The sequence below is a fragment of the Nilaparvata lugens genome, chromosome 5, assembly GCF_014356525.2.
Source record: "Nilaparvata lugens isolate BPH chromosome 5, ASM1435652v1, whole genome shotgun sequence".
Lineage (NCBI taxonomy): Eukaryota > Metazoa > Arthropoda > Insecta > Hemiptera > Delphacidae > Nilaparvata > Nilaparvata lugens.
The window spans coordinates 71698454-71770542 of NC_052508.1; the positions used below are offsets into that span (position 1 = coordinate 71698454).

Consider the following 72089-nt stretch of genomic DNA (forward strand, 5'->3'; position numbering starts at 1 on the left):
TACACTATTTTCTCTTTATTTTATTTTGTGTTCAATTTTATAGTTTTTCGAAATTTAATTTAAACGTGGACTGCGCGACTACGCCCCGTTTTGGAAAGCTAATTCTCTGACTCCAGCTTTTTAAAGTCTAGCTAAATCCCGAGCTCGGAAACCGGCCCTAAGAGAGTAACAACTATCATAAGGATCTTAAATTGTCAACTACTTTATTGGCTAATATCTTTGCACCGTTTATCGACTACGCCCCGTTTTGGAAAGCCAATTTTCTGATTCCAGCTGTTTAAAGTCTAGCTAAATCCCGAGCTCGGAAACCGGCCCTAAGTGTTTATGGTCAAAGTAAATAAAATGTAATGATGAATCGAAATCAATGTACGCACTTTTTGAATCACCTATACCATTACTTAAACTACTAGTGTAACAACTACTATCATAAGTATCTTAAAGAGAGGATCTAAGAGAGTAAAAACTATCATAATTATCTTGAAGAGAGGATCTGAGGATCTTAGAGAGTAACATGAGGATCTTAAAGAGAGGATCTAAGAGAGTAACAACTATCATAATGATCTTAAAGAGAGGATCTAAGGGTCTAAGGGCCGGTTTCCGAGCCCGGAATTTAGCTAAGTTCTAAACTTTAAACAGCTGTAGTCAGGAGATTGAATTTCCAAAACGGGACTTATTATTGTTTATTGTTTTGAAGGATCGGATTCAAGGATCCAAAAATTCAAAGAATTCCACACCGAAGCTTATTGTGTTCCCAAGTAGTATGTTAGTTAGTAGATATGCTTGGCATGGCAGTCTCTTCAGACTGATTAGTCCTCGTGACCTACGTGAGTTCCACTTCTGGCCCCCCTTGAAGGTCCTTACGCTGAGGAAGGGGTGGCCAAGTTGCCTCTAGGGCACCCGGCCATCCTTGACTCAGCCTCTTGACCCAAATTTTTGCCTGGAGTTAAACCCATCATGATCTCTTGGGTTTTTTCTTTTTGCCCCTCCGAAACTTCGCAGGGTCAGAAGCCTCACCACTCCAAAGACGTTTTGCCTAAATGGCAGTCCTTCTTTGAGCAGTGGTGAGGATTAGTCACTCCACCCAAAACTCGTGACCTACTTGAGTTCCACTCCTGGCTTCTTTGTAGGTCCTTCCGCTGAGAGAGGGGTCGCCAAATGGCCTCTAGGGCACCTGGCCACCCTCGATTCAGCCTCTTGACCTACATTTTTTGTGCCTGGAGTTTTACCCATCTCTGGTCTCTTGGGTTTCTATTTTTGCCCCTCCGAAACTGCCCTGATGGGGCAGATCCCGTGGGTTTGAAGGCAATACAACTTCTGGAGTTGCCTTGAGGTCCATTTTAGTCGCCTCCTACGACAAGCATGGATACTGTGGGTGAATTCTGGTTTTCAACACATTCTTGAGTACGATGATTGACTCAAAGCTCCCCCAACCCACAGGGGGCAAAACGGGACTTAGTCGCAGTAACTAGTCGAAACAAAATAATATTTATTTTCTCATTTCTATAATTGGAAACATTTTTCGTTAACGGAATGAAACACTCCTAAATCATTCAAAATAGCTGCAACTTTACACAATTTTCTCTTTATTTTATTCTGTGATAATTATAGTTTCAGTTCTAATTTTATAGTTTTTCGAAATTTAATTTAAACGTGGACTGTGACTACGTCCCGTTTCGGAAGCTAATTCTCTGACTTCAGCTGTTTAAAGTCTAGCTAATTTCCGAGCTCGGAAACCGGCCCTAAGAGAGTAACAACTATCATAAGGATCTTAAATTGTGAACTACTTTATCGGCCAATATCTTTGCGATTGCTAATGAGGAGGTGGCTCCAGGCGAGGGGGCATTGCGACAATGGAGAATGCGGCCTCTCCCACTGAACACAAAGTCCTCTATTAGATTGCCATCAACATCCATGGCTTGAGCACGAATTCCAGATGGACCACTGTTGAAAAACAACGAGAAAAGATTCATATTTTAATTCAAATTGGGCTGGAAAAGTGTTTGGGTTTTGTGATTATATTTGTCTTCTTCTAAAATTTGTTTCAGGTTCAATATCACTATTAAATTAAGCGATAAATTTCTGTGTATGGTTATCTGGTAATGTATGTCCAACGGATCTCGAAGACGGCTCTAACGATTTTTACGAAATTTGGAACATAGTAGGTTTATGATATAAAAATTCAATTGCACTAGGTCTCATCCCTGGGAAAACTCGCTGAAGGACATGAAAAGGATAATAATATTATTCATCCTTGGGAAAACAGATGATAATTTCGTCGTCTGTTGATGATTGAAGTGGATGAGCGAGTGCATGTGTGTGGGACTGAGATAAAATTATGAGTCAACTGTTGAACTTTTGTAATAATTCAATCAGGTACTTGGTGCCGGTTGCACAAAAGCCGGTTAAATTTTACTCCTGATTAATTCCAGCAGAACCAACCAGAGAAGCGATCTTTTTGAAATGGTCTTCTCTGATTTGGTTCACGTGAAATTAATCAGGATTAAAATTTTACCCGCTTTTGTGCAACCAGGTCTTTGTGAGAGAAATTTTTGCATTCCTCTGGTAATTGATCTCAATTCACTGTGGTTAGATGGAACATTTCTGTATGAACTATGAATTATATATTATAACTTCTTCTTTCGTAATAATTTTTCATGCTTTTTTACTCCGAGCGAAGCTCGGTCCCCCGATATTTATTATCAAAACGAAAACCCAAATTAAATTCTGTAAATCACTTTGAAGACTTCTGCTACTGCAAATATTGACAACAGGTAAGCAGCTATATGAAAATTCGATGAAAAAAATTATTTGTCAGCCCGGGAATCAATATTACTATATAAAATTATCAATATTACTCACCTTATCACATCGTTTGCTTTGATATCTGGTACAAATTTTTGCAAATCTTTTATCTGACCACTTGTTACTACAGACTTCCACAGCTCGTTGAGACTCAGGGAGAAATATTTGTAGAAAAATTTCTGAAGCCCTTTGTGTGATAAACTTTCATACAATTCTTTCAAATTTATATCCAGTTTTCTGAAACAAAGAGTAAACGATCCAAAAATAATTCCTTGATTTATAGATAATTTGAGGTGGAACAAGTAACTTATGAGAAATATTAGCTACATTTTTACTTTCCTTGCCCTACAACCATAGGTAAGGTATTGCTTTCCAAAAAAAATTAAGGTACCTTAATTTCAAGTTTTCTATACGTTTCAAGGTCCCCTGAGTCCAAAAACATGATTTTTGGGTGGTCTGTGTGTGTGTATATGTGTGTATGTCTGTGAACACGAAATTTTAAACTTAAGGTCCTTATACAATGAGGATCCGACAATAAGAAATTTAATAAAATTCAATTCAAAATGGCGGATAATTACTAAAAAACCATGTTTTTCACAGTTTTCTCGAAAACGGCTCTAACGATTTTCTTCAAATTCATACCATGGATAGCTATTTATAAGCCCTATAAACTGACATGAGACTCATTTCTGGGAAAATTCGAGGAGCTCCGTAATATTCTTGAAAAAAAAATGACGGATAATCACTAAAAAACCATGTTTTTCACGGTTTTCTCGAAAACGGCTCTAATGATTTTCTTCAAATTCATACCATGGATAGCTATTTATAAGCCCTATCAACTAACATGAGTCTTAATTCTAGGAAAATTGCAGGAGCTCCGTAACATTCTTGAGAAAAATGGTGGATAATTACTAAAAAACCATGTTTTTCACGATTTTCTTAAAAATGACGACCGATTTTTTTCAAATTCATACCCTGTATAGTTATTTATCAGCTCTATCAACTGGCATGAGTCTCCTTTCTGGGAAACTAATGGGGGGTCCACCCCATCCTTGAGAAATAGTCTTTGTAACCTCCTAATCGTGCATGAGGTAGGTAGGTAGAGCAGTTCATAAAAAGAACACATAGTCGAGATATTTCATCTGTAGAACAGCTTTTTTGACGACTTTTGAAAAAATCATCGAATTTCACAATTTACACAAAGGTAAAAGTACTCTGAAAACAATTATATATACAAATATACAGAAGTCTGATCGTAGTTTCAAATATTTTGCCGCCAATCGTCATTATGTTATTCCCCTAAATTATTCTCGTTTAAGAATGAGGCTTACAGTTCAATGAGCAAGGAAAGTTGTGTGAGTGTACCACACCAGATTTTTTATACTTATTTTATAATAGGATGAGCCTCGTGAATAGACAAAGCAGATAGCCTTTTGTAGCTTTGCACTATTGCCAATCGATTTTATTCGATTTCAGCAATAACACTTTTAGGCATAGTAACTCACTACGAAGAGATACCAAGATACTTTATCCCTATCATGAAAATTTATTATTAATCACGAGAGAACATATTTTCTTCACGAATATAATATATTATTTTTGATGATCATCAACAATTAATATTACATCAGATAACTTTAATCACAGCTTTCTAATATAGAAGGCGTTGTAAAAAGAGAATCGACAACCCTATAGTACTATCATTTCCACTGAAATGACGTGAATATCAGGTAATATTGCTGATTAAATTTGAGTCTAGTTATCCAATAAATAAATGTTTATTTCCCAGAAAAACTAAAACTACTACATCAATTACAGAAAATATCAGATATTTTACAATTACATAGAATAGATAGTTTCAGAATTTTCTTATAATGTGCCTTCTACTCTGGTCATCTCAAAAGTAAGTTGCACTATTTTTTTATAGGAATTAATGAGGGAAAAGCCTGTGCTGGAATATTTGTAGATGTCATGAAAGCCTTCGATACCGTAGACCATAATATACTATTGCATAGAATGGAACTAGCAGGTATAAGAGGTGTTGCTCAGGTTTGGTTCCGATCGTATTTAACTGGAAGAACTCAAGTAACAAGAGTAAATGATGTGTGCAGTTGTATCGGTGAACAGAAGTTGGAATTCCCCAAGGTTCTGTTCTATCTGGTATATTGTTTTTAATTTATATTAATAGTCTATGTAATGGTGTGCTAAAGGGTTGCCTTTGCTGACGATACAGCTCTTTTCTATAAGGTCGATTCCTTGATCGAACTACACAATAACATGCAAAATGATATAAACGCACTTAGGTGGTGGTTCATAACCAATTTGATGGTAATGAGTCCAAAGAAATGGTAATGACGTCTGGCATTCGCAGTGAACTTTTGTCTGGGTGTTGTGATAGCACTGTAAAATTCCTAAGAGGCCGCCATGACTTATTTGTCAGTTGCGATCAAACCACTATGGAGCTACCACTTACTCCTACCGCCGATTGCCAAGTACGCAGTGTTATTCGTTTTTTAACGAGAAACAATAAAAATGCAACTGAATTCATAGTGAGTTGTGCAGTATGTACGGTGAAAACGGTATGTTGAGACCAATGGTTTCTCGTTGGCGCCAATCATTTATTGAAGACAGAACAACACACGACGAACAACGAAGCGGCCGCCCATCCACTTCACGCACCCCGAACTTTGTCGAAGACAATGCTTGAAGGGTTTGGACCCACCATCCTCCCCTGATCTCGCTCCAAGCGACTTTCATCTCATTCCACCGAAACAACAGCATGGGGAAGACGCTTTGCAAACGAAGGAAATCTCATACAAGAAGTTCCGACATGGCTAACCAGTTTGGCGGCAGAATGATATGACACTGGATTAAAAAAACTTATACCACGATACCAAAAATGTATTGAAATTGAAGGAGATTATGCTGAAAAATAACTGATACATGTAGTTTCTCAAATATAACCTCTTGAGCAAACTATGTGCGTTATTATATTTTTTCCTCCACCTACTGTCAAAAGTACTAAAGTGTCACTAGATACTAAAGTGTCACTTTTTCGCTCTTGGTACTAAAAAACAGAAAAACTCCCTAGGGAGTAAAAGTGACTCCATTTAAATAACATGGGAAGCATCTCTATTTTAAAAACGTACATTTGGAATAGGTCAGAAGGTCTAAGCTCAGATGAGGAAGCATATAGAGTAGTCATTAAACCAACTAAATTCAATAACTCAACCAGGCATTTGATCGATATATAAAATTTATGTTTGTATGCTGAAATTATTATTACAAACTTCATATCACTATTCTAGAAAAAAATTATATTTTTTTTCTTTTAATCCATGTTATTCAAAATACCAGCCAACGAATATACTTATTAACTAATCAAATTTGAAACGGGAACTTCATCATAGCTGTAGTTGTGGCTGTCATTGTTGTTACAACTTTAGTCGACAGATAGTGCTGTCGGAGGAGAACTGTGATTACAAGCCAGCTGTTTCTGTTTACTTTTTAGATTATGTTGTAACACATTGTTTGGTCACATACGTTTTTAAAAATTATTTTATTAGCAGTTTTTATAAAAATGTAGGTGGAGGAAAAATGTTGTGTATATCACGAGTGAAAGATGTTTTTTCTCCCTCAGGAAAATTGTTGCCCTCGGCTTCGCCTCGGGCTTCAAACTTTTCCTCAGGGAGAAAAAACAGCACTTTCACTCTAGATATACAAATAACTATTATTTAATAGTGCAACTTACTTTTGAGATGACCCACGTATATGTTTAGTGTTTCCTGTGTGGAAATTGACCTACTCCACTATGGCGTGCCATGTTCTAGAGTAGGTTTTGTTTGTTTGTTTTTTTTTTGTGTACGGATGGAACAGATATAAAAACGCTTGAGATGAATAATTTGATAATCTATATGAGGGCAGATAAAGAGAAACTCACCTATAGCCTTCTCTTTTGAAAGCTAATAATGCGTTAGGACCCAGCCAAATTTCTCCATTCATCCTAGGTGTAAAATGCACTCCAAGAAATGGAAAACGTGGATCAGGAACCTAAAAATCAAAACGAAAAAGTAAACATTTTTAAAACAGTAAGGACCAATCCACACGAGGTGTTTTCAGACGAGTAGGCAGGGCAGGAAACTCTTCTTTTGGCTGATTATCAGCTGATTCCCGAACGCCAACCCAATCAGCCAATCGGAGAGCTTTCTGCCTGCCGACTCGTCTGAAAACGCCTGAAAAATACCCCATGTGGCTTGGTCCCAAGTGTGTAAACTCGGACACGATAGTAAAAAGGATTATAAAAAGAATTAGGCTAGGCGCACACCAGTTAGTCAAAACAAGACAAGACATGATCAGACACGTTTAGTCACAATATTTCACATAGTTGCTTATGACGCAACTCACACTGATTGGTCATTGCAATTGGACATGTCTTCATAAGCAACTGTGTGAAGTATTGTGGCTAAAGAACGTGTCTGATCATGTCTTGTCTTGTCTTGACTAACTGGTGTGCGCCCAGCCAAGTCAAGACAAGACTAGTCACGATTAGTCACAATACTTCACATAGTTTGTTATGAAGCAGCACACACCGATTACTCATTGCAATTAGACATGTCTTCATAAGCAACTATGTGAAGTATTGTGAATAAACGTGTCTGATCATGTCTTGCCTTGACTAACTGGTGAATGCCCAGCCAAGTCAAGACAAGACTAGTCACGATTAGTCACAACACTTCACATAGTTTTCTTATGGAGCAACACACACCGATTAGTCATTGCAATTAGACATGTCTTCATAAGCAACTATGTGAAGTATTGTGACTAAACGTGTCTTGTCTTTTCTTGACTAACTGGTGTGTGCCTAGCCTAGGAAACATGAATGGGAAAGGATTGAATGAAAATTGAACTTACTGAATCCTATTATATTAAGCGAACAATTTCTGTATTATATATCTGGTTTTTTTTATATCTAATTAATTTTTATCTGGCTATTTTTATATCTTTATATCTGATTATTTATGTTTAACGGATCTCGAAAACGGCTCTAACGATTTTCACAAAATAGTAGGTTTATGATATAAAGATTCGATTGCACTAGGTCTCATCCTTGAGAAAACTCGCTGAACGACATTAAAAGGATAATTAATCCTTGGCTGAAACAGCTGTGGATAGTAAAAAGTGAGTATGTGAAAAATCAAAATATCGCATCCCCGAAATTCATAAGATGACGTATAGCCAGCTGTGAAATATAAACACGATCATTTTAGAGATATTGTGTTCTGTTTATCTATCTATATATATAAAAGCGAAATGGCACTCACTCACTGACTGACTGACTGACTCACTCCCTCACTCACTCACTCGCAGTACCAAAAATCTACCGGACCAAAAACGTTCAAATTTGGTAGGTATGTTCAGTTGGCCCTTTAGAGGCGCACTAAGAAATCTTTTGGCAATATTTTAACTCTAAGGGTTGTTTTTAAGGGTTTAAAGTTCGTCTTTTAGCATGTATATTCTTCTTCTCCCAATCTCTTAATTATAATTGAACTTGTTGAATGGGAATTGAATTTACTGCATGAAGGTTGAATGAGAATTGAACTTGTTGAATGGGAATTAAATTTACTGAATGAAGGTTGAATGAGAATTGAACTTGTTGAATGGGAATTGAATTTACTGAATGAAGGTTAATGCAAATGTCTGAATCAGAATTGAACTAGTTGAATGAGAATTGAACTTGTTGAATCAGAATTGAACTTGTTGAATCAGAATTGAACTAGTTGAATGAGAATTGAACTTGTTGAATCAGAATTGAACTTGTTGAATTGGAATTGAATTTACTGATGAAGGTTGAATGCAAATGTCTGAATGAGAATTGAATTCACTGAATGAGGTTGAATGAGAATTGAATTCACTGAATGAAGGTGAATGAGAATTGAATTACTGAATGAAGGTTAATGCAAATGTCTGAATGAGAATTGAATTCACTGAATGAAGGTGAATGAGAATTGAATTCACTGAATGAAGGTTGAATCAGAATTGAACTTGTTGAATCAGAATTGAACTAGTTGAATGAGAATTGAATTCACTGAATGAAGGTTGAATCAGAATTGAACTTGTTGAATCAGAATTGAACTAGTTGAATGAGAATTGAATTTACTGCATGGAGGTTGAATGAGAATTGAATTCACTGAATGAAGGTTGAATCAGAATTGAATTTACTGAATGAAGGTTAATGCAAATGTCTGAATGAGAATTGAATTTACTGATGAAGGTTGAATGCAAATGTCTGAATCAGAATTGAACTTGTTGAATCAGAATTGAACTTGTTGAATAGGAATTGAATTCACTGAATGAAGGTGAATGAAAATTGAACTAGTTGAATGAGAATTGAACTTGTTGAATCAGAATTGAACTTGTTGAATCAGAATTGAACTAGTTGAATGAGAATTGAACTTGTTGATTGAGAATTGAATTTACTGCATGAAGGTTGAATGAGAATTGAATTACTGAATGAAGGTTAATGCAAATGTCTGAATGAGAATTGAATTCACTGAATGAAGGTGAATGAAAATTGAACTAGTTGAATGAGAATTGAACTTGTTGATTGAGAATTGAATTTACCGAATGAAGGTTGAATCAGAATTGAACTAGTTGAATGAGAATTGAACTTGTTAAATGGGAATTGAATTTACTGAATGAAGGTTGAATCAGAATTGAACTAGTTGAATGAGAATTGAATTCAACCGAATGAAGGTTGAATCAGAATTGAACTTGTTGAATCAGAATTGAACTAGTTGAATGAGAATTGAACTTGTTGAATCAGAATTGAACTAGTTGAATGAGAATTGAATTCACTGAATGAAGGTTGAATGCAAATGTCTGAATGAGAATTGAATTCACTGAATGAAGGTTGAATCAGAATTGAACTTGTTGAATGTGAATTGAATTTACTGAATGAAGTTGAATGAGAATTGGATTTACTGATTGAAGGTGGAATGCAGATGTCTGAATGAAAATTGAACTTGTTGAATCAGAATTGAACTTGTTGAATCAGAATTGAACTTGTTGAATCAGAATTGAACTAGTTGAATGAGAATTGAACTTGTTGAATCAGAATTGAACTTGTTGAATGGGAATCGAATTTACTGAATGAAGTTGAATGAAAATTGAACTTGTTGAATCAGAATTGAACTTGTTGAATCAGAATTGAACTAGTTGAATGAGAATTGAATTTACCGAATGAAGGTTGAATGCAAATGTCTGAATCAGAATTGAACTAGTTGAATGAGAATTGAACTTGTTGAATCAGAATTGAACTAGTTGAATGAGAATTGAATTCACTGAATGAAGTTGAATGAAAATTGAACTCTTTGAATGAGAATTGAATTTACTGAATGAAGGTTGAATCAGAATTGAACTAGTTGAATGAGAATTGAATTCAACCGATAAAGGTTGAATGAGAATTGAACTTGTTGAATGGGAATCGAATTTACTGCATGAATGTTGAATGAGAATTGAACTTGTTGAATGGGAATTGAATTTACTGAATGAAGGTTAATGCAAATGTCTGAATGAGAATTGAATTGACTGAATGAAGGTGAATGAAAATTGAACTAGTTGAATGAGAATTGAATTGACTGAATGAAGGTTGAATGAAAATTGAACTTGTTGAATGGGAATTGAATTTACTGAATGAAGGTTGAATGAAAATTGAACTTGTTGAATGGGAATTGGATTCACTGATTGAAGGTGGAATGCAGATGTCTGAATGAAAATTGAACTTGTTGAATGAGAATTGAATTTACTGAATGAAGGTTGAATGAGAATTGAACTTGTTGAATGGGAATTGAATTTACTGCATGGAGGTTGAATGAGAATTGAACTTGTTGGATGGGAATTGAATTTACTGAATGAAGGTTAATGCAAATGTCTGAATGAGGATTGAACTTGTTGAATGAGAATTGAATTCACTGAATGAAGGTTGAATTGAAATTGATCTTGTTGAATGGGAATTGAATCTACTGAATGAAGGTTGAATGAGAATTGAACTTGTTGAATGGGAATTGAATTTACTGAATGAAGGTTGAATGAGAATTGAACTTGTTGAATGGGAATTGAATTTACTGGATGAAGGTTGAATGAGAATTGAACTTGTTGAATGAGAATTGAATATACTGAATGAAGGTTGAATGAGAATTGAACTGTTGAATGGGAATTGAATTTACTGAATAAAGGTTGAATGAAAATTGAACTTGTTGAATGGGAATTGAATTCACTGAATGAAGGTTGAATGCAAATGTCTGAATGAAAATTGAACTTGTTGAATGAGAATTGAATATACTGAATGAAGGTTGAATGAAAATAGAACTTGTTGAATGGGAATTGAATTCACTGAATGAAGGTTGAATGAGAATTGAACTTGTTGAATGGGAATTGAATTTACTGAATGAAGGTTGAATGAGAATTGAACTTGTTGAATGAGAATTGAATTTACTGGATGAAGGTTGAATGAGAATTGAATTTACTGAATGAAGGTTGAATGAAAATTGAACTTGTTGAATGAGAATTGAATTCACTGAATGAAGGTTGAATGAAAATTGAACTTGTAGAATGAGAATTGAATATACTGAATGAAGGTTGAATCAGAATTGAACTTGTTGAATGAGAATGAACTTGTTGAATGAGAATTGAATTTACCGAATGAAGGTTGAATGAAAATTGAACTTGTTGAATGGAATTGAATTTACTGCATGAAGGTTGAATGAGAATTGAACTTGTTGAATGAGAATTGAATATACTGAATGAAGGTTAATGCAAATGTCTGAATGAAAATTGAACTAGTTGAATGAGAATTGAATTCACTGAATGAAGGTTGAATTGAAATTGATCTTGTTGAATGGGAATTGAATCTACTGAATGAAGGTTGAATGAGAATTGAACTTGTTGAATGGGAATTGAATTTACTGAATGAAGGTTGAATGAGAATTGAACTTGTTGAATGGGAATTGAATTTACTGGATGGAGGTTGAATGAGAATTGAACTTGTTGAATGGGAATTGAATTTACTGAATAGAGGTTGAATGAGAATTGAACTTGTGGAATGGGAATTGAATTGACTGAATGGAGGTTGAATGAAAATTGAACTCTTTGAATGAGAATTGGATTTACTGAATGAAGGTTGAATGAAAATTGAACTAGTTGAATGAGAATTGAATTTACTGGATGAAGGTTGAATGAAAATTGAACTTGTTGAATGGGAATTGAATTTACTGAATAAAGGTTAAATGAGAATTGAACTTGTTGAATGGGAATTGAATATACTGAATGAAGGTTGAATGAGAATTGAACTTGTTGAATGGGATTGAATTTACTGAATGGAGGTTGAATGAAAATTGAACTTGTTGAATGGGAATTGAATTTACTGAATGAAGGTTGAATGAAAATTGAACTTGTTGAATGGGAATTGAATTTACTGAATGAAGGTTGAATGAAAATTGAACTTGTTGAATGAGAATTGAATTCACTGAATGAAGGTTGAATGCAAATGTCTGAATGAAAATTGAACTTGTTGAATGAGAATTGAATTGACTGAATGAAGGTGAATGAGAATTGAATTTACTGAATGGAGGTTGAATGAGAATTGAACTTGTTGAATGGGAATGAATTTACTGAATGAAGGTTGAATTGAAATTGATCTTGTTGAATGGGAATTGAATTTACTGAATGAAGGTTGAATGAAAATTGAACTTTTTGAATGAGAATTGGATTTACTGAATGAAGGTTGAATGAGAATGAACTTGTTGAATGGAATTGAATTCACTGAATGGAGGTTGAATGAGAATTGAACTTGTTGAATGAGAATTGAACTTGTTGAATGGGAATTGAATTTACTGAATGAAGGTTGAATGCAAATGTCAGAATGAAGATTGAACTTGTTGAATGGGAATTGAATTTACTGAATGAAGTTGAATGAGAATTGAATTTACTGAATGAAGGTTGAATGAGAATTGAACTTGTTGAATGGAATTGAATTTACTGAATGAAGGTTGAATGAAAATTGAACTTGTTGAATGAGAATTGAACTTGTTGAATGGGAATTGAATTTACTGAATGAAGGTTGAATGAGAATTGAACTTGTTGAATGAGAATTGAATTTACTGAATGAAGGTTGAATGAGAATTGAACTTGTTGAATGGGAATTGAATTTACTGCATGGAGGTTGAATGAGAATTGAACTTGTTGAATGGGAATTGAATTCACTGAATGAAGGTTGAATGAAAATTGAACTTGTTGAATGATAATTGAATTTGCTGAATGAAGTTTAATATAGTAAAAGTAAATTGGTATGGCTTTTGTTGGTGGGGAGTCCCTTGCGGGAAGGTCCCACCGCCTGAATATATAATTTAATACGTCATTGGGCCTTACAGCTATCATACTTCAGCTGGGACCGTCAGTTTAACGTACCCATCCGATAACACGGGAGTGATCTGGTTAAAAATCTTTTGTTTGTGAGAGGGTTTGAACCCGGGATCTCTATGCTGCTACGCAAGCACTCTATCCACCAAACCACGGATCACTTCTCTATTTAATAAAAAATTGAGCTCTTATTTTTTTTTAAGATGATAGTTTCTTGATCCATTCCGGATTGCCATGTTGCCACTTTTGTCATCTAAACACCGACATGAAGTCATTTATTTAATATAATAAATTATTTGTTTACTTACAGACTAGAGCGCTTTCGAGTTACAAAAGCATTATTAAAAATGAGTTCATGAAACTTGGAAGATTTTCAGTAGTAACTTTGCTTTAGTTGAATCAATACTAAGATATGGAATCACAGTATGGGGAGGTACATATGATTCTCACTTGAATACTCTTTTTATAACACAAAGAGGTGTAATTAAAACTATACTCCGCAAACCCAGAGACTACCCTACACAGCAGGTAGGTATTCAGAGACTTTGATGTCATGACTCTGAGGCAATTATATATAAAAATGTTGATAATAGTTATTTGTGCAACTAGTGCGCAAAGTGTCAGTTTGCTGCACCGAAAGAAACGTTTACGCCCGAGCCGTAGGCGAGGGCGGAATGGTTTCTTGAGTGCAGCAGAGGAACTTTGCGCACGTATTTCACATTAAGTTTTTCCTACAGTTACCATTGAATATGAAAAGTGGGTAATTATGGGTAAAATTGCCTGAAATCCATCAAATAACTTAGTAGTGTTTGAATGGCGGGGGGCAGCTGTGTGGTGTGTGCTGTGGTGGCACTGTGCTGTTGCTGTCCTCGTTATAATATATAATAGTAATAATTAGCGCGTTGTGCTTGGTTGCACCTCTGCTCACTATAGCAGCCACAGCAGTCACTGTTACCAACTTCATTTTGATTTTGCTGCACTGTTGCTCCATATAACCTACTAAGTATTTTGCGTTGCCATGTTGCAAATCTGGAGTGCAGAAAAATTTTTCCCGCACTAGAGCGGAAAAGTGATTCTTTGCGTTCTGTAATCAGTGCAGCAATGGCCACTTTTCAACGTAACTGTAGGAAAATACATTAATAACTAGAGGAATCGGACCTACATACATCTTATTCATTCAGACCTAACATAGTGAGAAAATACAAAGTATATCACAGCAACCTGAGTATAGTTCGGAGACAGATTATTTATGTTAGCTCCAAGTTAATCAACATGGTACCTGAAGAATTTCTAGCTCATTGTCAAAATAGTAAAATATTGAATAAATGGATATATGATAACTTTTTCCAAGAATTAAGTTTCCTGTCAATACCTTAAGTAAATAAGATAACCAAAGCAGATAACAATATTTTGGTATTTCTATTGTTTTTTATTGTTTTACAATTTATCATATTATACGATATATGTATAACTCCCATCATTACTATAGTGAGGCCCACGTTATAATGACAGTATTTGATCAACTTTGGTTTTGCTATCCTTGTCTATCATTCGACAAAGCCGGTGGTACTATCCTTTTCTAGGTCCACTACTATGCCAATTATGTTTTTGACAGTGCAGAAATAAAATTAATCAATACAGAGAATCGGCATCGCTATTCGTCTATCTTTATTCACTGCCATTATAACGTGGACCTCACTATATTACAATGCGGAACTTCCTAACAAGATGGCGGATTTTTGCACCAGGGTACTAGCCGAGTTTCCATACTGTATGTATACTGTGGCCAGACTCGCAAAAAGGCATTGGATCCTTTCCCCACTTGTGCAACGCATAGGCGCATCTTCCTTGCTGAGTTCGGATCCTGTCGAGAGCCGACCACAGTTTGTGTATTTAATTATATCAATAAATTTTGTTATTTTCTAATAAATTTATTTTAAATTACCTGATTTCTGTCTCTCCCCAGACTCGCAAAAAGGCATTGGATCCTTTCCCCACTTGTGCAACGCATAGGCGCATCTTCCTTGCTGAGTTTAGATCCTGTTAAGAGCCGACCACAGTTTGCGTATATAATTATTCATAATTTTTTTTATTCTCTAATAAATTTATTTTAAATTACCTGATTTCTGTCACTTCCCAGTACTCGAATCGGAAATTTCGTAATGTCTCTATTGCTAGAAGTGCCTTCAGATGCAGTCAGTATCTGGCTAACGTTAAAACCTAGGAATATTTTACCTCCCATTTTTGTAAACTCTAAACCATACGTTCTGGTCACCAGTCCATAATCCACAATCCCAGTATGGGGTGAATGCACAGCCTTCAATCCCTGGAATTTTGAAAAAGGTCTATCAAACAGGATCACTTGCAACAAAAAAGGTACATATGATTCTCACTTAAATAGTATTTTATAACACAAAAAGGTGTAATTAAAACTATACTCCGCAAACCCAGAGACTATACTACACATCAGGTATTCAGAGACTTTGATGTCATGACTCTGAGGCAATTATATATTATACTAGCCGTCAGGCTCGCTTTGCTCGCCATATCCGTCTAGCAAGGGGGCTCCGCCCCCTGGACCCCGACTGGTTCGTCCAAGAATAAGATAAGCAGGCTCGCTTCGCTCGCCTGCATTTTTCATTTGAACATTTTTATCATATGTTAGAACAATCCAGTCGGGGGTCCAGACTAAACGTCTGGCTAAACGGATATGGCGAGCGGAGCGAGCCTGACGGCTAGTAATATAATATTCCAGGATTGAAGTAGCAGTGCCCAATCAATTTTTCCGCGATAAATGCATTAAATCTTCAACTTGGTGCCAACCTAACAAAGTCAACTCAACTTAATGCCAACCTGACAAAATTATTATTTAGTTGCCAGTTAACAACTGTTTCGAAGAGGTACTCTATCTAGATTATAGTTCTATAGTAACATATGATATGGAAATTTCAATTATAATTAGGAGATTGGGAGAAGAAGAATATACATGCTAAAAGACGAACTTTAAACCCTTAAAAACAACCCTTAGAGTTAAAATATTGCCAAAAGATTTCTTAGTGCGCCTCTAAAGAGCCAACTGAACATACTACCAAATTTGAACGTTTTTGGTCCAGTAGATTTTTAGTTATGCGAGTGAGTGAGTGAGTGAGTGAGTGAGTGAGTCAGTCAGTGAGTGAGTGCCATTTCGCTTTTATATATATAGAAAAATGTTGATAAAATACATTAATAACATATACAGCACTTTGAGGGATCGGACCTACATACATCTTATTCATTCAGACCTAACATAGTGAGAAAATACAAAGTATATCACAGCAACCTGAGTATAGTTCGGAGACAGCTTATTTATGTTAGCTCCAAGTTAATCAACATGGTAGCCTACCTGAAGAATTTCTAGCTCATTGTCAAAATAGTAAAATATTGAATAAATGGATATGTGATAACTTTTTCCAAGAATTAAGGTTCCTGTCAATACCTTAAGTAAATAAGATAACCATAGCAGATAACAATATTCTGGTATTTCTATTGTTTTTTATTGTTTCACAATTTATCATATTATACGATATATGTATAACTCCCATCATTACTATAGTGAGGTCCACGTTATAATGACAGTATTTGATCAGCTTTGGTTTTGCTATCCTAGTCTATCATTCGACAAAGCCGGTGGTACTATCCTTTTCTAGGTCCACAACGATGTCAATTATGTTTTTGACAGTGTAGAAATATAATTAATTAATTCAGAGAATCAGCATCGCTATTCTTCTATCTTTATCCACTGCCATTATAACGTGGACCTCACTATATTACAATGCGGAACTTCCTAACAAGATGGCGGATTTTTGCACCAGGGTACTAGCCGAGTTTCCATACTGTATGTATACTGTGACCACACTCGCAAAAAGGCGTTGGAGCCTTACCCCACTTGTGCAACGCATAGGCGCATCTTCCTTGCTGAGTTCGGATCTGTCGAGAGCCGACCACAGTTTGTGTTTATAATTATATTAATAAATTTTGTTATTTTCTAATAAATTTATTTTAATTACCTGATTTCTGTCACTTCCCAGTACTCGAATAGGAAATTTTGTAATGTCTCTATTGCTAGAAGTGCCTTCAGATGCAGTCACTATTTGGCTTACGTTAAAACCTAGGAATATTTTACCTCCCATTTCTGTAAACTCTGAACCATACGTTCTGGTCACCAGGCCATAATCCACAATCCCAGTATGGGGTGAATGCACAGCCTTCAATCCCTGGAATTTTGAAAATGTTCTATCAAACAGGATGACTTGCAACAAAAACATACATAAAACGTATTGATTGCATAATTATTATTAAACGAAAATCCCAATTAAATGCTGTAAATCACCCCGAGTAGTTCTAACCTATACGTGTAGGCTAACTGAAGCATGGACGAAGTCTAGGATGGTTAGTTATCAAGTTTTGAAATGTCATTTCAGGTATTTTAATTTGTGTTTCTCATACGGTAATGTCTAAAAATTATTTCATTGTTTCAAAAATTCATTTTAAATCAATTATACGACTCGTGTACTCAAGTATTTTGATAGAATGAAGTGAAAAATGGCGACTGATAATGAATTGTTTACTTTTGTACAGTCACTGTCAAAAGTAAAAATAAAATATTCTGGCAAACTGACAACATTGCAAAGCTAGAGAGAGATAGCGCTATCTGTTTTGTTGTATGATAGAAAAGGACAGCAAAAGTATTGTCAATCGTACACTGCCATTAAAACATGGATCTCACTATAGTGAGGTCCACGTTATAATGACAGTATTTGATCAACTTTGGTTTTGCTATCCTAGTCTATCATTCGACAAAGCCGGTGGTACTATCCTTTTCTAGGTCCACACCGATGTCAATTATGTTTTTGACAGTGTAGAAATAAAATTAATCAATGCAGAGAATCGGCATCGCTATTCCTCTATCTTTATCCACTGCCATTATAACGTGGACCTCACTATATTACAATGCGGAACTTCCTAACAAGATGGCGGATTTTTGCGCCAGGGTACTAGCCGAGTTTCCATACTGTATGTATACTGTGGCCAGACTCGCAAAAAGGCATTGGATCCTTTCCCCACTTGTGCAACGCATAGGCGCATCTTCCATGCTGAGTTCGGATCCTGTCGAGAGCCGACCACAGTTTGCGTATATAATTATTCATAATTTTTTTTATTCTCTAATAAATATATTTTAAATTACCTGATTTCTGTCACTTCCCAGTACTCGAATAGGAAATTTCGTAATGTCTCTATTGCTAGAAGTGCCTTCAGATGCAGTCAGTATCTGGCTAACGTTAAAACCTAGGAATATTTTACCTCCCATTTTTGTAAACTCTGAACCATACGTTCTGGTCACCAGGCCATAATCCACAATCCCAGTATGGGGTGAATGCACAGCCTTCAATCCCTGGAATTTTGAAAATATATCAAACAGGATCACTTGCAACATAAACATACATAAAACGTATTGATAGCGTAATTATTATTAAACGTGAATCAGAATTAAATGCTGTAAATCACCCCGAGGACTTCTGCAACTGCGAATATTGACAACAGGGTGAACAGCTAGATGGAAATTCGATGAGCGCTACTATACAAAAATTATTTGTCAGTCCGGGAATTTTTGTCCGGGAAAATCCCAATTAAAAGATGTAAATCACCCCGAAGACTTCTGCTACTGCAAATATTGACAACAGGGTAAACAGCTAGATGAAAGTTCGATGAGCGCTACTATACAAAAATTATTTGTCAGTCCGGGAATTTTTGTCCGGGAAAATCCCAATTAAATGCTGTAAATCACCCCGAAGACTTCTGCTACTGCAAATATTGACAGCAGGGTAAACAGCTAGATGAAAGTTCGATGAGCGCTACTATACAAAAATTATTTGCCAGTCCGGGAATTTTTGTATAGTAGCGAACTTCCATCTAGCTGTTTACCCTGTTGTCAATATTTGCAGTAGCAGAAGCCTTCGCGCTGATTTGCAGCATTCGCAGCAATTGGGATTTTCGTTTGATAATAATTATTCATTAATTAGCATTTGAACAAATGAAACGCGAACTTCCATCTAGCTGTTTACCCTGTTGTCAATATTTGCAGTAGCAGAAGTCTTCGCGCTGATTTGCAGCATTTAATTTGGATTTTCGTTTAATAATTATTATTCATTGATTAGCATTTGAACATATGAAACGCGAACTTCCATCAAGCTGTTCACCCTGTTGTCAATATTTGCAGTAGCAGAAGTCTTCGCGGTGATTTACAGCATTTAATTGGGATTTTCGTTTAATAATAATTATTCATTAATTAGCATTTAAACAAATGAAACTTCCAACTCATTTCCATCTGTATTGATAGCAGTTGTAACAACATGTCAATATTATTTTAGAAGTTACCTTGCAGTGGGGTTCGATTTCTTTTATTTGTGATCCATCGATCATTTTCAAGTCTGGTACTCCGTTGGCCAAACCACGTTTCATCAGCTCCTCCAGTCTTTCAACTTCAACCTCATTGGTTGCCACAATTAGTTTACCAACTTTCTTGTAAGGGATGTTATGCTTATCACAGTAATCGTACATCAGTTTCAGCCCTTCCACACAGAGCTTGGCGCGTAGTGATCCAGGCTTGTAATAGATTCCTCCATGAATCACACCTGGAATAAAATAGTGAAAAAAGTAGTCCGGAATTGAAATAGGCCAGGCACAACAATGATTGAATTTGAATGCTTACTTCTTTGCTCTTTAATAATGAGTAAATAGGTAACAAATTATTTTTTTAAATAGGAAGGGGAAATTTTAAATTTATTTGGATACTCATGAATTGTTATTGTTATTTCATCGTATAAAACCGCATGATGAGCACAGCTCAAACGGTGTACGACATGTCGAATATATCAAGTATATGGTTTCCCTCCATTGAGGGAAAGTTTTTCATTTTACAAAATTGTCTGGATAACTTCTGATCTCTAGGATTTCAGTGAGAAGATCTCATAACATTCTCTTAATGAATACGGGCAGCATTCAGTCAGTATATCTTTGAGAGCTGTATAAAATTTACCATGACTGTCAACACTCTTAAGTTCGTCCGTCAAACAGTTGAAAATTCTGAGCCCAGTATAATGTCACAGAATAAGTACAGAAAGGAAACTTGTAATCAATCGCCTATCTAACCAATGCTTTTTACATGACCCCAATACAAAACACGTCACGTGACCTTGGGAAGTTCCAATCCTGGTCTTCTGATTGGCTCGTGGCAGTGAACGAGATCAATCGATCCGGATCATTAAAGTGATCCGAACCTACCATCAATACTATTACAATGCGGCGCTTCCTAACAAGATGGCGGATTTTGGCGTCAGGGTATAGCCAAGTTTCCGTACTGTATGTATACTGTGATAATGTGGTCCCCCCTCCAAGAGCGAAAGTCTATGAGTGAGGTACTGAAGGGTAAACATTTTATGTCTTGTGGGGTATCTGTGTGAAATGTTATCCTCCATGAATTTCTGCTTATTGATGTAAACAAAAGATGCAATATCCAAAAAATAAAGGGCTGGAATTGTTAATAATTTGAGTTTTTTGAAAATTGGCCTACATAAAACCTTAGATTCGGCTCCCTCAATAACCCTGTTTGCTTTCTTTTGCTTACGGAACATAATTCTGAAGGTTTGTCTGGTTGCTGCCCCAGAATAAGATACTGTATCTGATGTGAGACATGAAATAGCCATGATAGACAGTTAGTGCTGTTTTTCTATTTGCCACTCTGACTATTGTTTTCAAGGCAAAAATAGCACAGGACAATTTCACATCCAATGCTTTTACGTGGCTATCCCACTTAACATTTCCCTGCAGGTCAACACCAAGAAATCTAATCATCTCAGCAGCGCAACAATCCTCTCCTGTTGTTGAGTAAAGAGTATGTGCGAGACTTCGAGAGCCCCCAGTAGAAAATTTGAGATGATGGGTTTTCTTCAAATTTAATTTTAGAAGATTACAGCTGAACCAATGGCTAAGCTGGTTAAGAGCCTGTACTGATTTCCGCTGGACTTCATCATCATCTTCACCCTCACAATCACAGTGGTATCATCTGCATAGAGAATGAGGTCAGAGCTAATACTATGAATATTTTTTTAAGCTACTACTTATGAATATTTGAATACTATTCATGAATATTCAAGGCTACTGAGAATAAACCATATTATAATTAACGAGTGAAGTACCATTGTCTCAAATTAAGGTACCGAGGTGTTTCGAGTTGGTCACACATTTACTCACAGAGAGATGAAAATTCAAAATTTGTTGGTCACAGAGAGAGTGGGAAAGATTGTCGTAGGTGAATTTGGAGTACCATTGGGCATGTCAAAAATTATTAATGGTAAAAAACGAGTTTTAAACCAATGTTTATTTTTCGATAGCGCTATCTGCTTTGTAGAATGATAGACAACGATAGCAACACCTATACTAATCAATACTATTATTATAACGTAGACCTCACTAAAGAGCAAGGAATGATAGAAGAAAAATCTGGTGTGGCGCACTCACACAACTTTCCTTGCAGTTATGAAAATTGATCAACTGACGCTAGTGTTCACACGCATCTCAAGTCTACTATTCTAAGATCTGAGCCAGCTGGTGACAGGAAAATAGCTTAATTAATTTTATCTTAATTTTTTTCGGAAAGCAATACTTTTCTTGTGTGTTTACAGTCTAAATAGTGTGTTCTTTGTCTTTTCGGTCTCAAAATTTTATAGTTTTTTCAAAGTTTGGAATTTTCTATTAATTATTGTGATTTATTTAATTTAATTTAGAAGTATTTTTTAATTTAAGAATGATTTTTGTGTGTTTTGAATTGTAAATTGAGTGTGTAATTGATGAATGTTAAGTGACATAACCTAGCTACATTTGGACTGTTGTATAAATTAGAATTGGAACCGTTTTGGGCTTATAAGCCTGTGCTACTTTTCTGTAAGTGTATAATTCTGAATGATTAAATAAATAAATAAATATTAGGGCAAGGAAAGTAAAAAACTTCAATCAACTGGGCCAAACTTTTAGAGCAGATTCACTAGAGCAAGGAATATGAAAGTGGAAAAATTTTCAAACTTTAATCAGTATAAGACTAAAATCTTAATAGAAGATAACTCACAATATAAAATAACTCTTTAAAAAATCCAAGATTTCTCATAAAATTTGATTAAAAATAATAAATGGCCTTTATTCAATTATTCCACAAAAAATAAACAGTACACAAAGCAAATCATTGTAGGCATTTTTACCACATGGAAAAGTGCCTTCTGGGAGAACATAGAAATTTTATTAGAATATAACAGTAAAGTGATTGAATGAAACATACCACTATTACGCCCGGATTGGTGAGAAGCCAATTGCTGCTCCTTCTCTAAAACGGCTATGGACAACGTAGGCAAGCGCGTCTTCAACTCTCGAGCGGTAGCCATCCCGACAATTCCTCCTCCGATTATTGTCAAATCAAAGCACTCCTCATTTCTGAAAGTTAAAATAAAGAAACAAAGTTTAACCATAGAAGAAAATATCCATAGAAACAAGTCAACAATATTGTTGAGTGTTAAAATATGCAAAATTGGATCCCAGCAAGGAATTACTTACCAAGTTGAAAAATCTGAACCAGTCAAAAATAGTTTGTTATATAAATGGGATGTTTCAATAGATGAGAAGCAGGTAATTTCTGAATATTTGTTATTGATTTAATTCAATGTAGATGTGTAACTCAATTACGTCTAGCTTCCACACTTTCGATCTATTTATTTCAATTCAATTCAATAATTCTTTATTGTCATATACAGTGCACAAGAATACATAGATATATGCTTTTAGTATAAAGGAATAAAAAAAATATCAATTCACAAAGATGTACCGTATCGCATTATTGACCTAGAATATTATTGCTAAGCCATAAAAAGTTTGCAAGTCTTGAAAAAAAATTAACAAAACCTGCAATTCTATTATCCAAAATTCCGAGCCATCGGTCGACGACTGCATCGCAAACATGCCCACTATACTGTATATTATTCAATAACAAACAACCACGACACAGCCACCAACCGATGGCCCAAAACAACTAGCCTATTAGCCTATAAGAAATATAACTTACAAAATACATCATTGACTTGCACCGACACAACAACAAAGGAAATAGTAAAGGAAATATTTGTTGACAATAAAAGTATTTTGATAGACTGCACTTTTTGAACAAGCTGCCAGTTTCAGCCAGGACTCTGCCAGAGACAGTCTTGAAGAGGAGACTGAGGGCTTTCCTTCAGGAGAACCCCTTCTATTCTATGAGGGAGTTCTATGATTGTGATCCTCAGACTGTAAGTAGATACTTCTTGCATTAGTCTTGCTGCCTCTTCTGCTTGCTGCTTTTTGTGTTTGATGTGTATTTTTGTTCTTGACCTGTCTTATGACAGTTTTTTATGTTCTTGACTTGTTCACTTGTGGCCATACTTATGACCACGCCATGAACAGAATTGTGCCCAATCTGTAATTTGCGAGAAGACGAAACAGAGTCACACTTCTTAGTGCGCTGCCCTATGTATGCAGACGCAAGGAGGCAATATACTTACAAATATATTCAAAATGTAGTCAATGTCGAAGACCAATTAATGGTACTGTTGTCAAATTTTAGCACAGGGGAAATTAAAAATTTATATAGCTATACACGAAGTGCGGTTAGAATTAGGGAATTAATAATGGACACAACAGGTTGAAGATTTAAGTTGAAATGCCAGATATTCAATTGTTTGTTTTTGTTGTCACTTCTATTGTTATTAGGACTGTTTGGTTGCACTAATTTTGTTTTATCGTCATATTGTTATGGATAGTTATATTGATGTGTTATCTATCGTTGTGTTATGCAATTATTTTAAATAGCATGTGAAAATTTAAAATTTGTTAGAGACAGTTAAAATGAAACATTAGTATTATTATCTATTGATGTGTTATGCAATTATTTCAATAGCATGTAAAAATTTAAAATTTGTTAGAAACCGTTAAAATGAAATAATAGTATTATTATCTATCTATTGATATGGTATGCAATTATTTAAATAGCATGTAAAAAGTTGAAATATTGTTAATGTAAGAGCAACTCTTTGTATGAGCTAACGCTTTAAACAAATAAACTTATTTATTTAATTCAATTTAGAAGTATTTTTAAATTAAAAATGATTTTTGAGTGTTTTGAATTGTAAATTGAGTGTGTAACTGAAGAATGTTGAGGTGACACATAACCTAGCTACATTTGGACTGTTGTATAAATTAGAATTGGAACCGTTTTGGGCGTATAAGCATATGTTTCAATTGTGTTTACAAGTCATGTTTCGGTGGAATTCAAATTTAGTGAATTTTCTATATTAGATTAGACTTATAGTATATTATATTATACTATTAATATATTAGAATTGTAACTTTTGTTGTGTCAAGAAGACTATTATGGGAAGTATCTCTTCCTGGTACCCTCATATTGTAATGTAAATAAATCTCACTCTCTCACTCAAATCTTACTCTCACTCAGCGGTCAGGGTTTTGCCCTTGCTGGGTGGTGCCATGTAATTTTAATTTATTTGTAAAATAGCATAATATTATAATCTAGAATATTTCTTTTGTAAGTTTTTTATTTTGTATTTGTTTTTATGGGCAATAAAGATGTTTAAAAAAAATTCATTTATTTGCCATAGAAAAAACAAATTACAAAGTGTTAAGTTACAATCAATTGCTGTTCCTGTTGATTATAAACGATCTGCACCTGGATGGTTCTAACTTGTTTTCTGCTGATGACACCACCATCATTGGTCAGGGCAGACGGCCCCATGATGCCAAATTCTAAGCACAGGAGGTCTTTTCTGAGGCCAAGAAGTGGTTCTCCAATAACAAGCTGAAATTGAATGAGACCAAGACTCGGGGATTGTGTGTATCATGAGTAGAACAAACATTCTTGATGCTGAAACTTGGTTTTTATATCGACAGCAAATTATCAAGGGAGTCTCATATTTCCAAGGTCTGCAGGAGGCTCTCAAGAGTTGTTTATCTACTTCAGAAGATGAGGGGACTACTTAGTGTTGAACGTTGAACGCCTGCTGATGTTGTACCATGCAGTATTTTCCAGCCACATTCAGTATTTCATCTTGATATGGGAACATTCGCATGTGAAGGACATACTCCTGCTCCAGAAAAAGGCACTTTGTGTAATGACGTTTAGTGAGTATGATGCACACTGCCAACCCATATTCCAACGTTTCGGCTTTTATACAGTTCATGGCCCGTACATATTGTCATCGCTTCTACATGTCAGGAAAACATCTGCACATTTACTAGAAGGGAGGAAGTGCACTCACATGGAACTGGAAGGGGGGTTGACTTGGATGTGACGCGCTGTTGCCTGTCAAGAGTAAAGGACAATTTTCCAGTGGCGGTGCGAATGTTCAACTGCCTGCCAAACTCACTTAGAGCAAGTCAAGTCAATCTGTTCAGAAGCAAATTGGCTCATTTGAAGGAGTTGTTTCAAAAGCTTATTAATAAATTGGATCATTTATTCGATGTTCGATGGAAGCTTTGCTGGACTGTGACGCTGCCTACAGTTAATGTATCAGGTTTTAAATTATTTGACACGATCTTTCCAGGAAGACATTGCCTTGATCACGACATTGGATATTTGAAATAAAAAAGTAGGTTCTGCAGCAGGTAATATATTTTCTGTATTGTAAATCCGTTTACTTGGGTTTGTAAGTTATTACATTGACCAACCAGTTATCAGTGGGTCACCAATTATTTGAAGGTCTGAATAAAAAAAATATTTTGTCCTCTCAGGAGATTCAAAGTGGCAAGCGGCTGAATGGTGTGCCGACATATATGCTATCATTAGCTGGGTACAACAAAAAAATGAAACAGAACCCATGAAAAATTCAACGACTGCAAGCGACTTGTTCCAAGTTTTAATAAATTCCAATCATATATGAATAGCAATTTTTAATAAAAATAAAATTTGACTTGAAAAAATATTTGAAATATTAAGAATAATTTATATTGAACAATATCAAACAAACTCAATACCTGACACCCGAAGATGTTGCAGTAGACATAAGCTTCAAGTGAATGGAGGAATCACTTCCAGTGCTGGCTCTGATAGTTCTAAAATGTGGTTTCATTCTGGTTCGAGATGAATAGATAAACGAAGTTTGAAGAAACACTTTTGAGATATAAGGCATTTTGCAAAATAACTACAGTCTAAATTTGAATAAACACGCATCTATTTTGGAAAGTTTCTTTACAATTATGTAATTAAAGTGACAGATTGATAACAAGAAATAACATTAAGAGCGGTAAAAAGTATAAAGGTAAGCTTAAAATATAATAAATCAAATAGAAATGACGATAAAAAAGTTGTGATAAGAGTGATAAAGCAAAGAAAATGTAAAAGAAGTTCTAGGTTATGTTATTGTGTTGAGTTACCCAGCTGTTTACTGTACAGCCAGCTGTTGGAATACCACTCTTGCAAAAGCACTTTCCTTGGATGTAGCTTAATATGAATTGAAATACTTTGATTTCAATACTAAGAGTGATTAAATTTAATTTTAATGAAATGATTGTATTTTTTCCATTTATCATTTAAATTTTACTGTCCATCAACTTTCGTATAACTTTTATGAAATCGATACATCAAATCGACACTTGTTGATGTCGATTAGGAATTTCAATGTTTGGATGATGTTCTGCTGTTTGGATTTTAGGTTTTACTTTTTAAAAATCTAATTTTGCATTTTTTCATAATTTTATATTGTTTGTCGGCTTGTGATATACAATGAAAAGTTAAAATGTGAAATGGTGGAACTTGATTTAATTGTTTTCATCGAGTGAACAATCACAATTTGTTTTTTGTTAGGTTACTATTTAGGTGAACAATGGCCAGTTCAAGTGCAAATAATTCCGGCCCATCAAATGCGTCCAAAGGAAATGCAGCTATCGAGTGTTTCTCTCCAGAATTATTTGTTGAAACTAGTATGAACTTTTCCTCATTGCCCAAAGAAATTAAAGAAGAGCTATTCACTTCAGAATGTAATGCAGAAGATGATACTACAAACGATGCACAGGTTAATTCTGTAAGAGAATCAGGCGAACATTTCATGTCCAATGAAATAACAACTGAAAATTCAACTCTTGATAATTCAAGTATCAGCACCTCAAATGAAATTGATTGTCCTATTCCGTCTAAGAAACCTAGAATGAAACGCGTTGCAGTTAGGCAATCAAATAGAGACAGAAGAGAGAAAGGAGAGTTTTTCACCACTTACCAAGATATTGTAAAAGACAGGGACAAATTTCGTGATTATTTAGGTATGGAATTTGAAACATTTGAGTTCATTCTGGATAAACTGAAACCCCATTTGACAAAGCAATACACCAACTGGAGTGTAAAGCCAATTGCTGCAGAAGAAAGGCTGGTGCTATTTTTAAGGTTTGTACATATTATAATTAACCCTCAACTAGTTTGGTGTGGTCATTTGACCCCATTGTAATTATTTTTACATTATTAATTCTCTTTCTAGGGCAGCCTGAGCGCTGTCACTCTTTGTATTCACAGTGTCCACCAGACAGTACCAGAGGGTAATAGTGTCATATCTCTGTTGCCTCCCATTAATTTTACGCTCTGAAAACTTGGGGTCAGTTCTGACCCCACCAAACTAGCAAGGTATTTGATCCTAGTTCCTTTAGGAACTATAAGGCCGGTTACAGAACTCGACCGAGCGTCAGTGCGTATGCGTATGTACCATCCTGACCATACGCATCCAAACATCAGTTTTTCTGACTCAAAAAATGGACGCCTTTACAGATTGTTTAATTGCAGCTTATTATCTTCGTAAACGAAAGATTAAAAGATATCAGGTTCACCCTGTGAAAGGATTCTCCTTCTACAGAAGAAAGTTCTTCGTGTCATCACGTCATCGCATTACCTGGAGCACTGCCGGCCAATCTGACAGTGCCGGCTGAAAATACTGACAGTGTACAGTCAGTACATGTATAGCTCCCTACGGCTTCTAAGGAGTGAGGTTCATGCCTACCAGGAGAGGGGCCAGCTGCACCACCACAATACCAGGAGACGGGGCAACATTGACCTGCCCTACTCCAGACTATCGAAAGCACACGAATGCTACCCCTTACGGATGCTAAAAATTTTTAACAGACTGCCAATTTGTGTTCGTGAGCTGGAGTATGGGAAGTTTTGTAGGCTGGTTCGAGAAAAAACTTATCAACTACCCTCTCTACTCATTGAGAGATGATGAGACCAGTGGACTTGTAGACCAGTTTGAGATTGTTTGATGAGTTACTAAGGCAGTCCATCTACAGAGCCACACGAAACAACCTATCTGCGGCCATCTCTCGTTATTTGTGTTTTGATTGTTTTATATTTTGACGAAGTCTGTCTGGCGACTGCCGGTCATGGACTGAATATACTGAATTACTGAATTACCCGATGGTCGCCCAAAGAGCATTTAAAATGGACTTTAGTACCATTACATTCATCATTGCTTGGGGATGAAAATACATTTTTTAAATACCTCAGAATGTCCATCAGAAATTTTGATGAGTTGTTTCGAGCTTGTATTACCATTGGAAATATTTGCAGCCACTTTAAGCTACGGATCATGTAAATGTAGATAACCTAATATTAATAATATATGATTTTTCCAATAAAAAAATTATAAATGAATGAAGAAATGTATAGGAAAACTCTGAATTCATATATGACACCATTGATTGAATTTATTCTTTATGCTATTCAATATCAGCTGATTGTCGGGCGGAGATGTCAGCACATTGGTTATATGGCGATCGGGCTACTGATCAGTACAGCTCTCGAGCTCTGAAAGCTTCTATTTGTTTCAGTAGATTTGTTTCGGTCAGTCGACCGATAGAACGGATGCGCACGAGCAGTGTAAAACGCATAGTACTGACCGTGCGCATGCGTGCCGTCAGTCCTGCTCCGTACGGATACGTGGAATATCTATGGAAAAGGCAAGCGCGACTGACGTACGTACTGACGGTCGATCGAGCTCTATAACCGGCCTAATATGTATAAAATATTGTTGGTGTTTGTAACTTCTGGAAAGTAGTTTTATGTTGACAGTATAATGCCTAGTCCACACGTTGTTCCAGTGGCTGGACCATGCTTGTAAGCTGGCTTGGTCTTGCCATCTACACTGCAATGTGACCAGTGCTCCATCATGATATCCATGGTGTATAGAAAATAATGAAAATGAACACAATAAACTATAAAATTTACACAATAACAATAAGGCATATAAAATCTCAATTGCACAGAACTAACAGGTGACAAACAGGGAACAGCACGCATTAGTTGACAAGTGTGGGTGGGTGGTTTGCCAGCGCTGGCCTTCATTGGTCTTCGGTTGGTCTTCCACAAAAATCGGAGCGATGGCCAATGAAGGCCAGCTCTGGCAAACCACACCCATCTACTCTCTTGCACTGGTCGCTCATTTGTACGCATTGGGCCAACATGTGGATGTGGCATTAGGTTTTCGTTGGTTTTTATTACGGCTGAGAGTGAAAATTTCCTTGAAGTTTCAATACAGCTATTAAAAAACTTGGGATAAAGAAATGAGACGGGGCCGCCGAAAACAATGGATGGACAGGTAGAAGTTCTAGAGACCCTTCATTGGTCACCCATTGTTATTAATGAATTTCAAGATTTTAAGGAGAGGAAAGGAATATTATGGCAGTGATAAGGAGACGAAAGCGGAACTGGCTGGGACACTTGCTGAGGCATGGCGGACTACTTGTGGAGACAATGGAGGGGACTGTGCAAGGAGGGAGGGTGCTGGGATGAAAAAGAGTGAAGTTGGTGGATGATATCAGGGAGGAGGGAAAGTACTCCAAGATGAAGAGAATTGCACAGGACAGAGAGGAATGGAGAAGGAGGAATCATGTTTAGACCTACCCTAGGGCAGAACACTTGAAAAAAAAAAACATTTTCGTGGTCTATTGTTAGGGTTTCCACTCCGAGCAATATATTGGTGGACCAGTCTGGTTACTTGAAGGCACTTTTTTCAGCTGTAAACCAGTGGTAGCATACAGTGATTGAATAAACACACACATTACTGTCGATGACAAGTACAAATTTTGTCAAAATTAACTGGTTTGTAAAGCACACATTGACTTTTGGACGTACATTTTGTTATTAATTCTACGAGATTGAATGGGACTTGACAAACACATGATACACATCGTATGATTGCCAAGATTTGTTCAATCTAATAGATTTTAAAAGGACGCCAAAAAATCGTACGTTCAATAAGTATAGAATTGTCTGTAACACAAGTCAGTCTTTATACAGCTTGTGAGCAAATTGAGTGTCATCAAATGAGCCATCGGGCTCAATACAATAATTAAAAGTACTTGATCACTGATTTACATTCAATAATTGCAGAAAATACAAGTAATAGATGTAAGATGCAAAGTAATAGATAAGTTGGTGCTACCAGCTAGAACTGCCTTCAAGAAAGCACACGGGGACACTAATGAGAGTAATGAAGCGGAATCAGAGGACAGTGAAGTATACTAGTCGAGAGTTAGAGGATGCACCTTTTTGGAACAATAGCCCAGTATACAGGTAGCGCGGCCACGTCTCCTTTCTTTTACCCAAAAACTTCGGGGTCAGTTGAGGGGTCAATAAAGGGGTTTGGTGGAGGGTTAATGAAAGGATTATAGTGAGGTCCACGTTATAATGGCAGTGTTTGTTTAGCAATGGTATTGCTATCCTTATCTATCATTCAACAAAGCTGATAGCACTCTTTCTCACTTTCTCTTTCTTTGATAGCTCTCTTTCTCACTTTGCTCTGTTGCCAGATCGTCTTTTAACAATGTAGAATTAATAATTAATGAAATATTTCATCTTAATTATGAAGTTATTGGAAAATATTATTTCTTGTTTAATTAAATATATATATATAATTGATTAATTTAAACGAAATGAACAAATAATATTACATCAATAAACCTGTATCAGCTACCGTCTATGGAATGCATTGACAAGACAGAGGATCGACAACGTTGTTCTCCTATCTTTCTTCACTGCCATTATAACGTTCTATAGAATGAATAAAGTATAATATCGGGCCACCGAGCTTCGCTCGTAATTTATTTATAAACAACTATTGATAAACACAAAACAATTCTTTAAAATGATTGGGGAAGGATTAACAGGCATAGCCCAAATTGTTTCTTCCACGAATTTTGATTTATATACTAAGTTACAAATAGTCCAGAAAGTAGGTTATGTTCCATACACTTAAATCAGGTTCAATTTTCAGTCCAAACATTTAAAAACAAAAAAGTTCTAATTTAGATTATTTACAAACCAAATTGAATAACAAAATAACACTCATTAATCACTTAAAATTGTCAAATAATGAATAACTTTGAAAATTATGATTATCATGTCATGTCAACAAATCAGATTATTTTGATCAAGTCGATTAAAATTTCTCGATAATATTTCTTGCTGATTGATTACACAGCTGGAAATATTTCTGTCTCTCTCCCATACACGCATCATCTGTTTCGACAGACGACGAAATTATCATCTTTTTTCCAAGGATGAATAATTGTTATCCTTTTCATGTTCTTCAGCGAGTTTTCCCAGGGATGACACCTAGTGCAATCGAATATTTATATCATAAACCTACTATGTTCCAAATTTCGTGAAAATCGTTAGACCCGTTTTCGAGATCCGTTCAACATAAATAACCAGATATACAGAAATTGCTCGCTCAATATAATAGGATAATTTACTTGTAATTATTTTTTGTTTTCACAGTTAAATATTAATCTTCGTCACTGTTGAAACATAATTTCCATGAGTTCTGATTGGACTATTTCTAAAATGAGTTCTAATGATTTCTAAATTGGCCCTGAGGAAGATTGTCAAATCATTCAAGCCATCGAAAAGTCCTGATGTGTATGGAATGTCTGCATTCATGCTTCGTGAGGTGATTGAGGAAATTGTTGATCCACTTGCTGTGGCAGTTAATGATTGCCTGAGGACTGCCATCTTTCCAGACTTCTTGAAAACATCTAGAACCACTCCGGTTTACAAGAAGGGTGACCACCAGAGCCTAAACAGCTACAGGCCTATATCCATCACTCCAATCTTTGGTAAGGTGGTTGAAGCAGTCATCAAGCCCCAACTTGAGGACTTCTTTGAGAGGAATAACCTTTTTTCAACATGCAATTCGGTTTTCGCAGAGGGAGGTCTACTTTTGATGCGGTAAATCGGGTTGCTGAACGGATTGGTTCAGCATTTGAGGATGGTGAATCCCTGGCACTGACTCTTTGTGACCTAAGCAGAGCATTTGACTGCGTTGACCATGGAATTTTGTCTGATAAGCTCCATTACTATGGGATTGTGGACTCAGCTTTGTCTCTATTGAATTCCTACCTGACTGGGAGGGCACAAGTGGTGTCTCTTGGAGGAGCTTCTTCCAGCCCACTTCCTGTGAATTTTGGAGTGCCACAGGGTTCAATACTGGGACCAATCCTATTTATCATAATGATAAATGACTTGGACAACAACGGCTCGACTCTGCTATTTGCTGATGATACGTCCTTATTGTCATCTGGAGTGGACCTACAGCATGTGCTAGAACTGTCAGCAGAGCATCTCCAGTCTTCAACCTCATGGTTCCAGGCAAATCGCTTTCAGTTGAATGAGAACAAGACACTAAACATAATCTGCAGTTTGTCTCGCAGCCTGCCAGCTGAACAGGACCCTGTAAAGCTGTTAGGGTTTGTCTTGGACTCAAAACTGAACTGGGCTGGCCACATCCAACAAGTGACCAGGAGGCTGTCGCGAATTGTTTCTTGTTGCTGAAGCTGAGGGGACATGTGACAGAGGCATATCTGGTAATGACTTACCATGCACTTTTCCACTGCCATATCTCCTATGGTCTGCTCATGTGGGGTCATTCAGCAAGGGTGGTGGAAGTACTTAAGCTGCAGAAACGGGCTGCACGAATTATAACTGCTAGTGAACATCGAGCACACTGCAAGCCCCTTTTTGTAAGACTGGGTATTATGACAGTTGTCAGCCACTTCCTTCTTCTCTGCCTGCTGCATGTCAAGAAGAATCAGCTTGGTTTGTTGACTCGGAATGATGTGCACCATCACAACACTAGGCATCGAGAGCTGCTTGACATCCCGAGGGTACGTCTTCAGAGGTCGCAGGTGTGTTATGGGAGTGCAGCATTACGCTACTTCAATAGACTGCCTGCAGGAGTGAAGCAGTTGGATTTGCGTGATTTTGAGAGAGTGGTGACCGGATTTATGAGAGTCAGAGCCTACTATGAAGTGCGTGAATACATGAGTGATGATCTGACTCAAATTTTAACTACTTAGTCACTTTCTGCCATCTTGATCTTGACTTGAGTATGAAAGTGTTGTTTTTATTGTGTAATGACGCCATCGATCCCACAGATGTGGGTAATGGATGAAGAAGGAGGTATATAAGGTATATAAGGTATATAAAGCACGGCTGAGCATGTGTGAATAGTCCAATTAGAACTAATATTCTCACTGTACCGGTAACTTAGACTTTGGTGAGGTCCACGTTACAATATCAGTGGAAAACGATAGGAGCACAAAATTGCCAAACCTCTGTTCTATCTATGCCTTCTATAGACGGTAGCTGATACAGGTTTATTGATGTAATATTACCTGTTCATTCTCGTTTAAAATAATCAATTATATTATATTGTTCAAGAATTTCATAATATTGAATGAAAAAGACTAACAAATTGTCAAAAAACCACTGATTTATTGATAATTAGAAAGACCGGTTTCGGTTATTACTCCATTGTCAATCTCTGATAAACTGAGAAAACTGAAAGAAAAAATTCATAATAAATTTTCATAATTAAGATGAAATATTTTGTTAATTGATTATCAATTCTATATTGTTAAAAGAAGATCTAGCAACAGAGCAAAGTGAGAAAGAGATAGCGCTATCCGGTTTGTTGAATGATAGACAAGGATAGCAATACCTTTGCTAATCAAACACTGCCATTATAACGTGGACCTCACTAAAGCACTGATATGTGGGAATCGAGCCTTAATTAGTTGTTTCCTGAGTGTATATGGTGAGAAAAAACGTTCTGACAATTTTAATAGATTTTCGTTTCAGCTACGTACGATCTCAACCAAACTTGTTTCATTTTTGAATATTGTGTTGCTTGATCTGATCAATGAATGAATTTATGAATAGATTATCACTCCACAAATAGCTATTTTTACTTTCCTTGCCCTACTACATAGGTAAGGAAAGTATTGCTTTCCAAAAAAATTAAGGTACCCCAATTTCAAGTTTTCTATACATTTCAAGGTCCCCTGAGTCCAAAAACATGATTTGTGTGTGTGTGTGTGTGTGTGTGTGTGTGTGTGTGTGTGTGTGTGTGTGTGTGTGTGTGTGTGTGTGTGTGTGTGTGTTTGTATGTGTGTATGTCTGTGAACACGATAACTCCATTTCTAATTAACCGATTGACTTGAAATTTTAAACTTAAGGCCCTTGTACCATGAGGACCCGACAATAAGAAATTCAATAAAATTCAATCCAATATGGCGGATAATTACTAAAAAAACCATGTTTTCACGATTTTCTCAAAAACGGCTCTAACGATTTTCTTCAAATTTATACCATGGATAGCTATTTATAAGCCCTATCAACTGACATGAGTCTTATTTCTGGGAAAATTGCAGGAGCTCCGTTATATTCTTGAGAAAAATGGCGGATAATTACTAAAAAACCATGTTTTTCACGATTTCCTCAAAAATATCTTGACCGATTTTTTTCAAATTCATACCCTGTATAGTTATTTATCAGCTCTATCAACTGGCATGAGTCTCCGTTCTGAGAAACTGATGGGGGTCCACCCCCATCCTTGAGAAATGGACTTAGTAACCTCCTTCTCGTGCATGAGGTAGGTAGGTAGCGCAGTTCATAAAAAGAACACATAGTCGAGATATTTCATCTGTAGAACAGCTGTTTTGACGACTTTGAAAAAATCCATCGAATTTCACAATTTACACAAGGGAAAAAGTACTCTGAAAAAAATTATACATACACATACACAGAAGTCTGATCGTTGTTTCAAATATGAGCAAGGAAAGTTGTGTGAGTGTACCACACCAGATTTTTATTTCATTTTAATATTTGACACGTACTTGATACTTCTTGTCGTCGTCGCCTTTGATTGAGGGTACCATAGCCGTCGTTTCCTACTACCTAAAAAGTAGTCGTCATCTCTCATCATAATCCCTCTCACTAATTACCCACGCACAAGCCTGAGAGCTTATGTGGGCATCACCCTCAGTATTATTATTATTACAAAGACTGTTCAGAAAACAAAAAAATTAATAGTGGATCATCAATGAAGCCACTTTTAATTTGAATTACATATTATATACATTTTAAATTATTAGCTTGAGATTTAGAAACAGTTGAGTCTCTACTCCTACTGGCGAACAAGTGTTTCACTTATGCCAGTAGTTCTCCACCTCCAGCCGTATTTTACAGATAGATGATATAGATAGCCTATTTAGAATAATAATTATTGTTTTTTTCTGATTGTCACATCTTTGTACTGTTTTTGTGTTTTGGTGAAATAAATTGAATTGAATTGAATATACGCTCGTAAATTAATAATTTAAACACTGTGCCGGTTGCACAACAGCCGGTTAAATTTTAACCGTTATTAATCCCACGAGGACCAATCAGAGAAGCCGTCTTTTCAAAAACGTCTTCTCTGATTGGTTCTTGTAAAATTTATCACGGTTAAAATTCAACTGGCTGTTGTGCAGCCAAGCCTTTAAAAGATATCAATTACCCTTTTATTTAAACTCAACATAACCCATAATCATTAGTGTAAATAGGAAATGTGTAATAATAATAACATACGTATGGCTTTTATTGGTGGGGAGTACCTGACGAAAGTTCCACCTCGCCTGAATATAACATTTAAGCCGTCAATGGGCTTTGAGACAGTTATACTTTAACCGGGACCGACAGTTTAACGTATACATTCGATAACATTGGGTAATACGGCAAGGCAAAACATCCAAAAGGATCTGCCGATATGAATAAATAAGAATTTCGATTCAATAAAAACAATATAAAAATATTGTAGTACCCTTTATTTTTTTTAAAAACTTTAAAATAGTTAAACAACTAGTTTCGACCTTAACTTAGGTAATTTTCAAGTTGAAATCTGGAAATGACCTAAGTTAAGGTCGGAACTAGTTGTTGAACTATTTTAAAGTTTTTAAAAAAATAAAAGGTACTACAAGATTTTTCTATTGTTTTTATTAATTTGTTAAAAAATAGCCCACGTGAGTGAAGTGTTTTTTAAGAATATTTCGATCTATGATTGTGATTATACGCTGCAGAAAATAACTTTCGACTTGGAGGAATATGTAGAGAAGAGAAATGGAGGGAGATCAGCCAATTACTGTGTACTGTGACGGATACATTCATAGAAGCGCAGTTGCCAATTTGTCGATTAGTCAGTCGACTAAAGACTTTCAGAGAGAAAACTCTGTAAATTTAACATGAGCGCTTGAATACGCACTAGAAATTAGAGAATGTTTTAATACCTTCTGCTTCATCGATTACTCACAATTGTGGGATCGATGGCGTAAAAAAATCAAAACACGTACCGTAATTCAACAAAAACTGTTAGGCTCAACTCACTCAGGTCGAGGAGAGACTCGACTCTAGTCGAGAGCATGTTTTTCCAAATGGTGACACTCAGACCAGTCGATTCTAGTCTCCGCGACTGTCACCATTTGAAAACACATGCTCTCCACTAGAGTCGAGTCTCTTCTCGACCTGAGTCGCGTAAGTGTGAGTTGAGACACAGACTTTACAAAAAATAAATATAAGTATATGCTACTGCACTTAAACCAAGATACATACATTTATTTAATTAGATATAATAACGAAATGATATCCTCTACATTACAAACAATAGTTTTAAAATGAAGATTCAATTTATGATCACATGCATAAGTACAGTAGGTGAGGCAAAAACACCGGCAAAAGGAAGATTCCTTGTGCGCCAGTGTGAGTCGTAAATCAGCTTAATCAGGGATGTAATATATAAACTTGAATCTAGCATATGAAGTGTTCGACTTCTGTAAACAGTGTTAATTAAGATGAATTAATAAACCTCAAAACATTCAGCAACTTATTATTCTACTGAATGTTTCATTTTTGGCTGATTATCGATTTAGGTATTACTGGTCAATAGGCATATCTCTACTTGTACAAAAACGAGGTGACTAGAATCGACTGGTCTGACTGTCACCATTTGGAAACACATGCTCTCGACTAGAGTCGAGTCTCTTCTCCACCTGAGTCGCGTAAGTGTGAGTTGAGCCTAACAGTTCAGATGGCAGTGATCCAGTGATTGATGGCAGGTTCAAAACGGCAACATAGCCGCCGTTGTATCCCTACCGCTGTATGCCTTCTCTGCTGCGCATGTCCCTCCCAAGTCAGAAGTTATTTTGTACGGAGTATGATTTTGTTGAACATTCAGAAGGATCTTTGAAGGATTATTTATATTTGAATAAAGATATTTGAATTGAATCTCTCTGCCTATAAGAATTAATAAACATAAAGAAAATAAATAAAAATCCCAGTACCCTTTTTTTAAAATTTTTATCACAACATGTTTCGGTCATTTATGCCATTTATAAAGCAGCAAAATTAAACAGAGATAAAATAATAAACTTAGTCCAATTAGACACCAATAACCCCATTTTTGATAGAATCATGCGAATTTAAACCCAAAATTTACAGTCCTAGTTCATAAAAACATATGAATACACTAACATATGATCAAAATAAGAATCTTCCAGTAGTATTTATTTATTTAATTCATATCACTTGAAAATGGCATAAATGACCGAAACATGTTGTGATAAAATTTTAAAAAAGGGTACTAAGATTTTTATTTATTTTCTTTATATTTATATTACAAGTAGCCCTATACAGGAAAGAGATGAATTAATAAACATTTTGATCTGTGATTGTAATTAATTTTGTTGTTGTGTTGGACAGGTACCTGACAGTCGGCATGTCGTTCTCGTCACTGGCGTCTTCATTCAAGCTGGGCTGCAGTACGGTGAACAAGGTCATCCTAGAGACGGCGGAGGCGGTCTGGACCGAGCTTCAGCCCCTCTACATGCCGGTCCCCTCGGCGCTGGGCTTCAAGCACGTGGCCGACGAGTTCGAATCGACCACCGGCTTCCCGCACGTGCTGGGGATCATCGACGGCAGACACGTCCGAGTCAAGTGCCCGGACAACCCCGAGTCGCTGGCTGAGAAGAGCAACTACTCAGTAGTCCTGCACATCATCGCCGGCGCCAACTGCAGGATACTGTTGACCGATGTCGGCTGTTTCGGGAAGCACGGCTGGGAGTGGTCGTTCACGGAATCGCCGCTCTACCGGCAGATCAAGTACCTCAAAATCCCCGCACCTACAGTACTCTCCAACAGTGACAACGTCAAAGCACCGTACGAGTTCTTGGGGGCGGAAAACTATCCGCTCCTCAACTTCGTCCTGCGCCCCTACTCCAAACGCGACTACACAAAGGACCCCTGGAAGTCTGAGTTCAACAATCAGTTCGAGAAAACCTTCCAGATCTGTGATCGTACGTTTGATATAATGTTCTCGCATTGGAAGTTCATGTGGAATTCGGTCACTTCGAACCTTACTAGTATTGCCACCATTATGAAGTCCACCTGTGTGCTCCACAATCTCCTGTTGGCTCGGGAGCCGGACTACATGAATGTGCAAAAGGAGACAGTGAAAAAGATGAGCTTTCGACTGAGGAAGCCGGGACTTTCTAATTTGACAGCTCGTGAACGACGACATATTTTTGGCCGATATTTTGCGGACAGCCTCCATATTTCGATACCGGCAACGACTGAGCCAGTGGAAGAACAACAAGAACACTGATAACTTATAGTTCTTTTTTTGTTCGTTGGGGCCAGAAGCTCTCCGACTGGCTTATTGGATCACGCCTGAAAATACGCTTAATGTGGTCTGGCCCTTAATATCACGCCTGAAAATACGCTTAATGTGGTCTGGCCCTTAATATATCCAAGTTGATAGAAGATAACGTCTGAGACGTTATAGCTCTAATAACTTTTATTTAATAGCCCTTATAACTTATAGCTCTTTTTTGTTCGTTAGGGCCAGACCACATTAAGCGTTTTTCAGATGTTTTTAGAGCCTCATTTTCCGCTACAGGGAACGACTGAGACGTTGGAAGAACAAAAATAAAACTGATAACAACTTATAGTTCTTTTTTTGTTCGTTAGGGCCAGAAGCTCTCCGACTGGCTGTTTGGGTCACGCCTGAAAATACGCTTAATGTGGTCTGGCCCTTAATATATCCAAAGTTGATTGATAGAAGATAACGTCTGAGACGTTAGAAGAAGGACAGAACACTGATAACTTATATAGCTCTTTTTTTGTTCGTTAATGTGTCCAAAGTTGACAGAAAATAAGGTCTGAGTGTCGGTTGCACAAAAGCCGGTTGAATTTTAACCGTGATTAATTCCATGTGAACCAATCAAAGAAGCCGTCTTTTCAAAAACGCCTTCTCTGATTGGTTCTCTCATAAAGTTAATCACGGTTAAGGCTGTGCAAAGGCTAAAAATAAACTTTCTACTCGTGATATTTTCCAAAGTTTTCGATTTTTATATCATCAAGCTATCAAAATGAAAAAGTTGTCTCAAGAAATTTTTTTCCCCGATCATTACTTTTTGAGATATGAGCGCCTAAAGTTTGAATTTTTGGGACAGAACATTTCAAATTCGGTAAGATATAAATCCATGGGATTCAGAGGATGGATTCTTCATGGTATTGTTGATATAGTTAAACAAAATTGTTTTGAAAAAGTTATTAAATTTACCAAAAATAACTCAACTAAAAGTTATTTTTGGTAAATTAAATAACTATCTTGAAAATTTATATTTTCAGAAAAATTTTGTTTTTCTAAATCAACAATACTATGAAGAATCTATCCTCTAAATCCCATGGATTTATCTCTTACCGAATTTGAAATGTTCTGTCCCAAAATGTTAAACTTTAGGCGCTCATATCTCAAAAAGTAATGGTAAAAAAATTGTTTCCTTAGAAATCTTTTTCATTTTGATAGCTTGATGATATAAAAATCGAAAAACTTTGAAAAATATCACGAGTAGAAAGTTTCTTTTTAGCCTTTGCACAGCCTTAACATTTAACGGGCTTTTGTGCAACCGGGCCTGAGACTCTAAAAGAACGACAAGAATGATAAGTTATATAAGTTAGGTCTTTTTTGCTGGTTACTGTGTCTAAAGTTTGAAAAAATTAAAGATAAAACATAACGTCTGAGACGTTAGGAGAAGGACAAGATGACTGATAACTTATATAGCTCTTGTCTATAACTTTGGGCACAAGTTGATAGAAAATAATTGTTGTATGATTTCTATATTTTTCTTTTGTGAAGTGACTGAGTTTTATGCTAGTTAAAGAGCAGAGACATTTATACTTACAGTAAAAATTCAAATGATCGAATAGATTACACCATGCAAACTCTGTTATATTATGTAAATTAATATTATGATATTCTGGGGATGTGAATTTATACTGTTGCACTTGAGTAAATTTACATGCTAGAGTATTTGATCAGTGCAAATCTATTTTTGATCACTGAATTCGTAATATGTTGTGCTTATTAGCTGGTATTTTACAACTACTCAAGAGTTATTTCTTTTCAGTTATAAATTGAGCAATTTCAATATATTTTTGCTGTACAAATATTTATGTTTGTCAAAAATGTATTCCCAATATAATTGGACTGATTACCCTATTTTTGCAATCTATCTGATCACTGAATTCATGAAAATGTTGTATTTGTAAGTTAACTTGTACTTTACAATTCAAGAGTTATTTCTTTTCAATTGTGAATTGAGTAATTTCAATATATTTTGGCTGTACAAATATTTATGTTTGTCAAAAATGTATTCCCAATATAATTGGACTGATTACCCTATTTTTGCAATCTATCTGATCACTGAATTCATGAAATGTTGTATTTGTAAGTTAACTTGTACTTTACAATTCAAGAGTTATATATTTTCAATTGTGAATTGAGTAATTTCAATATATTTTGGCTGTACAAATATTTATGTTTGTCAAAAATGTATTCCCAATATAATTGGACTGATTACCCTATTTTTGCAATCTATCTGATCACTGAATTCATGAAAATGTTGTATTTGTAAGTTAACTTGTACTTTACAATTCAAGAGTTATTTCTTTTCAATTGTGAATTGAGTAATTTCAATATATTTTGGCTGTACAAATATTTATGTTTGTCAAAAATGTATTCCCAATATAATTGGACTGATTACCCTATTTTTGCAATCTATCTGATCACTGAATTCATGAAAATGTTGTACTTGTAAGTTAACTTGTACTTTACAATTCAAGAGTTATATATTTCAATTGTGAATTGAGCAATTTCAATATATTTTGGCTGTACAAATATTTATGTTTGTCAAAAATGTATTCCCAATATAATTGGACTGATTACCCTATTTTTGCAATCTATCTGATCACTGAATTCATGAAAATGTTGTACTTGTAAGTTAACTTGTACTTTACAATTCAAGAGTTATATCTTTTCAATTGTGAATTGAGCAATTTCAATATATTTTGGCTCTACAAATATTCAAGTTTGTTAAGAATCTATACCCAGCATACTTGGACTGGTTAACTTAGTTTTTAATAAACCTGACATATTTGTAAAAATATTATCTCTCAAATTAATACTTTCTTAGAGTTCAGAATCAGTCAGAATGAACTAAGAATCGGGAATGGATTAAAAATCACTATCAGTTGAACAGATGTAAGTTTTCTATAGAAAATTAAAGATTTTAAACTTGTTTTATTGAGTTTGTGTTTGAATTTAAATTTTAATCGAGATTAATTCCACGAGAACCAATCAGAGAAGCCGTCTTATCAAAAAGGTCTTCTCTGATTTACTTGAAATTAATCAATAGACTTAAACTTAACCGGCTTTTGTGCAACCGGGCCATAGTGTACAGAAATAAAACTTTTTTTTTGTAAATCTGAAATTTGTAGATAGTATACAAATAATTTCTATTTAATGTTCGGCTGTGCTGCATTGCAAGGCTTTTTGGTTTCATCGATTTTAATAATATTCAAATTGTATAGTATTTTCAGCCATTACTTCTTCATGTTGACTTATCTATGAGATAAAATGAAAAGAAACAGTATTCTGTTATCAAATGGTTAGTTTTATTTAATATAGAAAGTAAACTTCTATTGTAAATATCTCGATATATTTATAACACAGATTGCTAATAAACTGCAACTTATTAAAATTGATTCATCAATCATAATTATTATAAACCTTGTCTCATCTATCAATATTATTCTACATATCTTGACATGATTGTACTTATGATTAATGTCAAAAAAGCTTAGTGCCGGTTGCACAAAGGCCAGTTAAATTTTAACCGTGATTAATTTCACGAGCACCAATCAGAGAAACCATCTTTTCTAAAAGGCCTTCTCTGATTGGTTCTCGAGAAATTAATCACGGTTAAAATTTAACCGGCTTTTGTGCAACCGGGCCCTTGAATTATAATTACCTTAAAAAATGAGGTAGCCTATCATAAAACAGAGAAAGAATTGAAAATATCAACTCAATTTAGTTGAAGAATCCTAGTGAATCCTATAAGTAAAACATCGATAAAAATACATCAGTTTATCGTGATTGTTTGAAATAAATAAGCTATATATACAATAAATAATACTACTTGAGTTAACATTAAGGCTAGGCACACACCTAGTCAAAACAAGGCTAGTTACGATTAGTCACAATACTTCACATGGTTGCTTATGACGCAAACCACACTGATTAGTCATTGCAATTAGACATGCTTTATAAACAACTATGTGAAGTATTGTGACTAAACGTGACTAGTCTTGTCTTGTCTTGACTAACTGGTGTGCGCCTAACCTTAAACTCTGACTCGTTTCACGTAGGCCTACCAGTACATCGGTTAAATTTAACCACAGTAAAATTGCGTCATTGCATTGTCGAGTGCGTTCATAAGCAACTATGTGAAGTATTGTGACTAAACGTGACTAGTCTTGTCTTGTCTTGACTAACTGGTGTGCGTCTAACCTTAAACTCTGACTCGTTCCACGTAGGTTTACCAGTACATCGGTTAAATTTAACCACAGTAAAATTGCGTCATTGCATTGTCGAGTGCGTTCATATGTACTCTGGGAATTTCTTCAGCTAGATGATATCATTTTACAGTGGTTAAATTTGACCGGCCAGTTTTGCCCAACTTGTGCAAGAGGGCATCTTGGTTGCAGTTGCAGCATTCAGGATAGTCTGAATTTTCTGATTATGCTTAGTATTGAGCTGATACTAGATTAACGTGATTGGTGCAAGTCAGCAAAATCAGGTAGTTGTATCTTATCGGCGTATAAAGGTAGACGCACACAGATCGTCATCGGACGGATCGGATTATTAGATTTGATGCATTGTTTTCAATTGGAGTACATATACCTATCCGCATCCGTATAGGTATGCGCACTCCAATTGAAAACAATGCATCAAATCTAATCGTCCGGTCCGTCCGATGACGATCTGTGTGCGCCTTAAGATTATAAGGTAGGCGTATCTTATCAAGTGAAAATTTATAGTAAGAATGAATTCGACGAGAGTGAAGCGTCAGCGTTAGAATTTTCTGAGAGCTTCAATCGATTCTTGACTTGAGTAGCCTATATATATGACTAGAAGAAGTAGGACTTTTGCTACTGTATAATAGCTTAGATGTCAATCATTTCGTGACTTGAGTATAATCATACAGAGTGAGTCAGTATATGGGAACCCTTCAATAAGTTGGAGGCTGTTAGTAGATATACGGTATGTAACAATTCAAACACCCCGCTCTCATAGGATATTAATTATTAGAATAGCGGAGTCATCACTCAGTCCACCAAATTGGACTTTTGAACTGGTGAGCTGAGAGAGTGATGACCGCGTAGAGGCGAAAGTAGAGGGAGAACGTTCCGAGACGCGCTAAGCTGCGTACACATATTCGCGCTTCCAACCCGCACCGAGCACGCTCCTCCCTCGTACCACCATCGAACCACAGTCGCTCCGCCCACGCACCCATCATGAACGTTACGGAAGATGTTAGATCTTCTCGCGTTCCCCGGTCGAACCACTGTTGCTCCCCGGTCGATCATCAATCGCTGGAGTGACGTTCGGTTGCGGAGCAGAGCGAATGTCTGTACGCACCTCTAGAGGAAGGTTGTGCGTGAGATAGTGAGATATAGTTTTTAGTAATGTGATTGAGGAGTGATTATGTTTAGAGAGAGAGAGTATAGATGTTTGTTATGGAATTTTTTCAATAGAGTGAGATTGTTTTGGTGAATTGGCGTATTTATTTGAATTATCCTATAAAAGTAGTAGGGCCCAGGACCCTAAAAACATGGTGGTGGCAGCGCTACTGGAGACCACTGTCATGCTCGCCACGCACGCCACAAAATCTAAATTTAAAACTCTAAATTTAGTGATAAGTTATTGGTCGAACACTACCATTTGATGTACAAGTGAACTTCAACCCCTCATGGAAGGGGTGACTTAGGGGTTGTAACTCGAATATTTTAAATGTAAACACACATTGTGTGGTATATAATTGTGAAGGCCTTTTCAAAACAAGGAAGATGACATCAATAAAAATGTTCTATGATACTTTTATCCAAATTTGCAGCTGATTGAACTTTATCAATTATTTCTTTAAAAATCTGGTGTGGCGCACTCACACAACTTTCCTTGCCGTTATGAAAATTGATCACCTGACGCTAGTGTTCCCGCGCATCTAAAGTCTACTATTCAAATATTTGAGCCAGCTGGTGACAGGGCAATAGCGCTGGAGACACACATGAGGTCTGCTATCTCTTCATAGTGAATGATTTAATAGAATCAACAATAATTTGCAATTGAATAATCACATTTTCTCGAATTTAAAGCTTATTTTCAATTTAGGTGAAAATGTTACTGAACATTAATTGTAGAGATTTTCATTCTCAATCTACTCCACTTGATTTTTTTCGTTTCAATTGTATCTGAAGCCTGATAATTGGGAATCTATCTGCATTGATGACTTGTGGCAGTTGATAGAGCTTATCGATGACTATTTTAGGTATGAATTTGATCAAAATCGTTGGAGCCGTTTTCGAGAAAATTGCAAAAAACCCTGTTTTTGACATTTTCGCCATTTTAGCCGCCATTTTGAATTGCATCAGATCGAAATTGTTCGTGTCGGATACTTATATCGTAAGGACCGTAAGTTCCAAATTTCAAGTCATTCCGTTAATTGGGAGATGAGATATCGTGTACACAGACGCACATATACTCACACACACACACACACACACACACAGACCAATACCCAAAAACCACTTTTTTGGACTCAGGGGACCTTGAAACATATAGTAATTTAGAAATTGGGGTACCTTAATTTTTTTCGGAAAGCAATACTTTCCTTACCTATGGTAATAGGGCAAGGAAAGTAAAAATTAAAACTTCAATCAGCCGCCATTTTGGATAAAATTATCAAGAACATTTCCATTGATGTCATCTTTCTTGTTTTAAAAAGACCTTTAAAATTATGTATGACACAATGGGTGTTTATATTCAAAATAATTGAGTTACAACCCCTCTCATTTCCTTAAAAACTGAAACTTCAATCAGCCGTCATTTTAGATACAGGTATCTTAGAACATTTTTATCAATGCCATTTTTCTTGATTTAGAAAGACCTTCTAAATGATGTACCACACAATGGGTGTTTACATTTAAAATATTCGAGTTACAACCCCTAAGTCACCCCTTTATGAGGGGTTGAAGTTCGGTTGTAGGGGTACGTCAAAAGGTAGAGTATTCGACCAATAACGTACTGTGTTCTGAAAGTTACAGTACTAGTACCTAGTTCTGTGAATAGTGGACTTCGCGGAGTTAAAGACTACAGCCTCCATCAGAGTGAATTATGTCCTGTCCTGACCTGTCAGCGAGTTATCGGTGTGTAAACAACTAATGGCTGTTTCGAATGTTGTATGGACAATAATTATTAATATTAATGAAAATTATTATCATTTGAATGCTAATAATTTGTTGTAAACAACTATGCTACTACAGTATCATCAAAAGCTTATCGAGTTGAAAGCTGAGAAAAGTCGGGAGAAAAAATACTATGCTACTTCAAGTTATCAATTATTCCATGCCTCACTGCATCCAATTAATAGTCCACACAACATCTGTTTTTTCACTAAGTTACATTGAGATATTGAATTGCAAGCAATTTATAATCCACTTGACAGCTGATTTATAATGAATAATTCTAATTCTAATGAATAATTTTGTTTTGTTTTGTTTGTATTGTGATTTCCGCCAGTGATATGATTATGTTACTTTTATTGTACTGTTTGTATTGTGACTTTTGCCTATTAGGTACTGCACTGTATATGTTTATTGGCAATAAAAAATATCTTATATCTATGGTCTGATTTTTACTCTATGAAGGAGTATGAAGAAGGCTCCTTTTTCCTTTTATATTATTCTTGAAATGCATAATTTTCAGAAACCTTGTATATACGTCGACGCGCAATTTAAAAAGGAACATACCTGTCAAATTTCATGAAAATCTATTGCTTGCTGCGTTTCGCTGTAAATGCGGAACATAAATATAAACATATTAACATAAAGAGAAATGCAAAAACCTTCGACTTGAATCTTTCACCTCACTTCGCTCGGTCAATTATATATCTACAATAGTCTCCATCTTATTGAAGGGTTCCCATACATATGACTCAATCTATGACTAGATGTAGTAGGACTTTTACTATACAGTAATAGCTCAATCATACTGTATAATAGATTTCAATCATTCCTTGACTTGAGTATGTATATGACAAGAATAAGTAACTTAGTAGGATTTTTGCATCTGGAATAGCTTTTAGATTTTTCACGGATCTTCAACTATTTCTTGACTTGAGTATGTAACTGTAGGAAACTGTAGGATTTTTGCACCTGGAATACCGGGTAGCTTAGATCTTTAACGGATCTCCATTCTTTAATCATTTCTTGACTTGTATATGTATATGAGGAGCAACAGTAGGACGAGGATGGAGATAGACAGGTATCCCTGGTACATGAGAGAGTTGGAGAAAGGGAGACCGCGGAAAGTGATGGAGCGATAGGTCTCGACGGCCATCCTCATTGGGTTCATCTGCGAAATTGGTCGGATGCTCCAGTGCATACCTTCCACCGGCCATAACATACCTGAACAAACAAATTCCCACATACAAAAATACTGATAACAGAATTAGCCATAGGCTATATCTATAGCCTTCTATTTATAGCGGCTACAACATAAATATTGTAGAAATATCATATTTAACATACTCAAACAATCAAATTCGCACACCCAAAAAATACTGATAACATCAAATCAAATTTATTTTGTCAAATTGAAAACAATACAATGAAGATTATGAATCATAAAAATAATAGACTAGTAGTTCTGCGAACAGTAGACCTTGCTCATGAATACCCTACAACTTTCAAACTAATGAGAGAAGGACCATTAAGAAAGTACAGTATATTGTGAAGATTTATCCATGTCATCTATTATTATTATTATTTTCTCCATCTGCTAAAGACGTTGTTTCCAGGGAGACTGGACTTATAAATGTCTCAAGGAGGTTTTGAGGTTTTTTTTTTTTTTTTTTTTTTTTTTTTAAGATTACGTCCTAAAGACTCCAGTCATGGAGTATAAGACAAGTCATGTTATTACATAATAATTCTAACACTAAGTAGTTCAACCTAGTTTAGGTTGAAAGGTTGAAAGGAATTCTTGTACACTATAAAAAGCTCTATCAACTAAATATTTTTTAATTTGTTTTTGAAAATCTTCAAATCATCATTACTTTTCAAGATTTGAGGTAGCTTGTTATAAAATTTCCTACCAATATAATCTGGTTTTTGTTCAAATAACCTACTATTGTGACCCATTATATGATAATCTGCTCTGTTTCGCGTATTATACTCATGAACATCTGAATTCTGGATCACACCACTCGTTTTCACATGCATACAACTTCATATACATACAAAGATGGCACAGTTAATAGACCAAGCTTTTTAAATAAGGCCTACAAGAGTCTAACCTATTCACTTTCTCTATACATCTGAGTGCCTTCTTTTGAATCTTAAACACCCTGTCCATATTTTGTTGAGATGAATTACCCCATACTAAAATAGCATACCTAATATGAGATAGTATAAGTCCATGGTAAGCAGTTAACAGTAGTTTTTTATCATTCAGCCTAGCAAGCTGCCGCAGGACAAATACCCCAGATGATATCTTATTACATATCCTCTCAATGTAAGGATGCCATGTTAATTTCCTGTCCAATAAAATTCCCAAGAATGCTACTTTCTCTTCTTGGTCTAATTCATTTTCCTCTACAAACACATTTATTTCTCTATCCTCTACTGAATTATATTTACTTTTGAATTGTAGGAATTGACATTTCTTACTATTATTGTTAATTGCCTTTGCTTCAAGAATTGGACAATTGACTGTACTCCAGTAAAAGCATTTATTTCTAGACTATCTAATAAAAATTGTTAAAGATTAGCGATGTGTCATCAGCAAACAACAGAGCTCTGTGATCTTTTAACTCTTTTGGTAATTGGTTCACATACAACAGAAACAGTAAGGGACCCAGAATTGAGCTTGAGGTACTCCAGCCTGGACCTCCAGTTTTTGAGATTTAATTTTTACTATTTCATTCCCATCCACCTTGGTAAGCTCAACACACTGGTTTCTACCTATGAGATATGATTCAAACCATTTTAGTTCTACACCATTCACACCTACAGTTTTTAGTATTTCCAATAATATTCTATGGTTCACACAATCAAAAGCTTTGGATAAATCAAGAAATATTGCGGCTGCCTTCTCACCTGAATCTATTATATCTATTAGTCTTTCAACAAGGGATACTATTGCAGTCTTAGTAGATTTCCCTTTCTGGAACCCATGCTGTTCATCACATATGAAATTAATTTCTTCCAGGTGCATCAATAAACTATTTAAAACTACTCTTTCAAAAATTTTACTTATTACGTTTAGAATACTAATGGGTCTATAATTTTCAACTCTTTCAGCATCACCGCTCTTGAAAATTGGCAAAATTTTTCCTTGTTTCAGATCATCAGGGAAAATACCCTGCTCTAGTGAAGTATTAAGGAGATGCAATAAAGGGTCCAGTAATTCATTTTCACATTCTTTTAAAATTTTGCTTGAGGTGCCTTCATATCGTCCACATATTTACAATATTACAAATTTTCCAACAATTGATTATAAGAAATCGGTCAACTGACAGAAAAATGGAATATGCAGTAGGCAATTTAGACGATGAATCGTCTCACAGACGATAGTGAGGATTCTAAATAACATGGGTATGTTGGTGACAATGACAGGAGGTTGCTAATAATGTTTTTCATGAAAAGTGGATTCAATGTTATGGCGGCTTGTTATGCCTATGCAGAATGTTTATGCTCACAAGTCGGTTTCCGATCTCATACTAAAACGAAAACAAGAGCTAACTAAGCTGTGATGTCTCAAATACAGTATGATTTGGAGCGGCTCAGACGTTTCAAGGTTCACTGCTGACAACTCTTGTCCTCTATTAATAGCATTCCAACGATACCATTCATTCAATACAGCACATTTTAGAGCGGCACAATTTATATTAAAGCCGGAGGTCTTATCAAAAATCGTTACACATACGTTTCTGCGCCTTGTTTCGAAGAACTTGTATACCAAATTTCATCCAAATCGGACAATAACTGCGACTGTAACTGCGGTACAAACAAACAGACGATCGAATCGAAACTAAGACCTCAGCTTCGCTTCGGTCAACAAGCAAGAAATACATAATAAGATTCCAATAACACATAAACTCTTAAATTAAAAATAACTTGTTTTCTATCTGACAAAGCCAGCAAAACCTAGGTTTATGCACTGGTTATTCCAATAACACATAAACTCTTAAATTAAAAATAACTTGTTTTCTATCTGACAAAGCCAGCAAAACCTAGGTTTATGCACTGGTTATTCCAATAACACATAAACTCTTAAATTAAAAATAACTTGTTTTCTATCTGACAAAGCCAGCAAAACCTAGGTTTATGCACTGGTTATTCCAATAACACATAAACTCTTAAATTAAAAATAACTTGTTTTCTATCTGACAAAGCCAGAAAAACCTAGGTTTATGCACTGGTATAGGTACATGGTACTAAACTGATATAGCTTGTAAGGGAAAATGTAAAACACGTTTATGTTGACTAGATAAATGTTAGAGAGTGAGAGAAGAAGAAAAAGGGAAGAGAAATAAGGATGAAAGGCAAAAGAATAAAGTAAGGAGAAAGAGAAAGAAAAGAAAAATTGAAAAGTATATATAGGTACAAAAGTTTTCAATTAGGTACTACAAGATATTATTGAGTTCACCCTGCAATTTTATCCACTCCTCTATTACTTGCAAAGTTGACTTTGAGATCCTGTTCATGAGAAAATTTTCCGGTATACAATTGATTAATTTATGGCATATATGATAAAATTGTCTCCTACACACAGTTAGATCCGTTCGTGGTACAGGAAAAATGGTAGGCAAACGGAAATTGTATACTTTTTTACATGAGCTGTGAACAGATTTCTATTTTTATTCAGATACCTACACAATTAAATTCTTTACAAAAAGTTGTCTAATTTCAAGTACTTTGATCTCGCTTTATAATAGAGAGCTGGGGTAGCGTCTTTGTTTGCCAAGTGCAGCCCTGATCTCTGGATCTCTTCTATCTTTCTGAAATAGGTCTTTAGAGCTCCTCCCCATATTCTCATCCAATATTGGAAGATGGCCTGAGCCTAAGCAAAGTATACCATTTTCATAATTTTAATTTCGTTTTACTTGTTCAATTTATAAAATTTATGAATGATACATTTTATTTTGCTACAGGTGTTGTTAATGTTAACATACATAAACAATAGAAATAACTATTGTTCAATATTTTATAATAGTTATAGACCTAGTAAGGTTTATAATAGTTATAGTAATAGTATAGTAAGTGCTGGTTTTAATGTCAATGGAAGGGATTATTATTTTCTACTCACCAATTGTCAGAAAAATCATTATCACAAGACTGATTCCAAAATATGTAACCATTCGCTCATCAGAAATAAATTCGACAATCACAAATCCTGCAAGAAATCAAATTGTAGAATGATTTATATAAGTTGAATGAACACATTATAATAATGATAATAAAAAAACAAATAACAATAGTAAATATAAATACGGTACTGTATAAGAATAATATTTATTATAAATATAATTAACAAATTATCTCACTTTTTGCTATTAGAAAAAACGACTAGCAGTCAGATATTTTACAATAAATGAATTAATCACTCACTGTGACAACGAGATCTTTCGGCAGGTTCACCATCTTCTTGGTTGTACTCATAGACAAGTAGAAGGATAGGATAGCAATTTTAGTGTGCTGTTTGTGTCTATTGGATTAGTGTCTGTTGGTGTTGTTGGTGTCTATTGGGTTTGTTGTGGCTTAGAAGGTAGTCAAAGAGGATGTGGGATTTGAAGTTGGTTTGTTCGTTTAATATACATTGTCTATTGCTTTTAAATTGGGTGTATATCTCAAACTGTTCTATTGTGTCAAATTCTGGTCCTTTGTTCTTTATGTGTATTATATAACAAATTATAATAATGATTAATAAAAAAAAATAGTTTTATAAATTCAATAAAATAATTGGTAATATTTGAATAGGTAGCCTATTGTTTCAGCTCCCAGACTGCTTTCAGTAAATGATTTCTCAATATTCTTTCATCGGTTAAAATACTGTATATTTGATGAGGAAATCTACCTAATATAATCATTCATCATTGTTTAATACAGTTATTGATGCATATTTTATTATAGTATTTATTTTAAAAAAATGTAGGCTACCTACCATGTATGGCGTTTGCTGTAGAGAGTCTCTAACGGTCAAGGTAGATAGATACTATGTATTATGTAATACCTACCTACGGTACCTTATTGCTTTATGGTAAGGTATTGCCTAGCATGATAGTCTACTGTGTAAAATAAGTTGAGACTTGGCCCTCCATCCGAAGAAATTATACAGGGTTGCCAAATCGTGTAAAATTGCAACTATCCCAAATTCCCAATTCAACGTCAGAATTGGATGTAGAATATCATCCCCGATATCCTAGTAGTGCTAAAAAAGTTTCAGGGTTGAAGGATCAAAATTTTGAAGGAAATTTAACTTTTAAGATAAAATTGGAAACATCGCGAAGATTTGTTTGTTTTTTTTTAATATCACTTCTCTCAGAATAATGTGGCGTTAACCAACCCTGTTAAAAACATCACAGTATTTTAGTGTCCAAGGAATTTAAAGTTAGGAGAGTTAACTTATTTTACACAGAATATATATAGTTTAAGTGGTCAATGGACCACTATATGGCTGTTATACTTAGCCGGGGCCGGCATTCTAACGTGTTTATCCGATATCTATTTCATATTATGCTACGAAACACTTACCTGTCATCATTCCAAAATACTCGACCAAAAATACCAGCAAAATCAGATATCCGATACCGCTCTTCATTGGTAAATTGAAATATCCATAGAATATCAACATGAAAATTCCATTTTGGCAAAGTGACATTAATGTCTGAGCCACGCAATGAGCGGCAAATAATTCAAATTTTGTCAAACCTGGAAAATAATTAAAAAAATTCTGTAATGTCACGATCCTAACTTTGCTTCACGTAAAAGGTATTCAACACCGTTTTATATTTAGCAACAAACTCCAATGAGTAGCCCAATGTCTGTAGAAAAGCAATCACATTTTTTACCAATAACTTACCTGTATTTTTCCAAAATATTAATAAATCTGGATTCGCACACAAGAGTGAATAGTAAAAATATAATTTTCCTACAGTTACGTTGAAAAGTGGCCATTGCTGCACTGATTACAGAACGCAAAGAATCACTTTTCCGCTCTAGTGCGGGAAAAATTTTTCTGCACTCCAGATTTGCAACATGGCAACGCAAAATACTTAGTAGGTTATATGGAGCAACAGTGCAGCAAAATCAAAATGAAGTTGGTAACAGTGACTGCTGTGGCTGCTATAGTGAGCAGAGGTGCAACCAAGCACAACGCGCTAATTATTAGTATTATATATTATATCGAGGACAGCAACAGCACAGTGCCACCACAGCACACACCACACAGCCGCCTCGCCATTCAAACACTACTAAGTTATTTGATGGATTTTAGGCAATTTTACCCATAATTACCCACTTTTCATATTCAATGGTAACTGTAGGAAAAACTTAATGTGAAATACGTGCGCAAAGTTCCTCTGCTGCACTCAAGAAACCATTCCGCCCTCGCCTACGGCTCGGGCGTAAACGTTTCTTTCGGTGCAGCAAACTGTCACTTTGCGCACTAGTTGCACAAAAAACTATTCCACGATTTATAATTATTTGACGAGGCTTATTCCAACTCAGCCCGGTCGAGTGAGCATGAATAACACCCTAAGAACTTATGGGAATTGTATTTTCACTGTTCACTGTCACTGTGCAAATCCAGCTTGAATCCTAGACTTTATCAAATAAATCCTGGTAACTATATTTAGTTTAGGTTTGGAAGGAATGTAAGTTAATTTTTTCCATCATAACTTTTGCAAAAACAGTTTGTAACTGTTTTGTAAGTTTTTATTTTGATATAATGTAAAAGGGTATTCTACATGAAAAACTATGGAGACTGTAGATGTAAATCATTTCTTTCATGAATAAATATTTCAATACCTAAGTACCTACCTAATACTCTAAGACCTAATTACCTGTGACCATTGTCCGCTCAAACAACCCCTTAGATTTTTCATACACCATAGAACTGGATGTGTAAACCATAGCCAAATAATAGAGAATCCTGAAAATAAAAAAAAATCATAGAAAAAATTGTAAATACTTCAAATTAATATGGTTATGATTGTCAGTAAATGATGATTATCAAAATCAAAGTTATATAAAAAAACAAAGTATCATTATCTTATCAAGATTTCTGAGGCATTTATTAGCTCTGCTGCAATTGCTCATGGGCAGTGTTCTTTATTTATTTACAATGCAAATGACACTAATGTGATAACATTGAAAGATAAAATAATAAGGTAGTCCTTTTGCTATTTTTCTTCCAATTTTTTTATTTTTCTTGAGAAAAAAATCGAATTGGGTGATAATATCATCCTTTAATAAAAATCAGTTCTAAAATTTATTCCACAAACTTATATGTTGTTCAATATTGTTTATATTTTTCCAATATTCCATTGCTTTTTACCGATTACTGTTTACTGATTAAGTTACCGATCACTTACGCAATGATATATCCATTCAGACCAATGTATCTTACAGCAATACTTTCATAAATCTCTTCACCTTCCTGTAAACAAAACAAATTGAATAGGCTGTCTTCATTAAAATGAAATTCAGTTAACTTTAATGGAATTCAGTAACATTGAAATACCTGGGAGTTACAATGGACTCTTTTCTGCGTTGGGATCGTCATCTCAATGAATTATGCGGGAGACTGAGGTAGACTATCTGCAGATTCAGGATTCTGAGGACACTGGTCGACAAGGGATGTCTAAGAGTTATCTACTTCTCTCTAGCACAGTCCCTCATGCTGTATGGGATTGTGGGATGGGGAGGTGCAAGCTTCTTGCACATCGAACCGCTCCTCAGGGTACAGAAGCTGATCATGAGGGTCATCAACCAGAAGCCTCCACGCTATTCATCAGACCAGCTATTCAATGAGTTTGACGTGATGGATCCAAGACAGCTTTACTCCAAGGAGATACTATGCAGATTACACAAGAACCCAACAACATTTCAAATCAGAAACCACAACCACAACACCAGATACAGGAATCTTCTCATCACCAGTGTTGCAAGGAAGGCACTATACCAGAGACATTTCAATCATTCAGCACCAAAATTATATAATCTACTTCCTTCAAACTTCAAACAGATTAATCATCCTAGAAAGTTCAAAACAATAGTACACAGTACACAATTGGTTGATGAGCAAAGGAAGACAGAACATAGAAAACATTTTTCAAATAACAACTAACCACCTAATGACTTACTAAACACTAACTAATTAATAATACGCACAAAAAAACTAACAAAACCTACTCTAGAACATGGTACGCCATAGTGTAGTAGGTCAATTTTCCACACAGAAAAAACTAAACAAGTAGAGGTCACATTATAAGAATTTTTTGTAACTAACTATTGTATGTAATATTGTAATTTATCCAATATTTTGTGTAATAATTGATGTTGTAGTTTTAGTTTTTTGGGGAAATGCACATTTATTTATTTATCATTATTTTATTGAATTTATGAGAAATAAATAAATTTAACAACAGCATGGCATATTTATTATTGCATCATGACAATGTGCATTATTAGTGCACAAAGTTGCGTGAAATTCAACGTCATTCAGTATTAAACTTATTAATGAGCTGGGTAGGTACTCACCGTGATAGGACTCTTTACAACTCTATCATCGATTTCACAATTTCTTAGAAAATTCTCCATGAATGACATAAATCCTGAATGCAAGTCCCATCTTAATTTTTGAGCAATGTAATAAACTGTAAGAAATTATTAGAATCAATTCTCAACGAATTATTAGAAAAAGGCAATAGTCAAAAAGTTCAAACTATATACAGAGTTGACTAATTTTCACCATTAAACAAATTAGCCTAATTATTTTCGAAACCAATAATATCATTGATGTTGCTTTCCATGACGAAACACTATATAATAACACACTTTTTTATGTATTTGAACACGACATGCAGTCAATTATCAAGTAAATATTAAAAACTTTTACTAACTGACTGAAGTACTTTCAATCGTCTAGCGATCATTCTCAACAGTCTAAAAGTAGTTCAGTCAGTAAGTAAAGTTTTTAATATTTACTTAATAATTGACTGCATGTCGTGTTCAAATACATAAAAAAGTGTGTTAATACAAAGCAGCTCGGAATGAATCAAGAAACCATCACCTATAATAACTTTGTTGTAGTTCTGACACTGTGTTACTTGTAAATATTTGAAAAAAAACACTCACTTTTCTTGGAGTATTGAGGAATGCATTTCACTCCTGAAGAGGAGCCTCATCAGCCTGAGGCTTAGGCTGATGCTGATGAAGCTCCTCCTCAGGGAGTGAAATGCATTCCTCAATACTCCAAGAAAAGTGAGTGTTTTTCAATATTTACAAGTCAAAACACAGTGCTTGTCTGAACTACAACAAAGTCAATAATATCAAGTATTAAGAATAAAGGTATAGGAAACAAGAATATATAAATATAATTATATTTTAGTATAATAAAAAAGTGTAGTAGGCTATTGCCTTATTTATTTTCAATATTATTCTATATCCACTTATGCAATAGAGGTGAAAAGATCATCTTGAGTTCAACAATATATGTTGGAAGAATTATTCATACCTCATCCATCTATCTATCTATATATAAAAGCGAAATGGCACTCACTCACTGACTGACTGACTCACTCACTCACTCGCATAACTAAAAATCTAGCGGACCAAAAACGTTCAAATTTGGTAGGTATGTTCAGTTGGCCCTTTAGAGGCGCACTAAGAAACCTTTTGGCAATATTTTAACTCTAAGGGTTGTTTTTAAGGGTTTAAAGTTCGTCTTTTAACATGTATATTCTTCTTCTCCCAAGTGTATAAGACAGTATATATTATTTATGTAGATTACAATATATACTGTCTTATACACTTATATACAATAGCTTACAATACAGCAAAATTAAAGATGAATTTACATGATATAGACTAAGAAAATAATTATTGAACTGTATATGATATGAAGAAGCAATTTGTAATATAATAACTATAGATAATAATTATATTGTTATGCATCTACACAAATTGGCGGAGCTTTGGACATATCAATGTCCGAAGAATCTCGTAAATAAAGTACTCAATCAATCAATCAATCTCTTAATTATAATTGAAATTTCCATATCATATGTTACTATAGAACTATAATCTAGATAGAGTACCTCTTCGAAACAGTTGTTAACAGGCAACTAAATTAATAATTTAGTCAGGTTGGCATTAAGTTGAGTTGACTTTGTTAGGTTGGCACCAAGTTGAAGATTTAAATGCATTTATCGCGGAAAAATTGATTGGGCACTGCTACTTCAATCCTGGGAATATTATATTACTAGCCGTCAGGCTCGCTTCGCTCGCCATATCCGTTTAGCCAGACGTTTAGTCTGGACCCCCGAATGGATTGTCCTAACATGATAAAAAATATAAAAATGCAGGCGAGCGAAGCGAGCCTGCTAATCTCATTCTTGGTCGATCCAGTCGGGGGTCCAGGGGGCGGAGCCCCCTGGCTAGACGGATATGGCGAGCGAAGCGAGCCTGACGGCTAGTACTTTTATAATTCGAACCAATTTTGTTATAACTGTGTAAAAAATAGTTTTGAACACAGCTTCAAATAGCTTTAAATTATACTACAAGAGCCCATATAACACTTAGTCTCAACTCACACTTACGCGACTAAGGTCGACAAGAGACTCGACTCTAGTCGAGAGCATGTGTTTTCGAATGGTGACACTCAGACCAGTGGATTCTAGTCCCCGCGACGTCACCATTTGAAAACACATGCTCTCTACTAGAGTCGAATCTCTTCTCTACCTGAGTCGCATAAGTGTGAGTTGAGCCTTAGGGTTGTGCGTTGTTGAGCTATAGTGAGGTCCACGTTATAATGACAGTATTTGATAAACTTTGATGTTGCTATCCTTGTCTATCATTCGACAAAGCGGATCTCTTTCTCGCTTTGCTCTGTTGCCGGATCGTCTTTTAACAATTTAGAATAAATAATTGATTAACAAAATATTTCATCTCATAAATATGTCGAGTCTATATGTATTTTATGCTCCAGAATCCGTGCTCTATAGTGAGTTTCATGTTATAATGGCAGTGTTTGATTAGCAATGGTATTGCTATCCTTGTCTATCATTCAACAAAGCGGATATCGCTATCTCTTTCTCGCTTTGCAATTTGCCAGATCGTCTTTTAACAATGTAGAATTAACAAAATATTCCATCTTAATTATGAAAATTCATTATGAAATTATTGGAAAATATAATTCCTTGGTTAATAGAATATAATTGATTATTTTAAACGAGAATGAACCGTTAATATTACATCAATAAACCTGTATCAGCTGCCGTCTATATAGAAGGCATTGACAAGACAGAGGATCGGCAACGTTGTTCTCCTATCTATCTATTAAATTGTTATTTTTCTCAATTACTATTGATTTATACTTTTTATCACATTTCTTATTATTCTATTACCGTAAGAGATTATTTCCTCATGTTGTTGTGATCCTTTGTCTATCATTCAACAAAGTACAAAGCGGATCTCTTTCTCGCTTTGCTCTGTTGCAAGATCGTCTTTTAACAATGTAGAATTAATAATCAATTAACAAAACATTTCATCTTGATTATGAAATTTCATTATGAAATTATTGAAAAATATAATTGATTATTTTAAACGAGAATGAACAGTTGATATTACACATCAATAAAGCTGTATCAGCTACCGTCTATAGAAGGCATTGACAAGACAGAGGATCATCAACGTTGTTCTCCTATCTTTCTCCACTCCCATTATAGCGTGGACCTCAGTATAATGGAAGAGATTTTGATGAGTATTGAATGTTAGTTCCCCTACATGGAAAGTTGAATCAGGTTTATAGATAACTACCGTTCTATACCTTTCTACTGCAGAATACAGTTTGAATAATAGATACGTCCCTACCGTTCCAGATTAGAGTAATGTATTTGAAAAAAAATTATGATTCAATTATCAACATACTGTACCTTTATCGAAATAACGACATTATGTATGATCATGTATGTATTGAATCAGGTTTAAACCACCTGCTGTATTGAATCAGGTTTTTTGTCTTCATAGTTTGTCTTAATAAAACTATCTTGAAGACAGAAATATGGTGATTGATCAAAATTTAACTCAACTCACTAGAATTGTCAGGATAGACTTCAAGCAAGCTGTTTGCAAGACTCATATTGGAGGCTTTTTTGCCTCGGTCAATCCTCTCCAGTAGACTCTCTGTGTAGTTCTTGTGGAAATAGAGCAGAGCCCATGCTTTGTTTCTCTTCACCGCTGTGATTCCCGCGTCAAGACTATCGTACATCAACTGCAAAGAAAAACCAAAATTTAAATCGTTCTGTGCCATCGTCTAGTAATAAGAACTAGTACAAATCAACAATTTTGCAAAGTTCATAGGTACCGGTTCATCTGCGGATAGCTATATAGTCAGTTCCACGTTATAATGGCAGTAGTGTTTAATTAGCAATGGTATTGCTATCCTTGTCAATCATTCAACAAAGCGGATAGCGCTATCTCTTTCTCGCTTTGCTCTGTTGCCTGATCGTCTTTAAACAATGTAGAATTGATAATTAATAAACAAAATATTTCATCTTAATAATGAAAATTCATTATTAATTGATTAATCTATATAATAGAAATGAATGTCTGTATATTTGTTTGTTCCCTATAGACTTGAAAACTACGGTACTTGACAGAACGGTATGAAACTTTGGGAATATCTTGAGTGAATATTGGGGATGGTTTCTGACCAGAAATTTTTATAGGGATTCTGATAATAATCATTTATTAATCCATTTTACAGACCTAGTATGTTTTCGAAATTTTCGGCTACCGAGGAACGGAAAGATGATCATGATTCAAGATCATATTGTGATAATATGATTTAGCATGTAGGCTACCAGATGTAGATAATGGTTCCTTAGAAGACCTATACAAATAATTATCATTCCCTTATCATTGAGAAACTGGAAAATTTTGAAAAAAATTATTCACCTCATGAAAGAGAGTTGTTCTTATTGCATTCATTAATTACTGAAGAATGTCAGAATAATTTACATTTTTATTTGAATTCAGCTTAGCTTATACTCATCCTAAAATGGAAGATGGGAAGAATATTGAATTCTGTGTAATTCATCCTACATCGCATATTTCCTGGACCATCTATTGACAATCAACAACTATGAAAACATTAAATTCATCACTCTTTTGCTTTTAGAAAAAACGACTAGCAGTCAGATATACTACAATAAATGAATTAATCACACACTGTGACAACGACATCTTTCGGCAGGTCCGCCATCTTCTTGGTTGTCTCACACAGTGAGTGATTAATTCATTTATTGTAAAATATCTGACTGCTAGTCGTTTTTTGTAAAAGCAAAAAAGTGATTTAATAATAAGCAGTTCGTGATGGAGAACAACATTGAAGAATTAAATTCATCTTTGAAACACTGATTTAACCTATCTATTTTTTTCTAATTCAACATTTCAATGATAGATATACCCTCACCAATATAGATCTACCAATTGATTGAGAAGAATATGTTCTCGGAATAATAAATGCTGCATGACTAGGGCTATAAGCACCTAGGAAGTCCGCATTGAGATGTAAATAAATATATTGATTGTCAGATAAATTTCATGATTCACAAAATAGGCTACAGTCAAGTGTGACATTATATACATTGACTTTTTGGCGTTACGAAGTTCGATGGGTAAGCTAGTAAAATATAATTGATTATCTAAAACGAGAATTAACAGTTTATAATTATTACATCAATGAACCTTCATCAGCTACCGTCTATAGAAGGCATTGACAAGACAGAAGTTCTGCAACGTTGTTGTCCTATCTTTCTCAACTGCCATTATAACGTGGACCTTACTATAGATGTGTAGTTCTGGATAATTGAATGAGTAAAATAAACTCACGATGGTACATTAATTGTAGAGATTTTTATGCTCAATCTTTTCCACTTAAAATTTTTTGATTAAAATGTATCCGAAGCCTGATAATTGGGAATCTAAAATCAAACTTTGCATAGATGTGTTCCTGAATTTTTTACAGATATGGGACTTGTGGCAGTTGATAGAGCTTATCAATACCTTTTTTATAGCAGCTCTTCAAAACTTAGGTGATAATATTTTTAGGTCGATCTTATTCAATGGATACTTTTAACCTACAATGGTATAAGACTTCTCCTTGAGATATGAGATGAATTCGCAGCTGAGGCGTTTTTGAGCAACACAGCCGTAGATGGACCTGATTGGTCGGGAGTTGTTGCAGTCATCAGAGCCCGGGGTGACCTCATCCTGTACTGCGGCTATCGTCACATCCATCTCATCTTTACCCAGCATTGCTAGGAAGATTGTGAACAGCAGAAATGGAAGCAGGATCATGAAGGCCGTGATCCTAGAAAAAACAATTGCAAAATAGTAGAATCACTTAAGGCTGCTGTGCAAAGGCTGAAAATAAACTTTTCCTACAGTTACGTTGAAAAGTGGCCATTGCTGCACTGATTACAGAACGCAAAGATTCACTTTTCCGCTCTAGTGTGGGAAAAAATTTTCTGCACTCCAGATTTGCAACATGGCAACGCAAAATACTTAGTAGGTTATATGGAGCAACAGTGCAGCAAAATCAAAATGAAGTTGGTAACAGTGACTGCTGTGGCTGCTATAGTGAGCAGAGGTGCAACGAAGCACAACGCGCTAATTATTATTCATTATATATTATAACCAAGGACAACGAGGACTTTAGGATTTTAGGATTAAGGTTTTTATCAATAATAAAATTACACAGAAAAACATTTGATGCATTTCAGGCAATTTTACCCATAATTACCCACTTTTCATATTAATGGTAACTGTAGGAAAAACTTAATGTGAAATACGTGCGCAAAGTTCCTCTGCTGCACTCAAGAAACCATTCCGCCCTCGCCTACGGCTCGGGCGTAAACGTTTCTTTCGGTGCAGCAAACTGTCACTTTGCGCACTAGTTGCACAAATAACTATTCTACTCGTGATAGTTTTCAAAGTTTTTCAATTTGTATATCATCAAGCTATCAAAATGAAAAAGTTTTCTCAGGAAAACCTTTTTTTTCGAACATTACTTTTTGAGATATGAGCGCCTGAAGTTTGAATTTTTGGGATAGAACATTTCAAATTCGGTAAGATATAAATCCATGAGATTCAGAGGATGGATTCTTCATGATCCATTGATCTAGTAAAACAAAAATTTCCTGAAAATATAAATTTTTGAAAAAGTTATTCAATTTACCAAAAATAACTCAACTAAAAGTTTGTTTTGGTTATTTTTAGTAAATTAAATAATAATCTTAAAATTTGATATTTTCAGAAAATATTAATAGTTTTCTCAGGAAAACTTTTTTTTTCGATCATTACTTTTTGAGATATGAGCGCCTGAAGTTTGAATTTTTGGGACAGAACATTTCAAATTCGGTAAGATATAAGTCCATGGGATTCAGAGGATGTATTCTTAATTGTTGATATAGTTAAACAAAATTGTTTTGAAAAAGGTATTAAATTTACCAAAAATAACTCAACTAAAAGTTATTTTTGGTAAATTGGATAACTATCTTAGAAATTTATATTTTCAGAAAATTTTTGTTTTACTAAATCAACAATACTATGAAGAATCTATCCTCTAAATCTCATGTATGAGATTCTCTTACCGAATTTGAAATGTTCTGTCCCAAAAATCCAAACCTCAGGCGCTATATCTCAAAAAGTAATGATCAGAAAAAACATGTTTTCCTGAGAAAACTTTTTCATTTTGATAGCTTGATGATATACAAATCGAAAAACTTTGAAAAATAATATCACGAGTAGAAAGTTTATTTTTTGCCTTTGCACAGCCTTAATACTGAAGAGAGATATATATTAGGAGCCTACATGGACTACAGATTGCATATTTTTATTCATTTGATAAAACACATTACGGTACAATATCAAAAAGGAATGACAGTCGCTGGCCCAAAACTTCTGCCCTTTCTAAATGTAGTCCATTCAAATTTTCCATAGTTGTACAAAAAACTATTCTGAGATGTAATTGGCTAAATTAAAGCAACAGACAATGATCCGTTTCCAGAATACCACCCAAGTCTATCATGAAATAATCTCAATAATTAAATAAAAAGACTAAACAATTGTCAAAACCACAGATTTTATTAAAAGTGAAAAAATCTGGTTCGGGTGTTAAACCGTTATCAATCTCTGGTAAACTGTATCAAAAAAAGTTCAATAATATTAATTATACTGAATAATCATCCCTAGAGTAATTGTACTGCTTTCCAAGAATCTTTAAGAACTGTGGTAGTTTGGAAATTTGTATCCCATTGATATCAAAATAGATTTTGGTCAGCAAGATCCTATATGATTCTATTTTTTCAGTGAACACGAAATATTGCAAAAATATTTCATGCTTTAAGCTTACCCACTGTGCTTTCTGAAGTTTCTAATTGTATTATTAGTGAAGAAATTAGTTTATTACTATATAGCGAGGTGCACATTATAATGGCGGTGGAGATAGATAGATAGATAGATAGGCTACCTTTATTTTAACCTGGAGGACGAAGTTAGGGCGCAGCCGGCCCTCTCTCCCACATAACCCTCCTATACAGTTCTAATAATGAATTTACATCACAACAACATGAGGAAATAATCTCGTAATAGAATAATAAAAAATACGATGAAAAAGTATAAATCAATAGTAATTGAGAAAAAAAAACAATTTAATAGATAGATAGGAGAACAACGTTGCCGATCCTCTGTCTTGTCAATGCCTTCTATATAGACGGCAGCTGATACATGTTTATTGATGTAATATTAACTGCTCATTCTCATTTAAAATAATTATATTTTATTGAACAAGAAATTATATTTTTCAATAATTTTATAATGAATTTTCATAATTAACATGGAATATTTTGTTAATTCTACATTGTTAAAAGACGATCTGGCAACAGAGCAAAGCGAGAAGAGATAGTGCTATCCGCTTTGTTGAATGATAGGCAAGGATAGCAATACCATTGCTAATCAAACACTGCCATCATAACGTGAACCTCACTATAGAGCACGAATTCTGGAGCATAAAATACATATATAGAGTAAACTCGACATATTTATGAGAAGCTTGATAAATTATGTCTTTATAAGAGTGTAAGAATCCAATGTTAGTTCTCGCATGGCTTTAGAGCTTTCAAACTTGTTTTATCCAGATTTTTATTAATCTTTGTTTGGAACAAGCATTCGCTTGTTATGAATATTGATAATAAAAATATTTAGAAAACAAAGATAATGTCAAATTTCACTGGAAATTTTTAGTGAGATTTAACAATATCTTTGTTTTCTTATTATTATGGAGAGATTTCACAACACCATCAATTCTACTAATAAAAATATTATCATATCATTTTGAAGTAACTGTCTTTCTATCATATTATTACAATAAAAACTGCAGGACCCTCCTTACGGTATATTTCTCCTAGTCCATGAGACGTTTTTGTAAATTTGAGCAGCGAATCTATGCCATGCCATTTTTGCACCTGGTTCAAAAATGTCTGCTTGTTTTGTTGCTGGAGGGTAGGTCTGTAAAATTAATGAAAGCTGGTTCAATTCTTTGAACTATTCATTCATTTATACATTGATAGATACAATATAATTCTCAACTATGAATGATTGGGAAAGGAATAACAGGCTCAAAGCCCAAAACTGTTCCTTTTTTTCCAACACACTGTCATGAGATCCCTCAGCCGCATGCATTATACAGAGTGGCGCGAAAAAGACACACTGGACGGTTGGAGTTGGTTGAAAGAAGAAAAAATAACAGCAAGACCTAGTAAAATAGTTTTAGACTGTGATGTTGGGAGATGTTATTATGTAACTTATTCATAGAACAGTGTTCCAGAAATAACTTTAAAATGTATTAATGGGAATGGAGAAATATTTTAACATCTATATATTGTAAATATTTTTTATCATGAGAAATAATTCCAAATAGATCTAGCATTGCTCTAACCAACTGTATTTTGCGTCACTCTGTAAATTTGACAATGACAATATTATGTGGTATTGATGAGGTTATATCGCTGAGAAACGTGAGGAATATATGAAAAAATGAATAGAATATAAATATAATAAAAAGGAATTTTAAAAAGCACGTTTGAAGTGAAAATAATGCACTTACTTTTGTAGTGACGATCGTTTCGACCTGTTGTTGGTCATCGTCAGACTGTGGGAGTTTACTCAGATGACAAGGCTATCTTGTTTACTCAGATGACAAGGCTATCTTGTTTACTCAGATGACAAGGCTATCTTGTCATCTGAGTAAAACTCCCACAGTCTGATGATGACCAACAACAGGTCGAAACGATCGTCACTACAAAAGTAAGTGCATTTTCACTTCAAAAGTGTTTTTTAAAATTCAAGTTTAATAATAAAAAGGCCTGTATTCGGTTAATGAATTTTTTGTATAGACTTTATGAGTGTGAATTGTTCTCCATTTTTTGCCTCTTGCCAGAAAAACACACATACATTTAGGTATTACCTGTTTATAATAAAATTTGTTGTATAATACCATTATTATTATTATTTAGAAAGTTTTGGAGAATTTGTTTTTCGTCTGGTAAGATATAATTTTTTGAAATTTTCCACTGAAAAGGAAATTGCTTTGTTTATTATTGTTCATTTTTTTTGTTTGTAAGATTTCTTACAAGTGTATTTTTCATTTTTGTTTGTTATATTTTATTTAATAAACTCCCTTCTTCTGGGGGTACCAGGACGTAGGAAGATGGAAAAGGAGAATAATTATTGTGTTGTTATACTGTACTATATCAATTTCTCATAAATCCATTGTTATTTTGATTATGTGTAAATTGTAGTGTGTAGTAGGTGTGACTGTGATAGTTAAGTTCTTCAACTTTGTATTTTTTTAATGAATAATGACGATTGTCTCAACATATTGTATGTTTTATGACAATAAACGATTATTTGATTTGAATAGAAAAGATGGATTGAGTAACAATGTATGCATATGGGTGGTGGGTCATAGATTATTTCATATTTTGAATGAAATAACACGTTTCATATTTAACGTTTCAGAAATATTAGGTTTGTTTTTTGGTCCTGCAAAATTATTTCTTTAATATGTGCATATTTCTTATTTTAGTGATAATAATGTGAAATATCTCTTGTATGTTTGGCTTTGAAGCATCTAAATTTAAAAATCTACTATGTGGAAGTAATTGAGGACTGAACATTTTGTGAAGTGAACAACTGCAAGACTGAACCTATTTCGGACTATGTGTAACCTTATCTAAATTTGAGAGAAGAATAGCACAAGGTTACCGTATTTTTTCTCTCCCTGTAAATATGATGTACTTATTTATCTCTTTTCAGTATAGGGCTACTTGTAATATAAATAGAAAGAAAAATATAAATCTCAGTACCCTTTTTGAATTATTTTATCACAAAATGTTTCAACATTGATGCCATTTTCAAGTGATATTATATTTTTGTGTGAAATGATTTTATTTTTCTTTCTATTTATGATGTAGGTACTTATTGTAAGAATCAATATAGTATAAAGTTTATTTAAATGATACAGTATAGAATATAGCGTTCAGTATTGGAATAATATTATTGTTGATAATTTGAGTAACATAATATCAGAATAGTGTGCAAATTATGGTATACACATAGTTTACATACATATTATGGTTCACATACACGTCATTGTATAGAGGAAAAATGAATGAAAATAAATAATTAATTGAGTGCTACCTGATATGAGAATGAGTTGTGCATTGGAGAAACTTCAAGTGACACTGACGATGAAGTGCATGAAAGAATTATTTCATTTTCATTTTCAGTTTCATTTTCATCATGAAAGTGCCTATGAGTGTAAGTGCACTATGCAGTTGGAACACAATCATATATGAATAGTGAATGAGGAACAGACATCATCTAAAGGGATGTCTTCTTGCTTCTGGCTCAAAGTGAGAAATGCCTCCTCTAGACTTGAGCAGTTATTCATTTCCATGAGTTGGAGAGGACTTGTTTCTGCCAGCAAAATACCACTTCTCATCAAACCGATCTGCAAACCCAATAATATATTATTGAAATTGATTGCCTTGAACTTTGAGTAAAGCTTGAGAATACACACACAAATTATATCGACCTTAAAAATCAAATGAATGAGTGATTACATTTTATTTCATCCACTGATCTCCTACAAAATAGGTGTATGGATTTGTCAAATTTATACCACAAGAAAATGTGTGCTATCCTCTGCTTGAACCTCCAACTTGAGGTTTATTGTAATATTCATTGAATTCCTCAACTGAATATGCAGCAATTGACAGCAGCTCTCTTCTCAATAGAATTCTAAATTTCCTCCCTGATAATTCTTCTAAGGATGTGCAAAGGCTTAAAATAAACTTTCTACTGGTGATATTTTTCAAAGTTTTTCGATTTGTAATAGGTACTATCAAGCTATCAAAATGAAAAAGTTTTCTCAGGAAAACATTTTTTTCCGATCATTAATTTTTGAGAACTAATTAATTGACAGAAGCTCCCTTCTCAATAAAATTCTGAATTTCCTCCCTGATAATTTCTTTTAAGGCTGTGCAAAGGCTTAAAATGAACTTTCTACGAGTGATATTTTTCAAAGTTTTTCGATTTGTATTACTATCAAGCTATCAAAATGAAAAAGTTTTCTCAGGAAAAATTTTTTTGTGATCATTACTTTTTGAGATATGAGCGCCTAACTTTTAAATTTTTGGGACAAAACATTTCAAGTTCGATAAGAGATAAATCCATGAGATTTAGTAGATAGATTCTTCATGGTATTGTTGATCTAATAAAACAAAAATGTTCTGTAAATATCAATTCTTGAGAAAGTTATTCAATTTACCAAAAATAACTTTTAGTTGAGTTACCGGTATTTAATTTTAAATTTTTGGGAGAGAACATTTCAAGTTCGATAAGAGATAAATCCATGAGATTTAGTAGATAGATTCTTCATGGTATTGTTGATCTAATAAAACAAAAATCTTCTGAAAATATCAATTCTTGAGAAAATTATTCAATTTTACCAAAAATAACTTTTAGTTGAGTTATTTTCGGTAATAAATTGAATAACTTTCTCAAAAATTGATATTTTCCGAAAATGTTTGTTTTATTAGATCAACAATACCATGAAGAATCTATCCTCTAAATCTCATTGATTTATCTCTTACCGAACTTGAAATGTTCTCTCCCAAAAATTTAAAATTTAGGCGCTCATATCTCAAAAAGTAATGATCAGAAAAAAAAGTTTTCCTGAGAAAACTTTTTCATTTTGATAGCTTGATGATATACTAATCGAAAAACTTAGAAAAATATAATGAGTAGAAAGTTTATTTCAAACCTTTGCACAGCCTTAAGTGAGATGGCGACAGGTTGTACATTCGAATACCTGAGCTCCGTACACCTTGTTCATACATGCTACTCCGGTGCGCATTCTCTCTCAGTTACTTTTCAGTACCTGGTCGACTATCTATGAAAACATATTACGAGTAAATTAATTAACGGTACAGTGAATTTAGTGAAAATTATAAGCCGTAATATCCAATATTCCTCTTGGCATTGTAAATTGAAGCATTATATATTATATATTTATTATAATTATGATTAGTAATATTAAATATTGTCAATGAAATAAATAAATAAATAAATTATCAAGAATTGTATTTGCTTTCTTTCTCGAGAAACGTAAAAATTGGGAGTTGCATATTATTGAGTCACATTTAGGCTACAACTTTTTCACAGTACTGTGCTAACAGTAAATTCCACAGTAGTAACTGTAACTTAGGAGACTATTGAAAAATAGGAGTCTGAAACGTTAAGACTGTTCGGTAGGCCTACTCCTTTTTATTTTTATTTGAATTGGATAATCTTTTTCAATATAATTCTTAAGATCATTATAAGAGTGAGAAAAATCTGGTGTGGCGCACTCACACAACTTTCCTTGCCGTTATGAAAATTGATCACCTGACGCTAGTAGACTCGCGCATCTCAAGTCTACTATTCAAAGATATGAGACAGCTGGTGATAGGTCAATAACGCTGGAGACACACGAGGTCTGCTATCTCTTCGTAGTGAATGATTTAATAGAACCAACAGTTGCCAGCAATTCGCAATTTAATAATCACATTTTCTCGGATTTCAAGCTTATTTTCAATTTTAGGTGGAAATGTTACTGAACATTAATTGTAGAGATTTTCATGTTCAATCTTTTCCACTTGAAATTTTCTGTTTAAATTGTATATGAAGGCTGATAATTGAGAATCTAAAATCAAACTTTGCATAGATGGGGCAAAGCTCCTGGATTTTTTACAGACATAGGACTTATTGCAGTTGATAGAGCTTATCAATGACTATTTCAGGTATGAATTTGATCAAAATCGTTGGAGCCGTTTTCGAGAAAATCGCGAAAAACCCTGTTTTTGACAACATTTTCGACATTTTAGCCGCCATCTTGGATTGCATTTGATCGAAATTGTTCGTGTCGGATCCTTATAGGGGAAGGACTCTACGTTCCAAATTTCAAGTCTTTCCGTTAACTGGGAGATGAGATATCGTGTACACAGACGCACATACACTCATACACACACACACACAGACCAATACCCAAAACCACTTTTTCGGACTCAGGGGACCTTGAAACGTATAGAAATTTAGAAATTTGGGTACCTAATTTTTTTCGGAAAGCAATACTTTCCTTACCTATGGTAATAGGGCAAGGAAAGTAAAAAGTGGCAACTGAAATTTCTAATTTTTTTTTAATTCATTCAGTATATCATTGGCTTTGTTCTAACATGCGTTTTTTCGCGATTAATGCCAAAATAAACAAGTTATCAAATTTACAAAAAATGTTACTTTTTTATTTGCGAATGGTATGGGGAATAAAATGTTTTAGTTTGGAAAGATACATTTTTTAATTTTTTAAGAGAAGTTCTAATAATATAGTCGAAACCGTTTATGATCTGGGAAGAAAACGGAATCTGGAAATTTAGCACTTCAACAATCCATAACTCGCTTATTAGACCACTTAGAAATTTCAGTTGCCACTTTTTCTCGCTCTTAAAATGATCTTAACAATTATATTTTGAGAGATATTTTAACAATTATTATTTTATGGCAAATAAATTAAATTGAATTTGAATTTGAATATTGAAAAAGATTATCCAATTTGAATAATAAAAAAGTGTACCAAACAGCCTTAATTCATTTTTCTTGGGAGCACCGATTTTCTGATCTCTTGAAAGTAATTTCTCTGCATGTTTTAAATAATATCAAACAACAATAATCCTATATAGAACCCTCAATAAATTAAATTGGTGTAATCAAATTAGACCTTGATTCATTTTTGAACTATTGTGACGACACTACAGTCTACTAATTGAAAAAAAAACACGAATTATTAACTCACAGTTCGTCATGGATAGCAAAATAGATGAGTGATAGACCTTGATGTTCTGTTTTTCTATAGTCAGCAATTTTATTTATTGTCTTAGTTTTATGATTATGTTGGAAACAGAAGTTTGGAAACATACTTATGTAATTAATGAAACTTTTCTTGTAGAGCTGATAATTTTATTCCATCAGTAATACACTAATTATATTATAATCATCATTTAATTATCCTATAATTATCAAGAATAACTAGCATTTTATAATTCGATAAGATAGGTATATAAAAAATATAGGTATATACTAAACAAGGAACTTACAGTATGTGCATTTCTCGCTTCTTCAATATAATGGGTTGTGATGATAATTGTCTTATGATCCACATTCGTTATTTCAATGAAATATTTCCATATGCTGTAAAAATTGAAAGCATTATTATAAGTTTAGTATAATATCCTGTAAATGCCTGTATAGTATTAGAAACAGAATTAGTGAGCTGGATAAGATTCCATTTTTATGATCGTGGCCTCAATTTTCTTTCTATTGGGGCTCTCATTTGTGATGTTACAAATTTTCTCCATATAAAAATCGAATCTCCAATTCAATAATCAAAATCAATAAAAGTTGATAATAAATATCAATGTCTCTATAATCGAAATTAAAATTATTATGTCTCACATAATTTATATATCACATTTTAACTATGTGATATCACATTATCATATTTTATATCATAATTTCAATATCACATGAAAATTATGTCTCTATAATTATGAAATTATAGTTTGATTTGCTCTAAACTGGAGTTCTTATTCAGAAACAGTGAACCCATTCATAATTTCTGTCAAGATATTGCTGAAAGGAACCGATAGCTTTTCTTTTTAGGTAATAGGTGAAAACTATCAAACCTTTTGAAGAAAAATGGTAGCACGGCACTTTATATTGAATGTCTTATACTTATACAAAAGTAAAAGATTGAGAAGTTGATGTTGTCAATACCACTATTTTTGTTCAAAATCAATTAAAATTAGAGAACCAGGTTTCATGGTAACACCTGCCACATCTTCATCTGAACCAGGTGTTGCCATGAAACCTGGTTCTCTAATTTAAATTGATT

At 34.7% G+C, this 72089-nt stretch overlaps 3 protein-coding genes across 4 annotated transcripts in view; 1 reads left to right on the forward strand and 2 right to left on the reverse strand.

The window, feature by feature from the left end:
• Positions 1-1320: 1320 nt before the first annotated feature.
• LOC111048250 (L-2-hydroxyglutarate dehydrogenase, mitochondrial) lies at positions 1321-26697 on the reverse strand. The gene is made up of 9 exons (XM_039429598.1): positions 26320-26697; positions 22586-22737; positions 19633-19889; positions 18443-18649; positions 17265-17471; positions 15338-15544; positions 6743-6852; positions 2860-3039; positions 1321-1941 (listed from the first exon to the last, which is right to left on the reverse strand). The coding sequence occupies exons 1-9, from the start codon at positions 26472-26474 to the stop codon at positions 1758-1760; spliced, it is 1659 nt and encodes a 552-aa protein (XP_039285532.1). The 5' UTR covers positions 26475-26697; the 3' UTR covers positions 1321-1757.
• A 231-nt stretch (positions 26698-26928) lies between these two features.
• LOC120351507 lies at positions 26929-39630 on the forward strand. 2 transcript variants are annotated; one of them, XM_039429227.1, is made up of 3 exons: positions 26929-27721; positions 38396-39299; positions 39509-39630. In XM_039429227.1, exons 1-2 carry the CDS (start codon positions 27168-27170, stop codon positions 39294-39296), a joined length of 1455 nt encoding a protein of 484 aa, XP_039285161.1. In that variant the 5' UTR covers positions 26929-27167; the 3' UTR covers positions 39297-39299; positions 39509-39630. The 2 variants fall into 2 exon arrangements, with proteins under 2 accessions (XP_039285161.1, XP_039285160.1); XM_039429226.1 differs by having other exon boundaries at positions 38396-39306; positions 39516-39597.
• A 7681-nt stretch (positions 39631-47311) lies between these two features.
• The window catches only part of LOC111048251 (ABC transporter G family member 23-like), a 50256-nt gene continuing 25478 nt past the window's right edge, over positions 47312-72089 (reverse strand). The window contains exons 7-17 of the mRNA XM_039429230.1: positions 71293-71386; positions 67479-67613; positions 64992-65107; positions 61682-61910; positions 59630-59807; positions 56075-56190; positions 54907-54971; positions 54376-54464; positions 53066-53242; positions 51621-51707; positions 47312-47719 (exon numbers count right to left, since the gene is read on the reverse strand). Of these exons, the coding sequence (XP_039285164.1) occupies positions 47511-47719; positions 51621-51707; positions 53066-53242; positions 54376-54464; positions 54907-54971; positions 56075-56190; positions 59630-59807; positions 61682-61910; positions 64992-65107; positions 67479-67613; positions 71293-71386 (1495 nt within the window). The 3' untranslated portion in view covers positions 47312-47510. The remainder of the gene's footprint in view (positions 47720-51620; positions 51708-53065; positions 53243-54375; positions 54465-54906; positions 54972-56074; positions 56191-59629; positions 59808-61681; positions 61911-64991; positions 65108-67478; positions 67614-71292; positions 71387-72089) is intronic.

Bases quoted from the DNA above. Each gene is read 5' to 3' on its own strand.
- LOC111048250 (XM_039429598.1), bottom strand. From the start codon at position 26,474: ATGCCTTATATCTCAAAAGTGTTTCTTCAAACTTCGTTTATCTATTCA. The intron at 17,472-18,442 runs GTAATTTAAAAT...TCAAAATTCCAG, and splicing joins TGGGAAGTGACAGAAATCAG to GGATTGAAGGCTGTGCATTC. The intron at 15,545-17,264 runs GTAATTAAAATA...TCAAAATTCCAG, and splicing joins TGGGAAGTGACAGAAATCAG to GGATTGAAGGCTGTGCATTC.
- LOC120351507 (XM_039429227.1), top strand. From the start codon at position 27,168: ATGGCCAGTTCAAGTGCAAATAATTCCGGCCCATCAAATGCGTCCAAA. The intron at 27,722-38,395 runs GTTTGTACATAT...TGTGTTGGACAG, and splicing joins AGGCTGGTGCTATTTTTAAG to GTACCTGACAGTCGGCATGT.